The 72,089-nt window shown below is 37.4% G+C and overlaps 1 pseudogene; it reads left to right on the forward strand.

The window, feature by feature from the left end:
- Positions 1–12,405: 12,405 nt before the first annotated feature.
- Positions 12,406–40,169, forward strand: LOC124974620 (5'-AMP-activated protein kinase subunit beta-2-like; annotated as a pseudogene).
- The last annotated feature ends 31,920 nt before the right edge of the window (positions 40,170–72,089 follow it).

Consider the following 72,089-nt stretch of genomic DNA (forward strand, 5'->3'; position numbering starts at 1 on the left):
ATTTGGAAGAATCTTCATTATGGGTATGAGAGTAGGTGATCCAAAGGAAAATGTACAAAAATTTCAGGTTCTTATGGTTGCAGAAGCCTAGCACACATTCTTCCAGCTTTTGCAAAAAAAAAGTCTTCAAATAATCCTTATGACTTTACCAAACTTCCAACAGGAACCCTGAGTTTTTTATTCTAGCCATGACTTACCTGTTTACCTACCAAATTCTTGTCTTTCTCATTCCTGAATTTTATCTTCACTAAGTTTATCTTTAACCTAGTTTCTCCTAGTCTTTCAAGCCTGCCCAGCTCAGTCTGTCCTCTTCTTTGGCCTGTCTTTCCTCTACTAAATCCCATTTTCCTTCTTCCTTCATTCTCTGGAATGATTGCCCTCTTGTCAAGGGAAATATTCACCCTTTTCTATAACACTGAACCCACATTCTTGCCATGAATTAAATCAAGTTTCTTTGTTCTTTGCCTGTTTTGCCAGTCTCACAAGGGTTCTTTCATTCAGCAACTTTCTTTCCTTGAAAACCATATCAAGCTATACCAATTTTTTGTATTACCAGAAGGTATAATGTCATAGGGTGACATTTAGGTTCCACCACAGATTGGTCTAACCTGCTTTTTCAGGTTCATTGTTTACTAGCCTTTACCACACATCAAGTCTTCTAGAAGCACTGGATGACTTACTTACTAAGTAACAATATAGCAGATATCCTTCTAACCAGAGCTTTTGTTTCTGATGTTCTGTTCTTAGTATGCCCTCCCTTTACTTTCTGTTTATACAGGACAAACCTATGAATATTTTCTCCCTCCTTTATTAGTATATTGAAAGATCTTTAAATAATCATGTTTATTTACCATTCTATTCCAAGGCTAGACCAATGCCTAGCACATAGAAGGTATCTAATAAATGTCACTTCTAATGAATACAGTATGGCCTTCAAGCAAATGAAGTTCTGAGTTCTGTAGTAGAAACTTCATAAGATTTCAGGTTATCAAGTGCGTTGGACAATTTCTCTTCATGTTAAAGGGCTGAACTTTTCTGGAAGACCAGTATGGCAGCCATACCTCTTTTTCTTATTACATTATACCAAATGAGCAGGGCAAGTCAGGATTTCAGAAAGTCAGGATTACACAAATACAATATGCCTTACTCCTGAGAGTAGACCTTGAAAGACTCATTACCATAGAGCTTAATTTAGGCTGTCTTCATTCCCACATTGTCTTGGGACCCTGGGAAAATAAACTTCAATTACTCACTGTTCTTCAATAACATTGTTCAGCAAACATTTACTGATCTCTCAGTATATATGATTTCCTAGGTGCAGAAAAAAACAAAAAATCCCTATTTTCATGTAAGTCAGAGGCATAGAAGGAAGACAGGCAAGAAACATTTAATGTGTTCATTCACTTCACAGATATTTACTTCATCCAAAGCAGATGGTCTAGTACCAAAGTAGAGGAGCTACTATGGGAACAGTGGGCAACAAGTATCCAATTCTTCCATGACTACACACTAAAAGAAACAGGAAAGTTTGATGTATGAGTTGGAATATCACCAATATTTATATAAAGTTAGGGGGAAATGACAGTAACTTGAGTTCTGGGTATTACAAGTAATTGAGAATGTTGGGAAATAATGTTATAGGAATTAAGGAAAGGGCTGGGGAGATAGCCCAGCTGGTAGAGTGCTTGCCTCACAAGCACAAGGCCCTGAGTTTGATCTCCAGTACTGCAAAATAAAAAAATAAATAAAGTAAAGGAATTAAGGAAAATGAAGTCAGGGGTATTAATAGAGGTGATATCAAGAAAGTTCTTGGCTGCCATGCAAGTAATTTTTTTAAAAGTACGCTATAGAGAACAACTGAAAGATTTTAACTGGACAGGAGAACTCAAATCAGATTTGCAAATAGAATACATGTTAGAGGGAGTAAAATGGGAACATCAGCCCAAGTAAGACCTCATGAAGCCTTTAAATCAAAGTAATGGCAATATAAATGAATAGGAGGAGACAAACTTGAATGAAACTTCATAGGAACTTTTGTAAGGATTTGGTGGCAGAATACATTTGGGGATAAGAGAGAAAAGAATCTGCCCAGGTTCTGTGGCCATTATTGTAATCAAGGAATATAAAAAGGGGAGAAAGATTTGGAGGAAATAAGAAATATGGTACAATATGTGTCTAAACAAGATAATACTGAAAGTTAATGAACTCAAAGAGAACTGCATCACAGAATGTTGTAAATATATTTGTCCATCAAATCTTAACAGATTTTGTTATTGTTTATGAACTGATTCCCTGTCACCACCAAGAAATCTCTATCCCCTCCTCCTCCATAAAGTTTCAAGCTAATAAATGCAAGATTTAATCTTGCATTTATTTACTCCCTCTGATATGTATTTTAAATTGCAAATCTGATTTGAGTTCTCTCCCAGTCAAAATCCTTCAGTGGTTCTCTATAGCCTACATTAAATGCAAATTTCTTGCATGGCAGCCAGGAACTTTCTTGATATCACTTCTATGAATACCCTGTAAGAAGTAATTGGAAATAAGCTCTCAAAATGTATTTCTTGAGCATCCTAAAAGACCTGTGATTAATTTCAAAGGAAACATTCCCATTCTTCCTTATTGATTTATAAGCAATAATTTCCATAGCTAAAATAAGAAAAGACATCAAAAAACACAGTAAGCTCTGAGAATTGAATTTCTGACTTCTGTGTTTCAGGAGGAGCATATCAGCATAGTTAATGCAGTGTGCCCAGAAAAGGGCAACTAGAATGTCAGAGAACATGAAACCTGTTATATAAGGAACCTGTGCTGGTTAGCCAGATAATGAGAAAATTAAAAGTAGTTATGACAGGTGCTTTTCATATATTTTAAGACCTATCAGGTGTTAAAATTCAATTCTGTGGCTCCAGAAGGAAGAGCTAATTCCAATGATGCAAGTAGAATAGAAGTAGTTTTGGGGATCAGTACAAAGAATAATGTTCCAGCAACTACAGAAATCAATTATATCATCTCCTTAGATGGCAGTGAGAGCTCCAAGATCAGAGACTTTTAAGGAGGAATGAGATGATCACTTGATATTGTATTGTAGAAAGAAGGATTGGACTGAGTAAGACACATTCCTGTAATGAAATTCTACATTCCAGAATTTTAGAGAGTAACACTTTAGGATTGTGGCTTAAATTTTCTACATGGCATAGTGCCTACATATCTGGTCATAAGGCTATATATCTGGGCAAAGGCTAATTGTTTGAGCTAGAGTTGTTTATATGAACTTAAATGTGATTCTGCCTTTGTCTAGCCATGTCCTTAGTTTTAGATCCTACTACAGGAACTGTTTATACATTAATGCTTAAATTTATTTGTCAAGATTGGGTATTATGAGTTACATTTGGCCTTACCCCCACAAAAACTCCTATCTAATAAAAGAGGATAGAAGATGAGGCTTATCTTCCATAGGAGTTTAGCATAAAATGTGATTGAGAATTTATGTTTACTTCCTTTACTCTCCATTGTATAAAAGACATTTGTTATTAAGATACCTGTGTAGGTGAATTTCTCCAGTACCCTCCTTTTTTGAGATGGTGTCTTATTACATTGCTCAGACTGATTGAACCCCTGGACTCAAATTATCCTCCTATTTCAGCCTCCCAAGTTCTGGGATTGCAGGTTGTGTCACCACATCCAACTTGCCTTTGACCTTGTATCTCATTTTCCATGTGCTTTTAAGACCATTTGTCATTTCCATGTGTCCATATTTCATTTACAAATTCAAAGACTATGTTAGGGCAGAGGCAGAAGTTTGTTGGAAAGCAGAGTACAGTAAACATGTTAAGACAAAGCAGAATAAAGTAAGCTACACATATTGATACAGGTGAATATTCTTTATCTGAAATGCTTAGGAATACAGGTATTTTGAACTTCATGTATTTTCAGAGTTTGAAATATTTGCATATATATAATGACCTATCTTGGAGATGGAACCCAAATCTAAAAATGAAATTCACTTATTTTTCATATGTGCCTTATAAACATAGCATTAAGCTAATTTTATACAATAGTTTTAATGTTCCTGTTTATTGATTGTGAGTTATCACATGAGGTCAAGTGCTGAATTTTCTACTTGTGACATATTGACAGTGTTCAAAGAGTACTGGGGTTTGGAACATTTCAGATTTCTGTTTTTCCAATTAGGTATGCTCTACTTATTATATTTTGATGGTGGCAGGATCAGGTAATCAAGCAAACTATAATCTCTTTGAGTACAGAAAATTATCCTATATTTCTTTGAATTTCTCATAACACAGTAATTATTAATAGGATCAATGTTTTTACTAGGTAATTTACACTCAAATTTCATTTTTTTTTCTTTAGGGCTAAAGAAATTTTCCTCACAAAGTGAAATGATGGCAGGTATAATTAAAATTCAAGAGGAAATGGCAAAAAGATAAGAAATGCTCCCAGGATGATGTATGGTAACTCTTTCTATGTATTTCTTAAAACAAACAATATTTTGCTACATTTCAGTTTCTTCTTGTTAATTTGAGAATTCTGATTAAAAATGGAACAATATTGGTGACAGCTGAATGGGGAAATATCACTAACAGTTAAATGCAAATGAGAAAGGAGAGAAAACTGAAGAAAAGGGTATAAAGACTATGTTTAGGACTTAAAAGAAAAGTTAGGTAGAAAAAACTCATGGAGAAAAAAGTTAGGTATGTTATTTTGGGAGGAATTACTTGAAGCAGTAATAGAGCTGCCAAAGGAAGGAAGAGTATGTTGAATTAATGATAATTTCAAATCTGTTAAGTAGAATTACAAATCTGAAGTGACTGCTTTGCTGGCTCTCATCAGGTGAATAGCACATTCAGGTTAGACTGGTTTGGAGCATGAAAAATCCATGTGACATGGAAAGGTAATAACATCAGTTGGCTGCTTAGTGCTTTGGTGAAAACAATGATTCAGAAGTCTGAAGTTGAGCTCAATCCTAGGATTATTTTTATTCATAAAAAGTGGAAATTGATTGTTGAAGTCCCCAAATGGTGGTTTTCTGCAACTGACTACACTAGCATAACTCCCCTATCTTGGAGGAAGATAAAATAATTTTTTATTTAATCTTCTTATCTTCACCAGGTGCTCTCCTATTTTCTTCCTCTCTTTCATTGCCAAAACATCTAAAGTTTCTGCATCCTATGCTCTCAGGCCTCTCCCCTTTTTCCCCAGAGTCCCTGCATTTTAAACTCACCTACTTACTCCTGACACTGTTCCCTTGAAAGTCATCCATGACCAGGTTCCAATCTCTCACTACTGAGCTTGGCATTTTTAAACATTTTCCCTTGGAGTGCTTTCTTTCCCTTCTTTTCTGGCACTAAACTCTTTTATTTGGAATTTTCTGCTGTCCTTTCTTTGACTTATTCTTATCCCACCACCTTCTGACTATAATCAGTCCCCAAGGATATAATTTGAACTTTATTAAGGGTTGACAGTTACATTCAACATTTCATGTACATGGAGCTTATTTAATCCTCATAACAATCCTGCAAGGCTGGAACTAGTGAATCCTTTTGTGAAACCTTCATGAAAACTCCAGCTCTTGACCTACTGCTATAAGATAAATAAAAGCATGCATACAAACACCTGAGTTAATATCATCTCCAGAAAGCAAAGCTATCAAATTCTTTCCTATTTAATCTCTTCAAAACTCCAGCCCCATTTTGATAAAGTACTACTTGACCATCTATCAGTTCCTTCAGAATTCCATCTCAAGAATTCTACCTAAAATTTATTTTCTAATCATTTTTTTCCTGTCCTTGGTTTTGGATCCCTCAATCAGCTTACTTTGACTTTCCTCTTATTTCCTTTGTGTTATGTTGTTCTTTCTTTTTATTACAGAAAGTAGCAAGTGAAAGTCCCCTAGTCACACTTCTTCCACATATTTTACTGTTCACCACATTTTCCCATTAAAAAGTCTCTTTAGCTCTACAAAAGCACTTTCTATAATCATTTCATCTGGTTCCATCTGGAGGGCCACTTCCTTTTGAGGATAATTCACCCTCCCTCATCCTTTCAGGATTCCAAGTTAACATTTTCCCTGGTAAGCCCTGATCTGTGAACACCCACCACCCCACCACCATTGCTCTCATAAAATAATTGAGAATCCCATGTTTGAGGATCTTTGTGGTGAGTTCCCTCTTTTGCAACAGTCTTCTGAATCTGGAATGCTGTCCATTCTTGTTTTCTACTAATCTTGGCATTGACCATAAATATTCTTTGACCCATTCTTTATTTGAATAAAGAATATTTCTTTATTCTTTCACTTTGCTACTGTTCCCTGATTTTTTATACTTTTCTTTGTTCTCATCTATATCTTTCACATCCTCAAGGGCCAAATATAGCTCTCTCTTAAATGCCCTTTTTTACATTTCTGTTATCAGTCAAACTCACAATATTTAGCAAAACCCTTGAGTTCTGTTACATGTATACATATCTTATCTCTTACTAGTAGATTTGTAAGATCTTTAAGGATGGTGACAAATATCTTTTTTCACTATTTACTACAGCTAATAGTCCAATATAAAATCAATACCAGCAATCAGAAATCACTGATTGATTGATCATATAATTGATTGCCTTGTTGATAGGCCATGACTTTTATCTTCTCTACTTTTGGGTATGTGAAGAGCCAATATCATATGATTCAGGGAGTCTACATGGATACCATGGAAGGGATTACTGTTTTGGTGGGAGTCAAGTCTAATCTGTCTCTGGCCTTCACTGACCCCAAATTAGCATTACAGTTATTTTGGGGACCCTGTACTCCACTCCAGTTTCATCTCATGTCCCTGGAAAGAGGGAAGGAATTTGAAAAACCATCTTAACCAGAGCTGATCATATCAGAAAATCTATGAAGACAGGAGTAATTGAAAAGAGTAATTCCACAGCTTCAACAAAGAGAATGGGCAGGTTTATGCTAGTTGTTATTTTCTTTGAGGTGATTATGGTTTATTTTTACATGTCCCATTGTCAATGCCCTGACTTTCATTGGGAAGCTCAATCTAGAGATGGTTTCCAAACCTAACAAGATGGAATAACTCTCAGCTTCAAATTTCCCAGAAAATACTTTTATTTCTCTTTCAGAAGCATTGATCCTCTTTCTGCTTTTTTCTATAATGAAATCCTGGGTTTTCATTTGTGTTGGTTCATCTCCCCTTACTCTTGTAATCTGTCACTTTTTTCTTTCAATAATTTCTAGACTGTGAACTCAGGGACTTCTTTAGTCATTTTTATATTATGTCCTTAGGCATGTTGATTATCAAATATTATGGTGGGGACCCTAAATCAGCATCTCCAAAAAATGTCTGATTCCATGTAATTATTCTGATAGGATTTGATTTTCTTTTAAAAGCTCAATTTTTGTTTGTTTTTAATATTATAACTAAATATATGTTTTCTGAGAGATAAGATAAATAATGGTCTTAACATAGTTGTCTATGATAAGACATTATGTTTTACTTACTATTTACTAATGTACCTGGTAAGTAGTCTATTTTGCTCCTCTCCCTAAGCAACATGTCTTTATTTTCTTAATAAAGAAATTACTTTCAACTTCCTAGGCTCATAGGTTGTTTTAATAATTTAGCATCAACCCATGGGTTCTAGTTGGTTTAGACAATTGGGATTTTTTTAAAAGTAGCTGTCCTATCCTTTTTGATCTCAGTTTCCAGATTGAATCTAATTAGAGTTTTACTTTAGGAAATAAGTAGCTGCCAACTATTGTAATGTGAATTTTCTCCTTTTATAATATAAACTTACCTCTGTTTTAGAATGTAAATGTATTGAATTAATAATCCTCTAATAATTCTTAATTATTACTAATAACACCCCAATTTCCTCTTTAAAGTGTTTATTTTTAAATTGATTTGATTTCTGCTATGTAAGACTACCAAAAATGAAATCATTGCTCATTTTCTCAACCAAGCTGAAAGCAAGATGTGAATAGAATATTGCACTCAAAACAACTCAAGATGCAAATCCTTAGTTATTGATGCATATGTACTAATATTCTACTTACATATGTTGCTCTTTATATTTAGATCATATACATGTATTCATATATATTTATGTAAATTTTTCCAATTGTATTAAATCTGGGTACCAAAGAAAAATGCATTCTTGTAATGCCAGAGAGTAAGAAAGTGCTCAAAACAAACTGAATAAGCTTATGTCAAAGGGACACCAGAGCAAAAATATAGTAGAAAATTTGAAAAATAAAATAGATAACCTAGTATTAGAATATAAGACATAAAAATACATGAGTCCATAGTGATATAAATAAATGATTAAATAAATGAATGAATAAATTAATAAATGATATGAAAGAGACAACTCTGCCATAAAAAAGAATTCTGAACTTATATAGTTTCTTCTCAAGGATATGGAACACAATTTTCTACTTCTTAAATGGACTGCATAGATTGACTTCCTTCCAAAAATTACAGTGTGGAAAGGAGGAAAAAGTGACTGCAGTGTAAAAATTTGAAAAATACCACTGCAGCTAGGTGATCAAGATTAATATCAACAGTGATAAGTCATACTGAAGTATGTACCCTTGAAATGATATGACAAGAAGATCACTTACTTCTGTGGTCTTCCTCCCCTAAATGATAACCCAGTTTAACCATAATAAAAGTAAGAATAATCTGAAGTTGAGGAATATTCTACAAACTACCAGACCACCTCAAGACTTTCACAGTCATCAAAAACAAGGAAATTTTTATCAACTGTCACAGTATAGAGGAGCCTAAGGAGATCTGTCATACAAATGTAATGGGTATTCTGCAATGAAGAGAGGATCAATTTTAAAAATAGGTGAATATAAGTAAAGTAGGTATTTTGATTACTAATAATGTGTCAATGTTGGTTTATGAGTTGTGACAAATGTACCATAATAATGTGTAAACAAGAAGAAAAAGTGGGTGTGGTATATCCAAGAACTTTGAAATATTTTTCAACCTTTCTTAAATCAAAAACTATTTCAAAAATAAAAATTACTTTAAAAAAAGAAATGTATTTATTTGATTCAGGATTTGACCCAGAGCTACATTCTAGTGAAATTTTCTTACAGGAAGAACATTAACTATACCATTCATTTCTAGTACTATGTGTTTACCTGATTACTCTCAAATTAAGTTGATCTAATAAAACATAATCTAACTGAGCAGGAGGATTCAATAAAGTAAAGAGAAACAGCAATGAGGAACTCTAGGCAGCATGAAGAATGAAGAAGACATATACCCCACTTTGCATTTTATGTTGATCCTGCTCCTTTGAAGTACTGGACACCACCTCTCATTGTAGTTATTTTCAGACCCATTTACTCCCCTTCTTTCTGTAAATATTTTAGTATCAAGTTTTGTGCCTTTCTCTGTAAACATAACTACTCCTGCAGTTGACATTAGTACCTAGGTTATAGCTTTCATCAATCCAACATATTAGTTAGGATTAGATTTGGCTATATATAATAGAAAAATCCCCATAAAATGATGTAAACAAGACTGAAGCTTATTTCCCTCTCACATAAAAATGTTCAGAGGTATACAGGCCTGATATATAACAGCTCCATAGTTCTTTTTTCTGCTGTATTATTCTCAGCTACCTCACGGTCCAAGGTGACTTCTGGATTTCAGTCATTTAATGAACAGTCCAACAGAAGGGAGGAGAAATGTAAGGACATACCCTTTCTTCTAGCTACCAGGGAAGCTAAGAAATGTGTCTTAATATAGAAAGAAAACATACCAAGGTTATTGAAAAGGAAGAGGGAATGAATATTAAATTGGGCCTTTAACACTCTCTGTCATCTCATTTTTCAGTTCTGTAACCTTATTCCAATGATTTTATGATCCATCTCACCTCACCTACCTACACCTATTGTCATATATAAGGCAGTGCTAATAAATGCAGCATCACTGAAATCTCAAAGTCAAACATCCTATTCTCCAAACCATCTCTTACCTCCTAAGCTCATCCTCTCTGGTACTTGCAATCAGCCAGTTCTTTGATTTCACTGGGTTCTCCATCAATCTGCTCTTCAATTCCCAGACCAACAGGTTTAAAATCCACCACCCAGCATTATAATCCCACCCTGCTATGCACTCTCAAATCCTTTGTTGCCCTTCTCCATACCTGCTTGGATAAACTTTACCTTTGTATATGCCTGCACCCAAAAAGCTAAATATGGTAAGACAAAAATACCACTATGGTGAATTGGCTTGTCTTAAATTTATAACCACCAAACATACCTAGACCTTCAGTACAATCTGCCATTAACACTTAGGTTTTCTAGTCAATTCTCTATCCTACTATTCTAGCTGATTATTTTACACCTCCTACCTATTCAAACTTCAAATACTTGTCTCCTCTCCTCAATCAGATAATCACCATGCTGCTGCTTTTCTTCATCTAAGAGAACAGAAGCAAGGCTCACAATATAGCGCAGTTGGTACAGTGCTTGCCTCACATGCACATAGCCCTGGGTTTAATCCCCAGTCAGTCCCTGGGGAAAGACAAAGGAATTGGAGGTAAGAGGGGAAAAAGTAAGTATAACCAAAAGGAGGTACTCAGGAAGTCAAGAATGTGGAGGGGTGAGCAAGCAGTTGTAGTTAAATTGCACCTCTTCCCTTAAACTGTTTTTGATCAACAGCAAGAAGATGAGTTCACAAAGAAACAGAGCAAATAATGGGGGGGTGCAGTGTATGTTAAGTAGAATTTTCAACTTCATAATACAAGAATGTACTTTACAACAAACAGTGCCACTCACTCAGAAACCATGGCCTGTGTGACTTGGAGTTCTCCAGCTTTGGCTTCCTTCCCCATTACTATGCCTAAGTGGCATATCTTGTGAGATAAGCCAAACTTGAAAAACCAAAGGACGAAAGATATTGCTGATAAGCTGATGATGATACATAATGGGGGGTGGGAGGGGGGCAAGAATGGGGAAAGGAGGGACTGTGTAGAGCGAAAAGAGGGGTGGGAGAGTTGGGGGAGAAGGTAAAAAATAACAGAATGAGTTAAACATCATTACCCTTTGTAAATGAATGATTACACAAATGGTATGCCTCTACTTATGTACAGAGAAACAAGATGTATCCCATTTGTTTACAATAAAAAAAAAAACAGATTTTGGTTCTGTACATGAGGATGGACCTCAGATCCTACTTAGATTGTAACAAGCTCCCAGGTGATACATGAATGCTGCTGGTCTTGTATATATAATACATATTGAGTAGTAAAGTTTTCTCATAGGGAATGATAAGTTCCATTATCATAAAATCTTGGTCTCCTCCCAACTCTAGAATTGTCTGTGACATTTTTATACATTTTGTGTGCCTTCTAATGTTATTTTTTTTTATTGATCTTTCTCTTGGAGTTTATTTCTTCTGGAGTTAATCATTGCAAAAATGCTATTTCTTAGCTTATAAGAGCATTCTCCTTCTTCTAACAATTCACTAATTTGTCAGGGTCTATCTACTATTAGACACTCCATATCAAATTATTCCCCAGGACCCCAATTTGGGCTGACTAGTCCTTCCTGTGGCTCTGCACAGTATCAGCCTCGAACCCTGACCTCTAATTTCCTCTGTCTGGAGATGAAGCCCATGGTATTATTCCTCTCCTGGTCACCACTCAGAGAGATGCGACTCATAAAATGTTTTGGCACACCTGATGCTGCACGAGCCAGCCATAGAGAAAGCTGCACTGGTCCTGTGGTACTGAGCCCCTGGCGTCCTCTGAGCTGTCCACTCACCAGGCAGCATGGGGCTCACAGCTCTGGTGCTTCGGTTGTGGCGTCCCCACGGGGCGGTCTATCCAGCACCACCGTGCAGGCACTGGAGGCTATGCACGCCCACCATCGAGGTGGCAGCAGCTAGAGAGGCAGGCGGGCTGGTGAGCCATGGGTAGCAGGCGGCAGGAGCTCAAGAGTGACCTTGCTCCAAGGGCCTTGTAGCCATTTTAGGAGGAAACCCAGATCCCTAATTCGGCTTCAATTTCAATAACTTTATTGATGGCCTTTCCTGCCCGATGGCCAATGGCCAACACTCCCTAGTCCCGGGAAGAGGGAGCGCATCGCTGGATGTGATCGGGTGTGGGAGTGGGCGTGGTACTGCGGGGGAGTCCCGAGGGCGGGTTTCCAGAGTGGGGGCGGCGGGAGACCCGGGGGGCTTGCGGGAGTTCCTGTAGGCGGGGAGGTTGGGGACCACGGGCCACCATTTCCTGTGGCAGGGATTCCCTTCCCGGGTACCCAGTGCAGAGGCGGGGACGGGGTGCCCCTCACACGGCTACTGGGGTGTTTGTTCCCCGCCGGGTGTAGCTCTCTGCACCAAGTGGCCCCCATATCGAGCTGCAGCCATGGTAAACACCACCAGCGACCGGTGTCTGTGGAGTGTCACCGCACCACAGCTGCACGTGCAGAGGGAGATGTGCCATGACCCGGGCAAGGAGCACAAGATCCTGGTGGGGAGCATCAGCGACCTAGGTGTCTTCAGCCTGCTGGACTGCAAGGTACTCGTCTCCGCGCCCCCTACGTGGTGGTGCAGCTGCTGCTTGGCTTCCAGGCTCCTCCTCCTTTCCTTGGTTCCTTTCATCACACTAAACTGGTTACAGGAAAAATTTTTTTTAATTAAAGGGATATTCTGGGGAGGTATGCGTTGGATTGTAAATTATTCCTTGTTGTGCTGCCTCAATATAGGCACACGTGGAATTCTTGTTTTCTTGGTGGTTTGACCAAGCCTTAAGCCACATATTTAGGGCACGAACCATAGACTTCTCCCCCGCCCTCACCATCCTTGGATCTTCTAACAATTTATACTTGTAAGCTTTGGTGGAAAACTTGAGGGGGTAGATTGTTTGAGCCACTGGCCCTAGCTCAGTTGCTTAATTTTTTTCTTTTTGATCAGTTCTATTTTTATCCAACTCTAGAGTTATTTTTAACATCTGTTACAATGCAATGAAGATAAACATTACAAGGTCTTTGCTTTTGTGTTATGTGTATGTGTTACTGTTTAAGGTCGTATTGCCTATATATGTACCTGACAAAATTGACATAGATAATAAGTGTGCATAAAATTAAAATTTTAAAAATGGATCCAAATACTTTTAATCACATGATTTAAAAGGGTTCAATTTAAATTGGGTAAACTAATAAAAGTAAAATGTCTTTAGAAATAACTCGCACATCTCTAGGTGTTCAAACTAATAAAAAGTTGATGTTAAACAATGTCTAATATCAATTGTTTCTAGGACTTTTCTTCAAAAGGAAAGAGACAGCAAATACTGTTCAGGACACTTGTCTGATATCTTGGTTTTTACAGAATAAGTGAATTGGAGTTAACATGTATGGGATTACTCAAATGTGTTTGTGGAGACATCTGATTAATTTATGAAGTAAAAATGCTAATTGTTAAATAATATTAAGTGTCCTTAAGTTCTTAAACTCCATGGAGTAACATACTTAAATATTATCAGTGTTTTCATAGGTTGGTAAATTAAAAAGGGTTTAAAATTGCTTTGTGTCATTACTAAAACAAGGTTATTAAGAGTTATGTCCTAACAGGTAAAACACCAATCCAGAGGGTGAGCGTTGCATCTGCTTCCTTACCACTTCCCCCTGCTCCCCCTCCAGTTCTGCAAAGCTCCAAAGAGCTCTTAGTTTTGGATTTAGAGTTACCAACTCCCCTCTCACTGTGTTTCACTTAGAGTACGATAAACAACAAAGTATTTTATCTTGTTAAACTGGAGTAATTTGTCTAAATTCAAAATTTCATAAGAGTTGTTTCAGAATGTGGACAAAATGGGTCAACAGATAGGAAAGAGAAATAAAAGGTTCTGGGTATGGAAATATATTTAATAAAAAGGAAAAGGAAATGTTTCCAAGTAAGAAAGTGCTTGTGTGATGGAATACATGGGGGTTTAAGTAAGTGCTAAGAAAGTCTGTGTGTAAGTAAAGGGCAAGTTTCAACAAGTTTGTGTGTAACTAAATTGGTTGTATGTATAGGAGACAGTTGAAGTTATTTAAGGTTTTTCCTAAGGTGAAATACTAATGTTCTGATATAAACCAAAGGTTAATCTATATGGTAAAATGACAAGGATTTCATAGAAACACTAATTTACTCTTAATTTTATGTCTATTAAGTTTTATTCTTTAAAACAATTAGTCTTAAAATTGGGGTTTAAACAATTATGGTTAAACAACTGTTCAGAGTATTGTACTATGTTAGAGTCTAAATTTTTCCTCAAAAACTGAATTTAGTAAGATTAAAGTGTCAAGGTAATTGTGAAATGGTCACTCTTTGTTTATTAAATGTATTCATATTTTCCAAGTATACAAGTTTTTAAAGCAGGAAATTTCTCAAGCTGCTATTCTCCAGAATAAACTTGTCTGTAATGGTAATTTTAAACTTAAAGAGTACATTTTATTACAGATTTATTTCTATCATTTAATGTTCTATTATGGGACCTATTATCAGTAAGGTATATGTAAAATTGGATACTTATTTCACTGAGATAAAAATTTAAATGTAAATATATTTCTAAGAGTTAGTGACAGCCTGATTTTTTTAAAAGTTCATATCATAGAAGGTGAAAGCATTTCGCTACACAAAAGAAAAGTTAAAAGTTCTCTCAGCCTTTCTTTGATTGATTCTTGTTTTGGATATGTTAGACTGTGTTAACTAATGTTCATATGGACTCAGATATCAGTATATGTAAACTTCTTAAAATGACATTTAAGAAAGAGTGTAATGGGCAATAGCAAAAATTGGACAACAATGACAGAGATTGGGGTCTCTGACCTCATGACTGTAGCATGCCTGGTGCCTGGGAGTGTTCCTGTGCAGGAGCACAAGATGCCTAACTGCTGTGGCAGTAGCCTCCATGGGGAGGCTCTGTACAGGAGTCCTATCAGTTCTTACATTGATCTCAGGCACACAGCTCTTGGGCAGAAAGAAATTGTTTTGCTAGATAACCAGTGTTTCATCAGTTCCCTTCTCTAGTTCCTGCCCACCTTACAGTAACTTTGGACAGTGGACTTCTTTGAGAGCTACACAGAGTTTCTAACATTGCACTTTGCAGTTGTGGAAAAAAGTTACGTAGGTGTTCTAGTCTCTGTAGCTTTCCTGAAAACAAATAATAATGCTTACATAGTCTTTAACCTAATAATAAGACATGTATAAAGATTGCTAACATAATTCTTTAGATCTGCATTTCCATCAGAGAACAGAGCTCCATCTGATCTCAGCTTAATCTTCAAAATCTGTGTTTATAAACTTTATGTTCTAATACTCCTTTGACCCTCACTGAATTTGAAAATTTGGTCATGCTGGTCATGGCAAAGGGGCAAAAATTAGCTTTAGGAATAGAACATTTTACTTAAGATTTTTAAAGAGCCCTGCCTTACCTGAGATAAGGCTCTGCCTCACCCTGCTGCATGTTAGATTGGCTCAAAAGTAAGCCAGACTTTAACTCATTTAAAGTTGTGCTCAAAGTTTGATGTTTGTTGTAAAGATTACTGTGATCTCAAACAGGGTATATAATGTAGAACTCAGCCAAAATTCAAGATAACTACTATACAAGCTAAATATGTTTTTACTCTTGCTAATTTCATTTTGTGAAACTGTTGCCTGTTACTGTTTTGCAGAAGTAGCTGCTTCCAGAACAAAAACCTAGGTAACTTATGACAATAGGCCATCACCTTCAAAACAGATAGTATGTGTTAGTACTTTAATAAAAGGGTAAATGACTATAAAGTTATGAACATTGAAGCTAAAGCCCAGTCCTATTACTTTATGACTGGTGAAACTGACTTGCTGGATGGTTAAGATCAAACTTAGAGATAGGGATTAAATACAGAGGTCAAGAAAAGCCAGTATTTCGGGTCTTGCCCTCAGTCAGCCTGAATCCAGGGAACAAGAGAACTTCTCTAAGGAGCTTTCCAACTATGGGTCACACAACCTCCTGATCAAGAAGAATCATGAGGCCACTGGAGGATAAAAAGCCAATCAGTGCACTGCTGCAGAGGAGGGTCAAGGAAAAAGGGATGATGCTTCCAAGGGAAGCCACCTCATCAAGGAGACCCTACCTAATGAACGGCACTAACTGAGCTAAGAAGCTGCTATTAAGTTCTCTATTAGTGACCCCTATGAGAACTCAGCTGACTCTTTAACAGACAGGAACAGGTCACATTGACCAGATTGATCTTAGACACCTAGCAAAACACTTCAAACCAAAATACAGCCATTCTTGGACTTTTAAAAGAAATAATAGCTAAAAGTAACTTAAGATGTACACTTGTGTTAGCCCACTAAAATTAAAAGTGGAAGCTACAAAAGAAAGATTCTTAGCAAATTTGCCTGATAACTAACAAGGGAAACTTACAGAGTCAGAAGATTTTAGTCAGTTTAAGGCCTACAATCACAGGTAGGCTTAATCTAGGCTTGGTAGTATGATTATCTAGCCCTAAGTAACAGAAATATAGAGATCTCTACTTAACACAGGCTATACCGATAAAGGGATATTGTACAAAAATCAGATGATATTAAGTAGCTTAACTATATTTTCTGGGGACATCAATGACATTAAGAGTTAAATATTGTGTTTACATTCCTGACAACCTGGACAATGTTAAAGACCCCAAATAAAGGCCTTGTCCCCTCCAGCCTTTGTTATGCCTTGTTATGGGAACAACTTCTCAGTTCTTCCACCCTCTGGTGAGGAATTATTGACTTCTGTCATCTTTATGATATTCATTGGCATGTTCCAGATTCTGCAACATTCATATTGTATCAATATCATTTCAGTACTCATGTCTTTTTGTTCTTCTCTCATAGAAGCAACCATCCCCAGATGCCTTTACAGCCTGCTCTTCCCCAACTGGATTTCTACCTTGGGCCCCTCAGTTGACCTGATTTTTAAAAAGGGAACTCCAAACTGCTTGCCCCACAATGCCCACTTCCAGATTGAAGAAGCCAGATCGGTCATCACCCATTTTTCCTACAGCAGTGAAGGAGTTCCTAGTATTAGAGGGGTAAATGAAGTCAGAATTGGGGACAGCCAGTTAGTATAGAAATATGGGATCGGGTCAAATTGAGGAAATGTAGGCCATGAAAGTCATCTGCCTCTGGAAGTTGGAGACTGCCCCTGGGAGAATGTAATGTCAAGAATCTCCAGAGCTCATTAATTACCAAATTTACCTGCCTTTAAAGACTGTAAGCAAGGAGGTCTATATGTGCAGCCCTGGGAGAAGAATGTTGGTTTTATGCTAATCATTCTGGAGTAGTGAGGGAATCCATGCTAAGGTCAGAGAGGGTCTCTTCAAGAAAAAGTGAGAGAGGGAGGCCCAAGAAAATTGATTTGAAGCATGGTTCAATAGGTCCCCTTGGCTTGCTACCTTAATCTCTATCCTAGTAGGCCCCTTAGCTCTGCTTTTGCTTATTTTAACTTTGGGCCCCTGCATTTTAAATAAGTTAATTGCCTTTGTTAAAGATAGAATAAATATGGTACAGCTAATGGTGCTAAAGGCCCAATATCAGTCCATTAAGCAGCAAAAATTAAAATAATAGAGACCCAAGATTGGCTCTCTAAATGTTCTTGGAGAGAGGGGAATGAAAAGATAGAAAAAGCCTGCACTTGTGTAAATATGAGGCTTTTCCCAAACTGCCCTCACCCCTCATAAAAGCCACAAAGAATTTTCATCTCTTATCTGTAAAGGCCAGGTGGCTGACCCAAAAGCAAACTTTGATGGCACAAAAGCAAACTTAAAGATGATGACAACCCTCCTCTTAGAGGTCAGGGTGACCCAGAGCTTAAAATAACATGCTTTGTATACAATTTTATATGTTAACCAATTAAAAAGAACACTGTAAAACTGCTTGCCTTTTATTATAAAAACCCTGCTAAACAAGGGCTCGGGGCCTCTTAGCATCACCGGTTACCGAGCGCATGGAGGACCAGGCTTGAACTTGCTAATAAATGAGTCTTTGTTGGTTGCATTGATCATGGTCTCTGGTGGTCTTTGTGGGGTCTCGAGTCACTGGGCACAACAGTTGAAAGGGGTATTTCATGGAACTTTTTCTCCATTTCTTTCTTTCCTCTCCCACTTCAGAACTTCTTCCTCATCATGTGGTCTGTCTACCCAGCTATCTGTATTTAATTATTTAAAACTTTCTCAAGGTGATCAACTTCATTGCATTTTTCTCCCTTTCCTACATCAATGACTCAGGATTTAAGTACTTCATGTTTGTCAAACCATGACTGAAGTCGTTGATGTCCTGAATTAAAGCCAAATTGTTCTGTGTGAATTGGGGCCTATTCTGAATCATTCTTTTCCTCACTCCATTCTTGCCATTTGGAAAACAGGAAAATGGTTCATATAATTCTTCTGGTCCCATGCAAATCCAAGGGTTTTTGACAGACCCTTTTCTTCCCTCTTTGTTTTACTAAAGCCTCTTCAAACTGTAATGTTAATTGTTGTTTTGCCTCTTTTATCAGTGGTTCTTCTGTTTTACTTAAATTAATCAACCTTTTTTATAGTCAGTTGCATTCAATCCTACCACAGAAATGTTGTCATAAGTGGAAGGTCTTTACTTCAAATGTTGGAGCATTAGTAGTTTGTGGCTTTCAGATTCTAAATGAAAATCCTAAATTGTAAAATAATTGATAGAAACAGTGGCAGTGGGGCCTCCATTGGATGCCAGCCTTTTGCAGCAGACTAATTCAGTGGTTCTCAATCTTATTTATGTATTGGAATCAACTGAGATTTGTTTAAATACTTTATGGAATATTTGAATCATTCACAAAATAGGGAGAACAGTATAAAGAACCCTGTGTACCTCTTACCAGGTTTAGAGAAGGATCAAGCATGAATGAATGTATATCATCCATACCCTAATCTACTATTCCTCCACCAATTTTTTCCACCAATTTTTTGAAGCAAATTCCAGATGTCAGAACAAACTATGATTTACCTCAAAAGATGAGTTTTTTTTTTCTCTATTTTACCATTATCACAGTCTTATCTGGGATGATTTTAAAAATAGATTCCCAGATCCTATATCTGAATCTGAATCTTAGGTTATTCTTAGGCATATGCAAAAATTCCTGTCTAATGCAGCTTGTCAGAATGCATTGCTTTTAGAATATGGATAATAGGTTTTCTTTTATGCTAATTCCTTGTAATATTGTAAAAGGTTTTTCATTTTTTAATTTTTTCTTTCTCTTAGTTAATTAAGTAATTAATCTGTGCCTCTGGGGCTGGAACCCAAGACCTCATGCATTGTAGGCAAGTGCTCTATCACTGCTACATTCCCAGACCTTGAATTTTATTTTAGATCATGGTTTCTCAGACTGTAGTTTTGAGGAATAGTGAGAGGCAATATGGAAAGTAGACTTTTCCATTCCCCACCACCACCACACACAAAAAATTCCTAAGTAAATTAGCTGTTTTTTTTTAATGCACTTTATTTTGTTTGGTAATATCTTTACTTAACAGTGTAAAGTCCTTTTACCTGTTACCAGTTTAAGGCAGGTCTTAGCAAATATTTTCTGTAAGGGACCACATGATAAATATTTTAGATTATGTACATAATACAGTCTTTCACAACTGCTTCCACAGTGGCATGAAAACAGCTGTAGATAATAGGCATACAAATGAGTGTACCTATTTTTCAGTAAAATCTTTATAAAAGCACCTCACTTACTGACTGCAGTTTGCCAACTACTGGTCTAAAGGGATGGTAATAAAGAAAAAAAAACTAAGGAGTTAATATTTTTCAGAATCCTGCAAACTTTATTTGATTATATATTTTGATTATATAATTGTTTTTGTTAAAGGAAAATGTTTTTATTGTCTTTTGCTGTTTGAGGTGCCAAAATTTGCATTCCTATGCCTCAAATAGAATAAACCTGTCATAAGTGTGCAAGTATGATTTCATATCCACTTTTTGAATCTAGTACTGTCTCTCACTAGCTAGGCCAAGTCCTCTACCACTAAGCTACATTCCCACCCACTATTTCTCCATTTTATAAAATCAATGGTCTTTTCTTAAAATTTTAATTAATTAATTGATTAACCTGTGGTTCTGAACCTGCTTGAACCCAGGGCCTCACATAGGCTAGGCAAGTGCTCTGGCACTGAGCTACTTCCCCAGTCCTTTAATATTAAAATTTAATGTCTCTTCTTTGTGTAACTTATTGTCTAAAATAGAGTTTATAATTTTTTATGAAGTTTGGTATCTGTAATTTTCTTTACAGTTGATTATTGAGATCCATTTATAGTTGCTTGTGAAAAATATATACCTGACTTAATTTTTAAAAATATTACCATCTTTTGTTTTCATTTTTTTTTGTCTCTTAAGAGGTACTCAGAAGCATGTTATACTTGCCTGCCTATGAATTAAACTGGCAGTAGGGAGTAGGGTTTTCTTTTTCTTTTCTTTTTTTTTTTAAGGCCAATCTTGAGGCTCTGAAAGGGTAAGTAATATATGCAAACTCAAAAGTAAGACTATGATTTATGCAGCACTTGTCATTTGACCATTTTTGGTTCAAGATGAGTTCTTTTTCTATGGTTTGTAAAAATCTGATTTATTCTAATTTTAAGGCTTATTTCCTTAGCTGAAGCCTAGCAGCTCTCTCTACTCTAAGAAGGAGAATGAGCTTTTTAAGAGTTCTTGGGTCACAATTTATTCTACAGATAACCTACTCCTTCTTACAGCTCCCTGGGGACAAAGAGTTTGTATCACGGCAGCAGGATTTGGATGACTCCATAAAGCCCACCCAGCAGGCCCAGCCTACTGCTATCCACTGGTCTGAAGGAGGCAAGGAGGTCTTCATTTCTGGGTCTTTCACTAACTGGAGAACCAAGATTCTGCTGATTAAGAGGTGAAGATAAGTATCTTGATTGAGGCTGAGGGGTCCAGGAATAGAGTCTGACCTGTTATCCTTCCTAATAGAAGTGAACAGGCTAGACTTACCATCTCCACTCTCTAGATGCTTCCTTTGGAATATGTCCTATTCTGTGACCACTTAGTATCTATTGCATTATTTTTTAACCTCATTATGAGTCAGATGCATTACCACTTAGAATATCATTACCTCAAGAGAATTTATAATAGCTTTGTGGGTTTATTCTTTAGGATGGTGTTACACAGGTCTTTTGCTATGCTTTGAGGAAGTCTGTAACTGACAGAATCTGTTGCTGTGACTTCTGCACTAAAGCAAAATGCACCATAAAATTCAAGGTGATAGTGTTATGTGGTATTTGCAGAGCAATGATGAATTAACTTATTATTAAATTGGCCCAGATAACCAGATAAGTCATTTCCAGTAATGGCTCACCAAAATATGGAAAGTACCTTAAGGACTCCTATATCCCAAATCTGTTAAGGTGCTTATACTTGTGAGGAATCTGTTCTGCTAGAGCAAAATATTTATACTAAGATGAACCATTTTGGGAGATCATTAACTATTTTTTTAGGCATTGGTTTAAGAAACAAAGTTGTTGGAAGGGTTGGAAACATATGTCCAAGATGATATAGATAAAGGGATTGGATGCATACATTATTTTTTACACAAGGGACACAGTGGTTTAGGGATATGGGAAGTCATTGGTATAATACTTTAATTACCACTTAGTTATCTATATTCCATCTTCTTAAAGGAACTTGACTGACCTTGTATTTTCTTCTACAGCCATAAAGACTTTGTTGCCATCTTGGATCTCCCTGTGGGGAGAGAACCAATACAAGTTTTCTGTAGTTGGACAGTGGGTTCATGATCCATCAGAGGTAAGGCTTTGATCTCCAAAGGTCACCATGACTTAGCAGCCTCATTTTAACTGTAATTGCTTTCTGAATTGATGGTAGCAGTTCCCTTACCCTAAAGGATTCCTCTCAATAAAAGATGGAGATGCTGAGTGTGATCATTTGTAACTTTTAGTAGACACAGAGAGGAGGATGGGTAGAAGAGAGGGATTTGAAAAGGAAATTCAAGAATTTTTTTTCTGCTTATTGTTTCATCCTATGGTTACCAGTCAGGTTGGCATGATTAACAATTTGACCCATGTCAAGAAATCCAATTTTGAGGTGTTTGATGCTTTAAAAATAGATTCTATGGAGAGCTCTGAGACATCTTGTCAAGGTAATTTTATAATATTTGCTCTATTTTGCCTTGCCTTTCTTGTAACACAGAAGTGGTTTTTAAATTTATTTCTTGAAAGTAATCTTTTAATTTTGTTTTTTATTTCCATTTCTCCTCAGGAATCTTCTCAATCCTTTATATATGTGCACATATTTTTTATATAAACATTTAGATCCTATTCTTCATAGCAAAAACTATGTCACCATCCAGCGGGACATAAAGACACATACACCTCAGAATGTCATGAAGAAGCTTCTCTTTTATTCAGATCACAACAACAACCTCCAAAAAGCAGTCTTACCCTCAATATATAAGCAGTCTCATGCATAAGCAATATCGATCAGATATGTCCACCCAATCCTGTTAAAGGTCAAGCAATCATGAGCTCAAGCATACATGTAACCAATTGTAACAGCTTTCTGTTTTTCTGCAGGCATACAAAGCATGCCCTTTGGCTCACTGCCAGCCCATATCTTCCCTGTTTGTTTATAAAAAGAACGTGCCTATCTTAGGTTGTCCATGACAGAGCAACATCCTTACCCTTCATCAGAAAATGAAGCTTATATTTTCATTCCCTGTCTTATGTTGGTATGAGCTCTTCATGAATCTTAACCATCTCTGACTACTGGTATAGCATAGCCAAATATGGGGGGAGGTTCCCACATAGCCTGCTATGTCGTAGGAGTCATTTGAGAAGGGTGCTAAGTCAGGAGAAAAGGGTACAGTAGGTAACCCTAACATGGAATTAGTGATAAGATTAGGAGGATATAGATTGGAAGAGTTAGTAAGGGGCAAAAGGCAAGGCCATGCCTTTACTATCCCCTATAGGTAACACACAGCTCCTCCATTAACATGGTGAGGGATCATCAACAACAGCAGTTGGAGGAACTTCCACATCTTCTTCTTGTTCTTGGTTTTCTATTGAGGTAGCCTTGACTAATCTTTCAGGCAGCCAAATTGGCGATTGTGCATCCTGCAGGAAAACACAAACAGATCCTTGTGTCCAGATTAATACCGGATCTGGGCCTTTCCATTGTCCCGATAGAATGTCCTTCCAGAGCACTTGAGGTAGATGTTTTTTATTAGGCTCTGAATGATGGTCAGCAGCCAATCAGCCCTCAGAATCGAGATTTTAAAAATTTTAAATGAACAAGGAAACATATAATTTGTCTTTTGGGGATCTGTATGATGCCCCTATTCCCCCTTTTTGTTTATAAAGCATGTTTTTAAGTGTTAAAGGGGCATGCTCAACAATACTTTGTCCAGTAGGATTATAGGGAATTCCTGTGAAATGTTGAATACCAAAGGTGGAACAAAATTGTTTAAAGGCCTGGGACGTATATCCAGGACCATTATCTGTTTTAATTGGTTTGGGGACCACTAGGATGGAGAAAGAATGTAAACAGTGTGCTATTACATCGTTGGATTTTTTCTCCAGCATGAGCAGAGGCCATAATAAATCTTAAAAATGTATCTATTGACACATGGATGAATTGTAGTTTTCCAAATTCTGAAAGATGAGTTACATCCATTTGCCAAATATGATTGGGTGAAAGCCCTTTTGATTTACTCATAACAAGGGTTTAGGAATAAGAGTAGCACATTTAGCACAAGACTTAACTATGTCCTGAGCTGTTGCCTTAGTAAATTTATAGCATGTACGTAGATTGGAAGCATTTATGTAAAATTTGGTATGAAAAGTTTTTGCATTTTCAAATGTATTAAAGATGTGTGGGTCTCTGGTGGCCGTGTCTGTTAAATCATTGTGTAAACTTAGAGAACCTGGAAGGCCAGTATGGGCCCGAACATGCGCAATACAAAAAGGGCTTTTTCTATCCAAAATAAGTTTTTGTAAAGATTGTAAATACTTAGTGATGGTGAAAGTGAGGGAGAGCAGACCAGTTAATTCTAAATTTTGAATAGCATTAACAATGTATTTGCTATGAGATAATAGGTTAAAGCGCTCATGGTGGGTTTTGAATACTTCTATAGCTACTAATAGTTCTGTTTGTTATGCAGATAGAGTATTAAGCAACACTGTTTTGTAACATTATTTACAGTAATAGCACCCATATCATTTTTTGATCCATCAGTAAATATAAGGTTAGCTCCTATAATAGGTTCTTTTTGGGTGATTTTGGGGAAAATTATAGGATATTGACTCCAAAATTGCAAAAGAGGATCAGATGGCAAATGATTATCAAACACAACAGAAGTACTAGTAAAGACTATAGCCCATTAATTTGAATTATTAATAAGATATTGTATCTGATCAGTAGTATAAGGAGTACTTATTGTCAAGGGATGTGACCCAAAGGTGGAAAGGGATACTTTTAATGCCCTAAGGATTAATTCTGCCACAGATTCAGTAAACAAGGATAAGACCTTGTTAGGGGCATAATTCATGTGAACCCATAGAATAGGACCCTTTTGCCAAAACACTCCTGTGGGTAACTTATTTGTGGCCAAGACAATGAATAATAAAGGCTTAGCTAGGTCAATATGATCAAGATGAATCTTTTCCATAGCTGTTTCAACAAGCTTGAGAGCTGTTTGAACCTTAGAGGTAAGCACCCGCTTAGAAAGGGAATCAGAATCACCTATAAGAGTGTCAAACAGGGGTCCCAAACTTGAGGTGGGTAAGTGAACATAAGGTCTAATCCAGTTAATGTCACCTAATACTGCTCTGGCAGAGGCACAGAAGTCAAAAGCTGTGCTTCCTCTTGTTTGTCTAATTGGGGAGTCAAGGGGTAATGGGTCCGAGGTACGGACTGGATAGCCCCATATATTTTTGGGCCCCGAGGCCGGGGGCCCTGATTTCCACTTTTTGGAGGTAAAGGATTCCCATCTTTGTCTCTAGTTGATTTACAATCACTTGCCCAGTGTTTCCCTTTTTTACATCGGGGACATAATTTTGGCACAGGACTTTGAGGGCAGTCCTTTTTTATGTGTCCATATTGTTTACACTGATAACACTGTTAGCCTGGGTGGTAGTTGGCATTGCCTCTAAGACCCTGTGCAAGTGCTGCAGCCATCACCTGACCTTGAATAAAAGCCTCATTATTATCCCTACAAACCTTTAAGTAGACTCCAAGGTCTTTGTTTTTCCAAGGTCTTATTGTTTCTTTACATCATTTATTTGCTTGCCCATATGCAAGCTTGTTTGACTAAAGGCATGGCCTGGTCTACATCTCCAAATACACATGCACTGTTTGAATCAATCTCTCTACAAAATTGGCATAGGGTTCATTGTTGCCTTGAATAACCTCAGATAACTGTCCTTGAAGATCGCCAGCACCTGAAAGCATTTTCCAAGCTTTAGTGGCAGCAGCACTAATTTGTTGATACACACCGGGATGGAAAATAATCTGATTACCTTGCCCTTCATATGGTCCTTGGCCTGTCAGCATGTCTAGATTCCATTGAGGATTGCCCACAACTGCATTACATTGGGCAGTATCAGAACATAACCCCTGGTTAGCCACCTTCCACATAAGATATTGTCCCCCAGATAAACATGCTTTGCTAAATTACCCCAATCAGTCGAAATAAGATTTTGACTTGCAACATTCTCTAATAAAAAAAATGGTAAATGCAGCTTTTACTCCATAGGACATAACTGCCTCTTTTAACTGTTTCACTAATTTTATATCTAATACTTGATGATATCTCTGATTGTTTTGTTCTTCAAATACTGGGAATATTGGGAACACTGATTGAGATTCTACTTCAGCCCACTGTCTGGGGGCCATCCCTGTGCAGCAAGCACATGCGCCCCTACAACTTGGAAAAGAGTGGTGACCTGGATTATACGCCAGAGGGCACAGTATGGTAGGGGCTAAATGCCACTGAGAGAACCTCTTTTCTAGCTCTGTCTTAGATAGTTCCTGTTCTTCAGAGTCACATCCCTGTTCTGAGTCTGAACATCTACTTTCTCTTTCAGAAGTTCAACTCGATTGTTCTTCTTTTACAATTTCTAATATCTCTTCCCCTTCTATTAGCTGTTCTTGAAATTTTGGTTTTTTGGAAGTCAGACAGAGAGGAACTAATGTCCTCATAGGCAAAGTACCAAGAGGGAGAGGCGTTAAAAGAGCCTTCCATGCAAATCTGAGAAATTTAAACAGAAACTAAACAAGAAAAAGTATCAAAAACATTAACACAACTAAAACCTTACACACATTCATTTACTACAGGACATTCTTTGCTGTCCCTTGGGACAGCCTTCTGTTAAGTTCCTTCACTAGGGGAGCCTTCTGTTAGTACCTTAAGGCCACTCTTTTTTCAAATAGAAAAACCTGCTAGTTGACTGCTAGTTGATTGTGCTAGTGAAAAATTTTCTCCTTTATTACTTACCTGAGCGCTGACCGTTCCCCATACAGGCCACCAAATGTCACCATCCAGCAGGACAAAAAGACACACCTCAGAATGTCATGAAGGAGCTTCTCTTTGATTTGGATCACAACAACCCCCAAAAAGCAGTCTTACCCTCAATATATAAGCAGCATCATGCATAAGCAATTTTGATCAGATATGTCCACCTAATCCTGTTAAAGGTCAAGCAACACGGGCTCGAGCATACATGTGGCCAATTGTAACAGCTTCCTGTTTTTCTCCAGGCATACCAAGCAGGCCTTTGTCTCCCTGCCAGTCCACAATATCAGTCTAATGTACTTTCAATTTTTAATCACGTATCTATAGTAAGACATTTATTTTGCATTGCAGCCCAATACACACATACACAGATATACAGAAGTGTAATATGTGATATAATGTTTGCCTTTATTCCCTGTGATGTATTCTTTTCTGTGTTTTAAAATTTATTTATTTATTTGTTTTGGTACTGAAATTGAACTCAGAGACCCCCAACCAATTAAATCATAACCAAGTTCTTTACATATCCCATAGATTATCGATTTATTTAAGGTGTATAAGGTAAAGATTTTCTTCCATTCTGTAGTCACTCTCTTCATGTTACGGATTGTTTCCTTTGCTGAGAAGATTTTTATTTTGAGACCATCCTATTTATGGTTTCTTGATTATACTTCTTGTGCTTTTGGAGACTTGTAAGGAGGTCAGTTTGTAAGCTGACTAGGTGGAGGTTTGGTCCAACTTTTTCTTCTATTATTTGCAGGGTCTCTGATATAGTGCCTACATCTTTACTCACCTTTGAGTTAATTTTTCCACAGCATTAGAGATAGAGTCTTGAATTCATTTTGCTACTTATGAATTTTCATTTTTTTTTCCAGCATCAATTGTTTAATAGGCTATGATTTTTTAATGCATTCTTTTGGTGTCTTTAATATGAGAAAACCCTATTTATTTGGGTTTGTCTCTGTGTCTTCTGTACCATGGTACTACATGTTTATTTTGGTACCATGCCATGCCAGTTTTGTTACCATCACTCTCTAGGTCTGCATTGTGATCCCTCCTGCTTTACTCTTCTTGGTATGTATCACTTTGGCTATTCTGTGTCTCTTGTTTTGCAAATAAATTTCATGATTGCTTTTTCTAGTTCTGTGAAGAATGTCATTGATATTTAGTAGGAATCACATTAAATCTCTAACAGTCTTGGTAGTATGATTGTCACTTTGAAAATATTAATTCTGCCTACTCAAGAGCATGAGAGATCTTTTCATCTTGTAAGAATTTCCTCCATTTTCTTATTTAGGATTCTGTAGTTTCCATTGTAGAGTTCTGTTCCCTCTTTCATTAGGTTGATTCCCAATATTTTTTAACGGTTATGGTGAATGGACTAGTTATCAAGGACTATGTCAAAAAAAAAGTGGTGAGAGAAGGCATTCATGATCTCTTGAAGTGTTTATGGGGAAGGTTTCATTTTTTCTCTATTTAGAATGATGTTATCCTTTGGCTTAGCATAAAAGACTTTCATGATGTTGAGCTATTTTACTACTATCCCTTGTTCTTCTAGTGTTTTAAACATGTACAAATCTACATTTTTTAAAAAGCATTCTCTCCACCTATTGAAATGACCATATGATTCTCATCTTTAAATCTATTGATGTGATAAATTATGTTTTTCGATTTTCATATGTTGAACTCACCTTGCATCTCTGATAGAAACCCCATTGGATTGTGCTGCACCATCTTGTTAATGTGTATGTGTATGTGATTTGACAGAAGTTTTAAAAGAAATTTGGGGTCTGTTTCATCAGGGATATTGATCTAAAGTTTTCAATCCTTCATGTGTCTGTGTCTTTTTTTTTTTTTTTTGGTATCAACATGACATTCATAGAGTGAGTTAGGAAGAGTTCTCTTTTCTACTTAATGGTATTATTTGAGGTGTATTGGTGTTAATTCTTCTTTGAAGACATTGTAGAACTCAGCTGAAAATCAATCTCTGGTATGTGGCTTGTCTTGGTTGGTAGACTTTTGATTGCTTCTTCAATTTTATTGTTTTTATTAGACTGTTCACATTGTGCATGTCCTCTTGATTGAGTTTGGGTAGTTTATTAGTCTCTAGAAATTTTTGAAAGTCTTAAAGATTTACTATTTTATTGAAGTATACATTTTCAAAATAATTATATTTTACTTTGTACTTCACTGGTGCCCATCATCATATTCCACTTACATCATTTATTGTAGTAATTTGTGTTTTCTTTCTCCTTCACTTCAATGTGTAGCTAAGGGTTTTTCTCAATTTTCTCAAAAAGCAACTTTTAATTTTCTTCAATCTTTTTAAATGTTTCTTCACTTTTTTTTAGTTCATTTTTTTGTAAACAATTGGATACATCTTGTGTCTCCGTTTGTACAGGAAGTAGTGGCATACCATTTGTGTAAACATACATTTACATAGGGTAATAGTTTTTGGTCCATTCTGTTATTTTTTTCTTCCCCCAAACTCTCCCACCCCTCTTATCCCTCTATACAGTACCTCCTTCCTCCATTCTTGCCCCCCTCCCACCACTTTAAATGTGTCATCTTCCACTTATTAGCAAGGTCACTCGTGCTTTGGTTTTCTGAGATTGGCTTATCACACTTAGTATGATATTCTCCAATTTCATCCATTTGCCTACAAATGCCATGATTTTATTATTATTTAAGACTGAGTAATATTCCATTGTGTATATGTGTGTATATATATATATATATATATATATATATATATATATATATATATCACAGTTTCTTTATCCATTCATCAACTGAAGAATATCTAGGTTGGTTCCACAATCTGGCTATTGTGAATTGAGCACCTATGAACATTGATGTGGCTGTATCTCTGTAGTATGCTGATTTTAAGTCCTTTGGGTATAGGCCAAGGAGTGGGATAGCTGGGTCAAATGGTGGCTCTATTCCAAGTTTTCTAAGGAATCTCCATGCTACTTTCCAGAGTGACTGCACTAATTTGCAGCCCCACCAGCAATGTATGAGTGTACCTTTTCACCACATCCTTGCCAACACCTATCGTTGCCAATAATCTTGATAATCACCATTCTAATTGGGTTGAGATGGAATCTTAGGATAGTTTTGATTTGCATTTCTCTTATTACTATATATGTTAAACATTTTTTCATATATTTTTAATTCCTTGTAGATCTTCTGTGAAGTGTCTGTTCATATCCTTAGCCCATTTTTTAATTGGATTTTTTGCATTCTTGGTGTAGAGTTTTTTGAGTTCTTTATATATTCTGGAAATTAGCACTCTATCTGAAGTATGAGTGGCAAAGATTTTCTCCCACTCTGCAGGCTCTCTCTTCACATTGCTGATAGTTTCCTTTGCTGAGAGAAAGCTATTTAGTTTGAATCTATCCCAGTTATAGATTCTTGCTTTTATTTCTTGTGCTATGGGAGTCCTGTTAAGGAAATCTGATCCTAAGCCAACAAGGTGAAGATTTGGACCTACTGTTTCTTCTATAAGATGCAGGGTCTCTGGTCTGATTTCAAGGTCCTTGAGCCATTTTGAGTTGATTTTTGTGCAGACTGAGAGATAGGTATTTAGTTTCCCTCTGCTGCATATGGATTTCCAGTTTTCCCAGCACCATTGTTGAAGAGGCTATCTTTTCTCCATTGCATATTTTTGGCACCTTTGGCTAGTATGAGAAAATAGTATTTATTTGGGTTTGTGTCCGTATCCTCTATTCTATACCATTGTTCTACCTATTTTTGTGCCAATACCATGCCATTTTTGTTACTCTTGATTTGTAGTATAGTTGACGTTCTGGTGTTGCGATACCCCCTGCTTCACTTTTCCTGCTAAGGATTGCTTCAGCTATTCTGGGTTTCTTATTATTCCAGGTGAATTTCATGATTATTTGCTTTATTTCTGTAAGGTACATCATTGGAATTTTAATTAGAATTGCATTGAATCTGTATATCACTTTTGTTAGTATGGCCATTTTGACAATATTAATTCTGCCTATCCAAGAACATGGGAGATCTTTCCATCTTCTAAGGTTTTCTTTAATGTCTTTCTTTAATGTTATGTAGTTCTCATTGTAGAGGTCTTTCACCTCTTTTGTTAGATTGACTCTCAAGTATTTTACTTTTTTGAGGCTACTGTGAATGGGGTAGATTTCCTAAATTCTCTTTCTGAAGATTCATCACTTATGTATAAAAATCCATTGGATTTATGAGCATTGATCTTATATCCTGCTACTTTACTGAATTCACTTATGAGTTCTAAAAGTTTTCTGGTGGAATTTCTGGTTCCTGTAAATATATAATCATATCATCAGCAAATATGGATAGTTTGAGTTCTTGTTTTCCTAATTTTATCCCTCTAATTTCCTTGGTCTGTCTAATTGCTCTGGCTAGAGTTTCGAGGACATTGCTGAATAGAAGTGGTAAAAGAGGGCATCCCTGCCTTTTTCCAGTTTTTAGGAGGAATGCTTTCAGTTTTTCACCATTTAGAATGATAGTGGCCATGGACTTAGCATAGATGAACTTTACAATGTTAGGAAATGGTTCCCACTATCTCTATTTTTTCTTGTGTTTTGAGCATGAAGGGATGCCATATTTTATCAAATGTTTTTTCAGCATCTATCAAAATAATCATGTGATTCTTGACTTTAAGTCTGTTGATATGGTGAATTACATATATTGATTTCCAAATGTTGAAACAACCTTGCATCCCTGTGATAAAACCGACTTGATGGTGTTGCACTATCTTTTTAATATATTTTTGTATGCAATTTGCTAAGATTTTGTTGAGAATTTTTTCATCAATATTCTTTATGGATATTGGTCTGAAATTTTCTTTCCTTGATGTGTCTCTGTCTGGTTTAGATATCAGGGTGATATTGGCTTCATAGAATGAGTTTGGGAGGGTTCCCTCCTTTTCTATTTCATGAAATACTATGAGAAGTATTGGAATGAGCTATTCTTTAATGGTTTTGTAGAACTCGGCTGAGAACCCATCTGGTCCCAGACTTTTGTTTGTTGGTAGGCTTTTGATGACTTCTATTTCATTACTTGAAATTGATATACTTAATCGTGTATGACCTCCTTGTTCAAATTTGGTAATTCATATGTCTCTAGAGACCTGTTGATGTCTTTGAGATTATCTGTTTTGTTGGAGTATAGATTTTCAAAACAGCTTCTAATTTTGTTTTGTATTTCAATTGTGTCTGTTGTGATATTTCCTTGTTCATTCCAAATTTTAGTAATTTGAGTGTTCTCTCTCCTTCTCTTTGTTAGCATGGTTAAGGGTTTATCAATTTTCTTTATTTTTTCAAAGAACCAACTATTTATTTTGTGAATTTTTTCAATTTTTCTTTTTTTTCAAATTCATTGATTTCAGCTCTGATTTTAACTATTTCCTGTCTTCTACTACTTTTGGTGTTGGTTTGCTGTTCTTTTTCTAGGCCTATGAGCTGTAGTGTTAAGTTGTTTATTTGTTTTTTTTTTCTTGTTTTATTGAATGCACTCCATTTGATAACTTTTCTTCTAAGTACTGCTTTCGTAGTGTCCTAGAGATTTTGATATGATGTTTTTGTTTTCATTTATCTCTAAGAATTTTTAAATTTCCTTCCTGATATCTTCTGTTATCCTTTCATCATACAATATTGTATTATTTAATCTCCAGGTGTTGGAGTAGTTTATTATTTTTAGTCTGTCAATTATGTCTAATTTCAATCCATTACAATCTGATAGAATTCAAGGTAGCATCTCTATCTTCTTGTATTTGCTAACAATTAGCTTTGTGGCATTAAATATAGTCTATTTTAGAGAAGGATCCATGTGCTGCTGAGATGAAAGTGTATTCACTCTATGTTGAATGGTATGTTCTATAAATGTCCGTTAAGTCTAAATTATTGATTGTGTTATTGAAATCTACAGTTTCTTCAATTTTCATTTGGAGGATCTGTTCAGTGGTGTTAGAGGTATGTTAAAATCACCTAGTGTTGTTCGTGTTGTGGTCTATTTGTTTTCTGGCATTGTGAAGGATTTGCTTGTCATATATGGACTAGCCACTGTTTGGGGCATAGATATTTATGATTGTTATGTCTTGCTGATTTATGCTTCCCTTAAGAGTATCAATTGTCCTTCTTTTTCCTTTCTGAATAACACTGGCTTGCAGTCCACAGTATCTAATATGAGGGATGGATACTCTGGCTTTTTTGCTGTGTCCATGTGCATGGTATGTTTTTTCCCATCCTTTCACCTTTAGTCTGTGGTTATCTCTTTCTATGAGATGAGTCTCTTGCAGGCAGCAAATTTTTGGATCTTTCTTTTTAGTCAAATCTGCCAGTCTATGTCTTTTGATTGATGAGTTCAGGCCATTAACATAGAGGGTTATTATTGAGATATGATTTGTATTCCCGGTCATTTGGCTCACATTTTATTTTTTATTTTTTGACATGATGTGGTTTCTCCTTTATTTGGCTGTTCCTTTAGTGTAATTTCTCCCTTTGCTGATTTACATCATTGTTTTTCATCTCTTCCTTGTGTAATATTTTGCTGAGAATGTTTTGTAATGCTGGCTTTCTTTTTGTAAATTTTTTTAGCTTTTCTTTATCATGGAAGGATTATATTTCATCGTCAAATCTGAAGGTAAGTTTTGCTGGGTATAAGATTCTTGGTTGGCATCCATTTTCTTTTTGGGCTTAAAAAATGTTGTTCTAGGCCCTTCTATCTTTTAGTGTCTGGATTGAAAAATCTGCTGATATCCGTATTGGTTTCCCCCTGAATGTAATTTGATTCTTTTCTCTCACAGCCTTTAAAATTCTGTCTTTATTTTGTATGTTAGGTATTTTTATTATAATGTGTCTTGGTTGGGTCTTTTGTAATTTTGTGTATTTCGAGTCCTATAAGCCTCTTGTATTTGGTTTTCCATTTTGTTCTTCAGATTTGGGAAATTTTCTGATATTATTTCATTGAATAGATTGTTCTTTCTTTGGTTTATTTCTTTAAGACTTCCTCAATCCCAATAATTCTTAAATTTCGCCTTTACATGATATCCCATAGTTCTTGTAGATTCTGTTAATGATTTCTTAACATCTTCTCAATTTGGTCAACTTTGTCTTCAAGATTAAATATTTTTTTCTTCAATGTCTGAGGTTCTGTCTTCCAGGTGTTCTATCCTGGTTATGTTCTATTGGTTATGCTTTCTATGGAGTTTTTAATTTGGTTTATTGTTTCCTTCCTTTTAAGTATTTCTGTTTGTTTTTCTTTCAATATCTCTAACTCTTTACTAAAATCATCTTTTGCTTCCTGTATTTGCTCTTTTAACTCTTGATTGGTGCAATCATTCAATGCCTGCATTTACTCTTTCATCTCATCATTCAATGCCTGCATTTGCTCTTTTATCTCCTTGTGTGCTTCCCTGATGGTTTTAATTATGTACATTCTGAACTCCCTTTCTGACATTTCTTTTGCCATGTTGTCATTGAATTTTATTGCTATACCATCTAGGTTTTTTTCTTCCCTTGTTTTCTATTGCTCAGATTTCTACCCCTGTAGTGTGAAATTCTAGGATATTACAAATTTCCTCTATTGGCTAATATTGTCTCTGTAGATTTCCAATAACTCACCTCTTAGACTTCACTGGACTGAAGTCTTGGAGGAACTTGATAATGCAGTGCTCCACTTAGGAAGCTGCCCCTCTAGGGTTGGTGGCCTTCAGGTGGGGTATATTCCCTGTATGTGGGCAGAGGCACCTCCACTTGTTGACTGATGGTCAAAGGGGGACTAGATTTCAGACTGGGGCACATCTGATCTGGTCTTGTGTCTCTGGTTCTATTGCCCTGGTGGGAAAACCTTGCCCAATAAGGTGACTCACCCTGTGGGGAATTTTTGCTGTGCAGCTCTCCTCCAAGAAGTTCCCTTCAGTTCAGAACTACCACCTGGACTGGGAAGCCCTCCTCTGCAATGTTCCCAGGTGTCCTATCCTACCACCTGGGCTAGGGAACCTGGCCCTGCGAGGAACTCCATTGCTGAGTTACCATCCTCTACTACACTCCCTGGGGTTGGAGCTACTGCCTGGGCCTCAGAAACTCACTCTGTATCGAAGCCTCTCACTGTGCGCCCCTCCTCTGCAATGCTCCTAGTGTACTGGGTTCTCCACTGCAGCAGGGGAGTCTCACTGGTCCACTCTACTCCACAATGTTCCCTGTGTTTTGGGACTATTGCTCCACCTGGGGAGCCCAACCAGTGGGAGAGACTCACCCAGTGGCTCTGAGTTGGTCCTGAGTCTCTAAATATCACCTCTTCTTGACTCCTGGGTCTTGTCAAAGGTCCTCTAGCCTCCTGTAGGTGTCACAGGAATGGAGCTGCCCTTCCAATGATGATGGCCACACCCTCAGGAATAATTCAAAATGCCTTGACCAGCCTATAAAGAAGCCTCTGGCTAGCTCCACAGTGCAGGCAGGCCAGCTCATCTGCAGGCATGTTCTACGATGGCAACAGACCTGGCGTGGTGGTCAGGAAGGGTCGCTCAGTGATCGCGTCTGACTTTGGCCTGGTGGTTTTGTGGGTTAGCTACCTGCTGCCTGGATCTGCAAGGCAGGTAGCTTGGGTGCTCGCCTGCTACCTCCGTGATGCAGGCAGCCTGACTCACCCACCAGCTTGCTCTGCGACTGTGACCTAATAGTGATGGCACCGTCCTTGGTGCAGGGGTCAGGTGGTGTTGATCAGTGATGATGTCTTCTTTGACCTGGTGTTTGGGTGGGTTGACTGCCCGCTGCCTAGCTCTGCAAGGCAGGTGGGTTGACTCTCCTGCCAGTTCGCTCCAGGAGTTCTACCAACTAGTCTGTTTCTGTAGTTTTAATTTCATTGATTTCAGCTCTGGTTTTAATTACTTCCTGTTTTCTACTACTTTTGATGTTCATTTGTTCTTCTTTTTCTAGCTATTTGAGGTGTAAAATTAGGTCATTTATTTGTTGACCTTCAATTCTTTTTTTTTTTTTTTTTTTTTTGGTGCTGGGGATCGAACCCAGAGCCTTGTGCTTACAAGGTAAGCACTCTACCAACTGAGCTATCTCCCCAGACCCAACCTTCAATTCTTTTAATGAATGAGCTCAATGCAGTGATCTTTATTTTTGACCTGCCTTCATAGTGTCCCAGATATTTGATATTTTTTATAGGTTTTGTCACTTACTTCTAAGTATATTTTTAATTTTCCCCTGGATATCTATTGCAGTTCATTTGTTATTTAGGCTCTAGGTGTTGGAGTAGCTTTTATTTTTATTTTATAATTGATATCTAGTTTCATTCTATTATGATCTGACAGAATGCAGAGTAGTATTTCTATTGTTGGTATTGACTAATTATTGCTTTGTTTTGTAACTTGTGGTCTGTTTTAGAAAAGAATCCATGTGATGTTGAGAAGATTGTGTATTTGCTCAATGATGAATGAAATATTCTATATATGTCTGCTAAGTCTAAATCATTTATTGTATTTTTTTAATTCTGTGATTTCTTTGCTGAGTTTTTGTTTGGAAGATCTATCCAGTGGAAATAAAGGTGTAATTAAAGTAAGTGAGTACTATTGGTTGGTATTCTACTTGATTCTTGTAGTTAAGATGAGTTTGTATGTAGATGCTCCATTTTGTGAGGCATATATATTTAGAATTACTATGTCTTCTTGATGTATGATTCCCTTAAGCAGTATGAAATGTCCTTCTTTATCCCTTCTCTGTTTGACTTGATTGGATATGAGAATGGAAACCACAATTAGTTTATGAAGGCCGTGTAAATAAACCTTCACCTTCAGTCTGTGTCTTTGAGTGTCTGGGTTGAAAAATCAGCTGAAATCCAAATTGGCTTTCCCCTATATGTAATTTGATTAGTTTCTCTCACAGATTGTAAAGTTCTACCTTTATTCTGTATGTCAGTTTTTCTCATAATTTGCTTTGGTGTGGATCAGTTGTAATTTATGTGCACACTTGTAGTTCTCTAAGTCTCTTGTATTTGATTTCCCATATCATTCTTTGGATTTGGGAAATTATCTATTATGCCATTGAAAAGATTTTGCATTCCTTAGGTTTTTATCTCCATGCCTTTGTCTATTTTGATAAATCTTATATTTGGTATTTTTATGTTACCCATATTTCTTGGAAATTCTGTTCATGGTTTTTTCCATCTTCTCGGGGTGGTTGACTTTATTTTTAAGGGTATATATTTTATGTTCTTTGTCTGAGATTCCTACTTCCAAGTGGTCTAGGCTGTTGGTGATGCTTTCTATTGAATTTTTAATTTGGTTTGTTGATTCCTTCATTTCAAGGATCTGTGCTTGGTATTTTTTTTTTTTTTTTTACAATTTCTAATTCTTTATTGAGGTGATCTTTTATTTTCTTTATTTTTCTTTGATTTTACTCCTTATTCTATACTTTACTTTCCAGGTCATTTGACTATGCACATTCTAAATTTCTTCTCTGGCATTTCTTCTAATGTGTTGTCAGTTGGTTCACCAAATATTGTCCAGCCTGCTAACTCAGTTGCCTGTCCTGTGATTTACACAGATTCCCACCATGCATAATGAAAGCCACAATGACCAAGATTATTATAAGAATTTTAATATTTTATTAGACCTTTTCAGGAGGCATGAGAAAGGCTCTCTCACAGGCAGTGTTAGACCAGGTCATGGTCACTGTTTGGCAGTAGATGAATGGTTAAGATTGAGGTCTGCATCATTCACTGGTGCAGTTAAGTAACTGAGGCCTTTAGTATCTTCTCATGGTGTCTGTGGTTAGCTGAAACTGTGCTGATATTGAAGGTGTGTGTCAGGTAAGGATTTTTTTCTGTGCAAAATAAACTGCCATGGAATGTTGGACTCTAGGAATGACTTGGTTCCATTTTAGTTGACAATGTAGTGTTTAATGACAACAGTTTAATATTCTGTATGCCAATTTTTCATTTGAAATAAAATGTCACTTCATTTTACATGCAAAGATCTAGTGACAATAAGGCATTTTTAAAGAAATATTAGCCTATCATATATCTTAAGTCAGTTGCTCATGATTGAATTTTACCAACTCTACTAAATGCTTTAATTAATACTAGGATAATTAAAGTAGAGCTTTAATGAGCAATAATTTCTGAAGTTATAAATCCTGGAATGTGTTAGTTAAATCGTACTTTTCTTTTTTTGAACTCTTAAATTTGCATCCATGTAATGATTTGAAATGGCAACAGTCATAAGCAAGAAGCATTTTAAGTGCTTATATTATGTACTGTAAAATAATGCTTCTTTATTGCTGTCTTATCTATGTATACATATGGCAATCCTGGGTTAGTTATACTAATTGTAGTCCCTGGAACAAAAAAGGCTCAGAAACTTAACCACAGTTATTGCCCATACTAAGCAGTGAATATTTCTTGAGTAAGTAGATAAGTATTTCTTGAATTAATAAATAAACAAGATAGCATATGACTTCTGGAAAGTGGTGCTGGATAAAGTACACTGAACTTAAAGCTTCAGTCTCAACCCTGAAATAGTGACTTTGTGACCTGGGCAAGTCAGAAAACTGTCCTCAACAAAGCTAAGATAATGGGATATCTCACATAAAGGTAGTAGTAGCTGCCCTCCTAAGTTTGTGGAGTTATGACTGCAAGTATTTATTTGTTGAAAAAAACTGTAGGTGGGAAAACATACTTTCACCTGTAAAATAAACATCACATGGTGACATTATTATTTCCATGCCCATCTCTGCTGATTACACTCTAATTAGACACATGAACATACATTAATATTCAGAGTCACCTGCACCTTATGTCTTTCAGAACTGTTTTTAGGTAGGTTTTGCAAAATACATTTTCAGACTTTCTTTAGTTCTGCCTACATCTGCAGACTGTTAGGAACTGTGCCCCATTGGTCCTCCCCTTTCTTTCTCCCACAGTAACAATGTTCTTGGGAAACTGAAATCTTTCTAATATTGGCTGGGTAATTAGGAAGGCCCCACAACTGTATATCTCATATGCAGTTCATTTTCTACTCAAATATGAGTGACTTTTATCAGTTTCACTGTTGGACTCTCAGTGTCAGATGCAGGTCATTTCATCATTTGTTAACTCACTCATTTAAAAAGTAGCTAATTATGCTCATTTAATCTATGAAACTTATCTCTTAAAACTCCAAATTTCCTAAAGGGCAAATGTCTTTTGATCCTGGACAGGGACATGTTGTAACAGGGTATTGGGAATATTTTACAAGGCTAAGTAGTTGGATCCAGACCTAGGCATGCCCCTTAAGCACACCTTCTTATAATGCTCCAAGATGCAGGTCACATCTAAGAAAGAGTTAAGGATCACTGGGATTCAGTCTGTACTGGCACTTAAAAGACTGTCCATCATGGTGATCTGATCATATCTCTTCTTATCCCAGGTGTTTAGGGAGAAATATTGGTCACCAAAGTTTACACTCATACATCAAAAAATGTGAAGAGAGGCTATTCTTTCATCCCTGGAAAAGAAAACCAAGAGAAGAGCTGTACTTGGAACTCAAGGTGATGTGCATCTTATACCAGGGCAATGGAATTCTTCATGGTCAGGTCTGCCAGAATGTTATAGACTAGAAAAAAGAAATCATTTGGGCATGGGCAGGAACAAGTGTGTTAAGGAGATAAAGGAAGGTCACTGAAAGTTAACTGCAACATCTGATATGTTTGACCACTCATGTACAGGATGTGTGCCCACTGAGGTAGAGTCCTTGGAAGTGGATGAAGCACATTACTGTGTCAGAGTGAATGGAAGTGTGTGGTATCTGAACAAGTATGGAGAGAATATTGGGTTAGAGTGAGAAAAGTGACCTTGAGGCCCTGTGGTCTTCCTCAATCTTTCTGATTCTAGAAAATTCTAATTTAATATTTTGGGGATTCTATTTTTTACATGTGAAGTGAGTACACAGCAGTATTTTGACTGTCTAACATGAACACATCTTATCTTTTATTTTTTTTTAATTTTTACAGACTGCATTTTGATTCATCATACAAACATGGGGTACTATTTTTGTTTCTATGGTTGTGCACAATGTAGATTTATACCATTTGTGTCATCATACATGTACATAGGGCAATGATGTCTGTCTCATTTCACCATTTTTCATAAGACTCTCCTCCTTCTCATTTCCCTCTACATAATCTAAATTTCCTCCTTTTTTCTCTCACTCTACCCCCTCACCCCCATTATATATCATCATCCACTTATCAGGGAAAATATTTGGCATTTATTTTTTTGGGATTGGCTTTTTTCACTTAGCATGATATTCTTCAATTCCATCAATTTATCTGCAAATGCAATAATATTATTCTTCTTTATGGCTGCATATTATTTCATTGTTTATCTTTTTGTTTGATGTTGCACTGGTAAGGACTGGATGGGATGACAGTTCTTAGAAGAATGAAAATTTGAAGCAGGAGTAGGAGACATGCAGCCCATTGGAATTATGTGGAGCCAAACACTTTTCTTACTCGTCTGCAGGACCACTCTCATTCTTCATGGCATACTATGAAGGAAAACAGAGGAAGCCTTATCAAACAGATGTTGTGGATAACTGGAGAGGGAAAGAAAATGACTACGTGAATTAGAGGTAAATTACATGCTAAAGGTGGATCTTTGGATGAACCACAGCCCTTGAATGGGAACTGGTCATTTTTGTGAATGCTTGTGACATGGTTCATCTCCACTTGCCACAAGTGTGGCAATGTAGCAGAAGGCACTTTGCACCAGGCACTTTGTGTTGTGATCACATTTGCAGCCAAGTTCCAGTCCAGACTGCTAAGTTATAGGAAATTTCTTTTTTCCATTTGTGAAGTTCAGAAATAGTGAGGTGGACAGCCCACCACGTAGAACTTGTATATGTGTGCATAATTATCAAATACACAAATATGGGAGTCTTTTGTGAAATACCAAATTTCTTATCTGTGAAATTATGTCTTCTGAGGGCTCATGCTTCACTGTAGTCAGAGTGACCAAAGACTTGCTAGGTCTAATGGTTTGATTATTTGCTTCAAAGATGGTCCATAGTATGCAGTCTTTATTCAGTGTGTAAGTCTCACCTCTGTACTAGGCTCTGCAGATTAAAAGATCAATAAAATGAAATCACTCTTTAGGACTTGTGGTCTAGTGAGTGGGCTATAACTGCCTCACAGCAGTTCATCTCATGTATTTTTTTAAAATAACAGCTTTATTGAGGTGTGATGTGATTTTTCCACCATGAAATTGATTTGTGAAGTGTTCTGTTGCAGTTGTAGGACATTAGCATATCTACACTGTTGTGCATGTACACCACTGCCTATAAGAAATTTTCCTTTACTCTGAAAGAAAATCCTGTTCCCACTTGTAGTCATTCCCATTTATAACTCTTCTCTAGCTCCAGAAACCATGAGACTTTGTCTCAATGATTTGTCCATTCTGAACATTTAATACAGAAGTAATATTTAATGCATGGTCTTTTGACAACATCCATGGCCTTATGTCAGCTCTATTTTGCTTTCCTTTTTCCTTTTGCTGGTCATCATTATACTTCACTGAGTCATTCATTGGTGCATTTTATGGCCTGAGTTCTTTGGAGTAAAGAAAAGACGCTCCTTCCTTCAACAGGTATTTGTCAGATGCCTCCTTTATGTCACATTCCATGGGTTCCTGTTCTCACTGAATTCAGCCTGATTAAAATACAATAAGAAACATAAGCAAAGCACACACATGAATGTAATCAAATGATCAGAGAAGCTCTGCCCAAAGTTAAAATATTTATACCAAAATTTGAAAGAGGACCCAGTGACACAAAGAGATGGGGCTAAACATTGGGCAAACCATTTGGAGCTAAGGTTGGCAGGAATCTGGTGAGTTCCAAGGCTTGAAAGGAAACCAGAGTGGCTGCATTGCTAGTAGGAGGGTGTCCCAGGTGAGAGGAGTAGGGCCATAATCACCTTACTCTTTTTTGTGAGAAACAGGTTTGGATTATTCCAGGTGGAGTGTTATGATCTGATTTGGTTTAAGAAAATCTGGCTACTCTTTGAATGATAAAATGCAAAGGTAAAATTGGAGATAATACTTGGAAGCTTCTGCATATATCCTGTCAATTGGCACTGGAAGCCTTGGTTAAGACAGGATAGAAGAATGAACCAGAGTGGACACATCGAAGAGCTATGCCAAAATGAGAATGGACAGGTCTTAAAGATGGGTTGAATGAAAAGTAGAGTCAGGACCTGATTTGAGCTCTTTGGTGTACATTTCTCTAAAGTTAAGAAATATGGATTCAAATGGCTTTGAGACATGTATGAGAAACCTAGGCAGAAAGATTAACTGGACATTTACATAAACACAGGTCTAGAGCTCACAGGAAAGCTGGAACTGGATAAGCAGACATGGAATTCATTAATGTGGACAGAGTACTTGAAACCATGTTAGTGGACAAGCCCTTCTAGAGGGAACTTCTAGAGAGAAGAGATGCAAGCTCCAATAATCTACATTTATAGAAGATCAAAGATGTTCAAGATGCAGAAGAGTGCAGCTGGGGAGAAGGTGTCAGGGGAGCCTGGTGGCATGCAGCCACCAGGAAGAATACTTTTCAGTCAATTCCAACTTTTTGAGGAGTCTTGAGTCAACAGGAAGTGGATTCAGTATAAAATAAATGAATAAGAAATCAGCAAAGCAGAGGCAGATTTTGGAAGGCATGCAGAAGAAAAGTGAGAAAAAGAGAGCAGGGGACTGGGGAGCCTGTGTTTATAGCATCCATTATCTTTGGTTAAAATCTGAACATAACAGACTCAGATCTACAACCTGGTTGAGAAAATGGCCAGCTTCACCCTCAGCAAAGTTATAAGTTGAAAAGCCCCCTGGGGGAAAATGTGCTGTGGACTAATTAGAATGCTAAAAGCAGACAACCACAGAAGCACTAGTTCATTCTTCACCCATAATGATTTTTCATGATTTAATGCTTGGTTTTATTGCTTGCTGATTGTATGCACTGTTTTACCTTGAAAGGTTATAAGTGATGGAGTATCCTTAGAATTTTCTTAGATTTTGAGAGCACGGATCTTTTATCAGTCAAGACTTGCCCATTATTAGAAGACACAAATTATTATATCTGAGAGATAATTTGTGTCCTCTGGTGACATTTACAATGTGTATATTTTATAGTTGGGGGTCTACAACTTAATACATGAACCAATTTTGAGAATGGCCTATGCTGTTATTTTGTTGTTTAGAAAATCTCCTTTGTGAAGGCTTTGCTCATGGTTTTTTAACAAATATCTTTCAATCTGTGAAATCATTGAGAAACCATTATTGCCCAATTTAGTGATCTAACTTATCATTTACTTTGCTTTGTAGAATTTGGCATTCTCTCTGCAAATCTATCATGCCAAGTACTTGAACAACTAAATCACTCTCAATACATTTATTAACTTTTTATTAATTTTTAAATGGACAAATAAAGAGAAATTATAATCTTGTTTGAAGTTGCTGTATGTGGGTTAAACTTACTGAGTTAAATTTCAGTTAAATTTAATAATTTTATCTGTATAAATGAATGTGAAACAATACTCATGTTAAATAAATTTGAAGAGAAAGGAGGCATTGGTAACCTGCCTTTGGCTTTTCTTTGGTCCTTTATTGTGTTTGGACTGTCTAGTTATTTAGTGCTTGAACATCATCTATTACACTCTTTATGAATTTGTGTAAATTTTAAATGCCCTGTGTACAATTTAGTTGTTTTTTGACATTGTGAAGAAATAAAGTAATTGGCAGTCATGGAATTTTTGAATAGCATCTAGTTATTAAATTTAAAAAAGTATTTCTGAATTGTTCATGGAAAATGTCCCTGATTTACTATAATTTATTTATCTTACTATTCTTAACATCTTTAGGAATATATAACTAGTAAATATTCAAAAGAACCAATGATGAAAGTAGTAGCTAAGAATATGATCTTGGAAATCAGAGTGCATGGGTTTGAATCCTGTCTCTGACACATCACAGCATGTGTCCTTGGGCACATGATTCAGCCTCTCAGGATAAAATCTTCTTTCATTCCTCTGAGGACATAAATCATACCTTTGTCTGGTGTCTCCATACTGTATATGCTACTTCCATGTTATCAGATTATTGAATTATCACAAGTTTTTATGAAGTAATCTTGTTTTATTTAATAGTGGTCCCAAAGCATGTGGATAGTGATGCAAAGGGGGCACCAGGGAATAATATATCAAGAATGAATTAACTCCAGTACTCTGTGGCAACACTGAAGCTACCTAGGAAAAATCACTGGGGAGTGGTGGTAGTGCTCATGGCTTTAGACATCCCTTGGGGTTCTTGGAACATATTCCTGGGGATCAGTGGGAGGGGCTTCTATATTATTACTTTTTTGCATGTTTCCAACAAAGGTAGGGACAATGGTGGAATTATTCTGTTGTTAGTTCAAGCAACTCTAAGAAAGCAAAATTTTATTTTGTATATTTGATTACCCTCATATCATCTGGAAGTGTAAAAAGTATATTCTTAATCCTTTTGTGAACAAGAGTCCAAATTCTTAACAACAGTATGTAGAAGGGAACTGATAAATTAGTATTGAAATTCTGCGGGCTGGGGATATAGCTCAGTTGGTAGAGTGCTTGCCTTGCAAGCACAAGGCCCTGGGTTCAATCCCTAGCACCGCAAAAAAAAAAAAAAAAAAAAAGGAAAAAGAAATTCTGTGAGATGAGTGGTAGCTTATGCAAGTTTTAAATATATTATCTGAGTCAGGCATGGTCACATACCTGTAATCCCTGTGGCTCAGGAGGCTGAGGCAGAAGGATCACAATTTTTTGGTAAATTCCTGGTATGTTTCTTGGTATGGAACTGGGAGTGAGAACTTTACCTTCTCCTTGCTTCCTTTCCTTGCTTTACACATTAAAACATGAAAGTGAAAACTATTCTTGTGGACAAGTCCCCTAGATGTTATTTGTCCATTTCAAGGTCCTGTTTTAGCAGACAAACTACTGGTGATCCAGATCATCCTTCTTGTTCTCCTGAGATAGGATGGTGGTGATGATGGCTGTGGAAGGAAGGGTCCCACCCTCAGTATCTGGGTCAGAGAAGAAGGTACACAGAAACAGCAACAAACATTTTTCTCTCTGTGTCCTCCACATGTGTCTCATGCTAACATGTTAAAGCTATGCAATCTACCTGTAAGTGTATGTGACTGCACAGATGCACATATATGCATCAAAAACAACTACACCCATTTGATTTCTCTTTAGACTTTCATAATTAGATGTGATAGTTTTAATTTGATAATTAAATAATGTTCCCATATTTTAAAATCTCTTAGAGTGTAAAATTACTTGAGTCTTGCTGTGTCTCAAGTAAAATAATACTAATTTCTAGTTTGTGATTTATAATGACAATAAATTATCTCACATCAGAGAAATGAAAATCCATGTTTTTGTCTCCAAAACATTTTCCCTTTTAAGAACAATCTAAGACTAGATTGTTATTAAGAATAAATGAGACATTGAAAGCACTTCATAAGTGCACTGCTGATGCCAAATTTGCTTCTCTATTTACTGGAAGCATGTATATAGTGGTGCACAGGAACCTATGAGATAGATTTCATTTTGCTTTCAACAATTAATTTTTAGAAAGCCTCTTAGCCTTCCATGACTTGGTCTCCTTCTGCAGAATCTCAGTATCTAAGACTAGATTGTTCTTAAAAGGGAACTCCTCTAGGAACTATTTGTAGCTGTTCTTGGATCTGGCAATGTATTAAGAGCTTTAAGACCATAGACGATCATTATTGTGACAACAGAGTCACTGCTTAATTCCTGTTTGATGCTGTGCACTTCAAGTTCAGCATATCACTATTTCAAAACTGCAGAAACTTCTGAGTACTCCTTAGGAATGTGATGCAACTCCCTGAAACTCTAAAGTGCAATGAAGTAAATAGGAAGCCATAATCAGAACAGTTTGATGATGCAGAGCCTGGGCTCATACAACAAGCCAGGATTCACATCTCAGCTCCACCTCTTCTTTGTATGATCTTTGGCAAATCAATTATTGTTTTGGACTTCATTTATTACATGTAGTATAAGCTCAGAGACATCAATTTTGTCTGAATGATAGGGCTGGTATTAAGAATAAATGAGACATTGAAAGCACTTCATAAGTGCACTGCTGATGTCAAATTTGCTTCTCTATTTACTGGAAGCATGTATATAGTGATGCACAGGAACCAAGAGATAGATTTCATTTTGCTTTCAACAATTAATTTTTAGAAATCCTCTTAGCCTGCCATGACTTGGTCTCCTTCTGCAGAATCTCAGTATGTCTGAGTAGATGACAGGTCAACCATCTTCCAGTTTCCAATTTCCTGGATAATGAGGTGAACATTTTAGAGGCAACAAAGGCATGGATGAAATCACATGCTAGAGTCTCCCAGGCCTCAATTTAAATTTTGCCTCTGCCTCAGTTCTGAGCCATGCATTGCTCATTGCCCATTCATATCTTGTTCCCTCTGCTTTCCTACAAAATGGGAGTTTTTACTGAACAGCATGTGCAAGTCACAATTACTACTACTTTTCTACTTCTTTTATTACTATTACTGTTACTCTACTCAAACTACTGCCCAAGAGGCAAATATGCCAGTGTCCCTGTCTTGTGTTTCTCCAGTTAAAATTTTATTGGAGTACATCACTGATTGGTTTACATCTTGGCTGAGTTTCTTCTCCAGTTCTATGGGCAGAGTTGATCAGTTGTGGAAGAGACCATGGAGCCTGCAAAACCTAGCTCTTTGCTATCTGGTTCTTTGAGAAACATGTTTGCTGTTCCCTCATCTAAGAAAATTTTAACATCTGTGTCCTTTAGCTTTCTGCTTTACCTCCCACCTGTGAGGATTATAAGGCCTGTGTTTCCCTCCTCCTTTTCCTGGTGGGTTGTATTCAATTGTTTATAGATGGTATTGGCATCATGTCTGCCATTTTGCTGCCACCATTAGTTTGCACTTCCACCATTTTACAACCTAGATTGTTTGTGAACTTCCTTGTCAATCATTGGTCTGATTGTTATTAACCCTCAAAATTCTACTACCTAAGAATAACTCCCCCACCATTCTCTCTCTCACACCATTGTGTGAAGACACTCTACCTGTCTTCTTAATGAAATTTCTTGTGTGCATTCACACATCAGTGAATGGTTTCTGGGTGCTTTCACTTGTGCCATGGTTTGGATGGGCTCTTCTACTGTCACTTAGGTGAGTGGAATTCCATCTGTTGCCCCAGACCTTGTGATGCTGGTCTCACATTCCATTTGCCCTGAAACTTGGTTGCATATTCACCACCAGCTTCAGATTGGTAAGTTTGACATAGGTCAATTTAAACACTCCTCTGCTTAAGTGAGACATGACCGTTGGTCATTCAGTGCTCTTGAGGCAGTTGAGGAGTGGGGGTTGACACAGCCACAACTTTTACAATTACATTTGTTCCCCATAGTTGACCTTATCAGACAGGTGGATCCCCAATGTTTATGGTGGAGATTCCCTCTCTGGGTTGTGGCTCCTCTAGTTTTTCTTTCTAAATTTTGCCACCAGGTCCTTAACCCTCTTGCCTTTTGCCTAGAACAAGCTGACAGAGGAGAAATTTGTTTTCATGAAGTAAAACATGAAAGGGTGCATTTATGAAAGCCTGAGGGAGAAAAATGACTCCAAAACATAAGATAAGCATTAATTTAAAAGTTATGTTGTCAAGCTATCTGACCATAATTGAATTCAAACCTTTAAAATGTTATCAAAAGGAAATCACTGATTCACCTGAATCACCTTCACCTGACACAGAACAGAGCCAATGCTGGCAACTTCCATCAAACCCAGAGTAAGCAGTTTCCTAGTGTGGCAGTATTTCAGGATACAGATAATGAATATACTACAGTTAATTTTTCTAAAGCAGATAGCAGCAAAACATGTTCACTCATGCATTTCCAAGATCCCACCAAAGAGAAGTATTAACATTTTTTTAAGAGGGAACTTCTGTGAAAGAAAATGTAATCTAGCAGACTTGGTAATGTTGAGGTGGGAAATTCAGATTTAGGTTGGAAAACTCTTGCACAAGAGAGTGCCATCTCCATTTTCAAAAGGTCATTTGAAATCAGCAGATCCTCCTCCCCTATTTTAGAGCTCACCTCTGTTTTCTAAATAGAAGTCAACAGAGGGAGAAAAAGTGGACTAGCAAAGCTGCAGACTCTGAAAATTTTGCTCCAGGAATTACCTACTTGCAATTGGGAACCAGCTCTTGGGGGACATGAAGGACAGGGCCCAGTGGAGAGGATTGAAAGGGTGGGTGACTGTGACTGGCACTTGATATTTGAAGTTCATAGAATGTCAGTCATCCTTAGATAACAACTCTGCAAACTTGAGACTCAGACACTAATCAACCCACAATTAATCAGAGTAATGGAATGGGTCTCCAACATTCTTTGAAGGAGCAGAGAGTGGGGTCACAGCTTTAAGATTTTTCATGGCTTTAAGAAAAAAAAGCAGCAACATGGCACACACTACTACCTCAGTTTCCCTCTCGCAGATGCCTCTCGGATGAAAGGCACACTGCATTAACCAACCCATGACCTCCAGACCTAGTGATACTCTATCCTGACCCAGTGACTCCAAAGAAAAGGTGGGGACCCAGAAGCTCATGCTCACCAAGTTCTCAATGTTGCACCCCGGAGACCAACCTGGATGGAGAGTCCACCCGGTCTACACCCACCCTATGCCATTCAGGTGATGCCCCAGTCTGAGACCCCCACTCCCATCCACCATGCCTGGCCAATAAACAGGCCCATGCCCCCTAGTGGTGCCAGTGTTAAGCGCACACCAACTTTCTGAGGGTTCCCAGAACAATAGCAGTTGAAGCGCCAGCAGCACCCAACATCCACCAGGGCTGAATTTTGCTGCCCACCACCTCGCACTAGCATCCCAGGTGTTGGCGCTGGGCTGTGGCAAGGAGGGTCCCCAAAGCCTTCCCAGTCCACTAGTTTGGGATGCACCATGCCGTATCAAACCACCAAGAGCCCTGCACCCTGGTGCCTGAGTGGGCAGAGATGCAGCAGCTGACCTGCAGGCAATCATGTTGCCTGGCCACTACTGTCAGCTACCACCAACCACCCCTGCCCTGACCAGCGTTGAGAAGAAAGCACTGGCTCGCTGTCACCTCTCCCTGGGCAGCAGCCACCACTCCCCATTCAGGATCCTTTCACAGGCACCACTTGTGCCAAAGCAGATGGCCCAGAGAGGTGACTCACACCCAGACCCATTCCCTCCTGCCCACCTGCAATTTGGTGCTCATCTGGCAGCTACCGATGCAGGCTTAACCACTAGGGAGCTGGGGCAGACACTGCAGACAGCTGCATCTCAGGTCGTGTTCAGAGCAGGGCTTGAGGGCCTGGCTTTCATGGACAGGGTGACCAGGTGCTGTGGGCCAGGTGGGACCCTCACAGGTAAGGCAGGATGAGAGAATACTGTGGGTCTTGGACCTGGGGCTTGTGGGCTTGCCCCTGCATGTACCCAGGGAAGTGCCCTGCACCCACCTGCAGTCTCTGGGCTTGGTAGTGACACACAAAGTTGGTGTAACTGTTAATGAGAAATTAATACAAATGGTATTTTCATTCCTAGCAACAAGAGGCACCATGGGTCCCAACCCCAACTGTGGAGAGCCATGACAGAAGATGGGAGAACAGTCACTGAGATTGGGTGTCTCTGATAACCACATAGCTGTGGCATGCCCAGAGCCTGGGAATATTTCTGTGCAAGGTCACAGGATGCTTAGCTGCTGTGGCAATGCCTTGCATGAGCAGGCTCTGTGCAAGAGTCCTATTAGCTCTGACCTTCATCTCAGGTACACAGCTCCAGAAAAGGAAGGAATTCTTATGCTAGACCACCACACTATTTTACCAGCTCTGCTTTCCAGATTGCTGCCTGCCTTATAATAACTTTTAACAATGGACTTTCTTGAAAGCTATACAACACTCCTATCATTGCACTTTCCAACTGTGGGTTGCAACAATAGAAAAACTACAATTAGGATGTCCTAATTTCTTAACTTTTCTGAATTGTATAGTCTTTAACCTGATAATGGGACATATATAAATAAAGATTGCTGTCATAATTCTTTAGAACTGCATCTCCATCAGAGAGCAGAGCTCCATCTGATCCCAGCTTAATCTTCAAGGTCTGTGTCTGTGAATCTTTATTTTCCAATCCCCCTTCACCCCTCGCCAGACCAGAGAGTTTGGTTGCACTCACCCAAGTTCCCAGGAGCGGACATGACTTTGATAAACTTTATTACAATTGTAAAAAACCTGGTTATTTTCAAAAGGACTGTAAGATAAGAAAGGGGGACCTGCAAATACAGCCCAATCAGAAATGTCCAATCTGTCATAAAGTATTTTATTGGACTAATTAATGCAGATCTAAAACAGACATGTCAGGAAACCTAATTATGGGTCACCTTCCAACCCAAGGCCAAAAGAGGAGGAACCCTTCTCATCTCCAGATGCAGATGTCTCCTTCACAGATATTTCCACTTTAAAGAGAAGCTCCTTCCACAAATACTTTCATGCTGCTAGAGGGATTAAATGTAATTACTACTGAGGATACTCAAATATGTCTCCCTAGGGAAGTTTATAAAATTCTTACCCAATTCCAGAACCTCCACCTAAAGATAACTTTGGCTTAATTTTGTCCCTCTATCACTGTGCTAAATAAGGAAAACCTATAATTCTTGAAGTGATTGATTCTGATTACACTGGTGTAATATACATTCAAGTTTGGTCTCAAATGACTTTAATTCTTCTCAAGGTATCCTCCATAGCTCAATTAATTGTCATTCCTTATATTGTTGCCCAACAACCCCTAAATGAAAGAGGAAATACAGAATTTCATTCCAGTATTATAGGAGCATGTTTACCTATTACTGAAAATAGATGAAAATTAACCCTTTTTTAAAAATGAGTACTGAATCACAGGGTTATTGGACACCAGTGCTGATGTAACAGTTGTACCTGTCTCAATGTGGCTTCATGCATGGCTCTTTCAGAGGGCCATCCCAGTTTGGGGCATTGGAGGAAATAATAAATGAGTATCTGAAAGATCTCTATGGTTGCAATGCTTAACCCCTTCCAACACACAAGTTATTACTCACATTCATCTGTACATTATGGCTATTCACTTTCCTATAAGGGGCAAAGACATCTTACACAAGTTACAAATGCCTATGGAGTCACCTTTTTTTATAGGGGCCTCTGTGGAAATGACCACCTTGCCATTACACTGAGAGGTCACCACTCCTGTCTGGGTAGAACAATGGCCATTGTCTAAGGAGAAGGTGGCAACTGCAGAGCCTCTCATTCAAGATCAGTTAAAATTAGGGACATATTGAACCTTCTAAATTTCCATGGAATACATAAATGAGAAATCAGGGAAATGGAGATTATTACAAGATTTAAGAGAAATTAATAAATGTATACAACATATGGGTCCACTTCAATGTGGGTTGATTGCCTAAACCTAATTTAATTTCTCAAGATTTTTCTTTATATGTAATAGACTTAAAAGACTGTTTTTTTTCACTATTCTTCTCTTCCTGATGATGAGAAAAATGTGCCTTCACAGTTCCTGTTTTCAATCATCATAAGCCTGCTGATAAATATCAGTGGTAAGTTCTTTCTCGAGGTATGTTGAGTAGACCCAAATTATATCAACATTTTGTGAATAAGACTCTTCAGTGTTTCTGACAATTATTCCCAATATTCTCATTTATCATTATATGGATGATATTTTGATTTCCAGGCCAATAATTACAGAACACACTGTAACTAAATTACAACACATTCTATTACAATCTGGCCTCTATGTGGCCACAGAAAAAATTCAATGACAACTCTCTATTAACTAATTAGGACATAAAATACTCCAATTTTATTCCATTCTTCATGTTCCAAAACTAACTCTTTCTTCCAAATTCTTCTTAGTTCATTTACAGCAACTATTAAGACATTTTAATTGAGTTTTACCACCTATTTATTTAACTACTGATAGTTGTCACCTTTTTTACAGCTGTTGAGTAAACAACATAATCCCACCAATTCTTTGCAGTTAACTGCTTCACTCACTACAGCTCTTCAGCATGTTAATGAGAAGTTATTTACAGTTATTATAGTTAGACTCCCAACACTCAATGTTCTTTTATCTCTAATAATCTTACAAGAAAGCCTTATGCCTTTACTGCAGTTGTTGCCATTTATCATAAAATTTTGTGTGCAATAGAATGGTCATATTCTCCTCACTTTTCAGGAAAAAATGTTCTCCCTTATGCTGATATATATGTTCCATTGACCTCAGATAGTGGTCATCATATTTTATCTCATACAAAAACAGATATTCAAGTACTTTGTCTTACTTATAGAAAGACTTAACATTTACAGTATTTACAATTTTCTTCAAATTCTCAAGCTCTCTTAAATAAATTTTTAGCTCCTATTGCTTTTTATGTACCTCAGGATGAACACCTTTTCTGTGTCAAGCCTCTCATGCTCCTTCTATAATCTCCTCCATTCCATTTTCCAGTGGGATTACTGTCTCTACTGATGGAGAAAAACAACAGGATTATTATCTATGTTCACTGATAAAAATGGACTGATTATTACATTACATTATTACATTGCCTCAAGATTCACCTCAGTGAGCAATTAGCTGCAATTATTTTGGCTCTTTATATGTATCCCACAACACTAAATATCATTACAGATTCTCAGTATATAGCCAAACTGATACCTCATATTTCCTCTTGCAGTTTGGTAACCTCATTTGGCCTTTAATTTGTTATCCCTGTTTATTACTCTTCAATTTCTTTTACAGGATTATACAGCTCCAGTATTCTTCCTCATATATGTATCCACACTAAGATTTCTGGACAACTTACTCATGCTGATGCTGCTATAAAATCCCTTTTTCCTCTCTTTTCAGATGCCATGGTATCACACATTTTTTTCATCAAATTGTTCACTTTTTAATGAAATACTTTTCCATTTTCTCTCAACAGGTCCATATCATTGTTAATAATTGCTCTCATTTCAAACTCTTGTTTCCCCATTTGGGAAACTGTAAACCTTGAGGTTTATATTATAATGCTCTTTGGCAGATAAATGTAACTCATTTTTCTCCTTTTCACCCCTATTTATTTTTTACATGTTACAACAGACACATCCCCAGGTGTTAAATGGGTCAGTGCTCATTGTTCAGAGAAGGTCTTAGCCTGTATTTCTCATGTGCTCCTTTGTACCATTGGAAAACCTGATTGTTTAAAAACTGAGAATGCTCCTACTTATACTTCTAGTTCCTTTGCTAAGTTTTAATATTAATGGAATATAATTCTAACCTGTGGAATTCCTCAAAATCCTTCTGGGCAGGCTTTAGTTCAGCATGCACATTGCACACTTAAAATGTGCCTTTTAAATGAAAACAAAAAAGGGAACATAGACTTGCTCATGTTAGTAATGCTCTCAATATTGCCTTGTTCACAAGAAATGCTCCTAATGCACAGTATAAAGATAATACACATTGTTGGTCCTCTGTCTTGGACAGGTACTCTTCCCCTAAGGAACCCCTACCAAAGATTTAGGTAAAATACAAATTTCCACCATATCCAATATGGCAGGACCCTGTAACTTTAATTACATGGGGAAGGAAATACGCTGCTGTTATTATTCCTGTTATTATTGTTGTTGTTATAGGTCCTATCTGTTATTATTCCTGATATTATTATTGCTGTTATAGGTCCTTTCTAGATTCCTGCCAGATGTGTGAGATCCATCCATCATCATGAGTTGGCGTCAAGGACTTCTCAATCTGATTCCCAAATTCTATTTGATCCTGGAAGAAGAGGACCCTAATTTAAAGAAGAAACATCCAATAAGAACAAGAGACCCAAGAAAACCTCAGTCTTCTAACCATCTAGTGACTTTGGGGGATATAAAGATTTTAACAACATCTGCTCAATATTTACTAGCCCAGATGAATTTAGAATGTACTCTGGGAAATTTGGTTACAGTTCTGTTTGCCAAACTTACCCAGAATTCCATAACTATGCTGACTATTATTGTGTTATTTCTGTGTTATTGTATCCTTGATGGTGTTGCTCCAGTACTTAACAAAAATTGTTAATTCTTTTGAAATTTGTATCATCAATCTATTATTGATAATACGGTGGCTATTTATTATTTTCTGATGTTACATCATAAGGATGTCAGAATTTAATAATATATGTTGTTTACATTTATCTAATAATAAAAACCCCACTTAAAGGGAATTGATCATGTTAAGGACATTATAAAGAAGGTGCAACAAGATGATGGAAGATGGGATTTATTATATTGGTTAACCTCATGGCTACCAAATTTTACATAGATCAAAGAGCTTTTCATTGGAGAATGTTCATTGATATTTAACTTATTGTACTGTGCTTTTTTTTTTGCCAATGTTTGCCTTGCTTTCTCCCTCCACCTTCCTTGAACAGAAGACTAGTCATGCCTATTCTAAAAGTCATGCAAAACAAAAAAGGGGAGTTTCAGGGAGTTCAGATCAGTCAATGCACAGAGGAGCAAAAGTCTTTTCAGTTGAGCAAATGCTTCAGGACACAATAGGTGCTCTGTTTGAATGACTTAGAAATCCTCTGCAACTCCTCGGTCCTTGAGGCCTGTAGACATTATCTTATTATAATAAACTTTGGTCCCAGTGGAGTCTGAGAAGCAGGCAGGTTATGTGATCTGGACATGAACAAAGATAACTGTACTATGTAACCAAGTGTAGCTTGTTAAAATCATGGAATAGATAGTAAACTGGACTGGTTTTTCCATGAGAGCCACATCTTGCTCTTCACCATCCTGTGTGCTTGCCTCTTTATTAGATCTCCCCTTAACATTTATAACTGGACCCCAATTAACCTTTACACACCACCCTGCACAAGTCTAAGCAGTAAAGGAAAAGTGGAAAAACTGAGACCTGATGACAGCAGCCAAGTGGAGCAGATGAATTAGAAACTACATCTGACCCTAGTCTCACCTTTGCACCCTTCTCACTATGGTAGAAAGGACACAGGGATTAAATGCAGCACACAGGAGCCCTGTTCTTTGAGAACATATTGAGGACCCATAAAGAACACTGACTAACAGAGCCCAGTAGTGCCTTTTCCAAGACCCTGGTGTCCTGAAGATATATGAATATGACTGGACATGGGGAGAGAATATTTTTATTTTCTGCTTCAAGCCACATGGGTTTATTCAATCTAGCAAGAATATATGAAAACCTAGGGGGAAAATAAACAATACCTACTAAGAATTGAACACTCACTTTGGCCCAGTCTTTCACAGTAGCACCATCTTACCTATGATGACAAATGAGTGTTATTGATACAGATGGGAACACTGAGGCTAACAGAGCCAAAGTATCTTTCCCAAGGTCAGAAGCTCAAATCCTGTACTCAGTACCACTAACCATCTCTGCTTTTCTCAGAAATGGGATGTGGAGAGTTGTACCAGGGGAGCAGATTGAGGCTTGAAGGAATTGGCTCTGTTCTTTCAAATTGCAAAATTTGTGCAAATTAGTGTCAGTTAGCAAAAAGTTTTGAGGCAACTGGCTTGGAAATTGTAAAAACACATCAATACATGATAATCTACAAGAGATCAATGACATCACTGCCACTAGAGAGAATGTCTGGAGACCCCTCTGGGAAAATTTTATTCCACTATCATTCTGGGGAAGTAAAGCACTATTATTGTCTCCATTATTTATTCAAAGAAACAAGGCCAGGAAATTTTAAAATATGCAAACCAACTGTGTTGAAACCAGAACAAGAATCCAAATCTCCAGTGTTCTGTTCTAAGACATTTCTCCCACCTGGCTATGGTGCCTTTCACAATTCCCATCAGATTACTATCTTGAGTAGTGTTTAGACTACAGTTGTTATCAAAGAAATAAAAATGAAAAGAAAAAAAATTAGAGAAACCCCTTTATAATGCTGGGAAGTGGAGCTAGCCAGGACTGGAATTTATCCAAAAGACAAATCTTTCATCTTAATTTTATCCTGCTGAATATTGCTTCAAAAAGTGAACATTTTGTTTAAAAATGTAAATATATATATATTACATTTATACATATATTTACATTTATATATATATTTACATTTATATATATATTTACATTTTTATAAGAGACATATATATATATTTTACATTTTTATAAGAGATCAATGACATCACTGCCACTAGAAAGAATGTCTGGAGACCCCTCTGGGAAAATTTTATTGCACTATCATCCTGGGGAAGTAAAGCATTATTATTGTCTCCATTATTTATTCAATTATTTATTCATTATATATATTTACATTTATACATATATATATTTCAAGATTATAAGAAAAAGTATTATGGGGTCTTTCTAGCACTTATGCAAACTGAATTATATTGATTTTGGTGATATGTAAGGCATTCTCTAGCTCTTAAAAATTTGTGCCTATTGTGATTTTACTCATCCTATATATTCAATTCTGTTTTTAAAAAAGTGAATATTCTGGCCTTCGACACTCCTGACATGACAGTGATCAGCCCTCAAGACACTCCACAAAATAGAAGAAAAAGTAGATCCAAACCTCCATCATGTTGGCTTAAGACCAGACTTTCTACAAGACTCCCAGAGAGCAAGAAATAAAAGCAAGAATCAATAAATGGGATGGATTCAAACTATGAAGATCTTTCTCAGCAAAAAGAAGAATGTGAAAAGAGACCCCATGAAATGGGAGAAAATCTTTTTCACAGGCACTTCAGATAGAGCAATAATCTCCAAAATTTATGAAGAACCTAAAAAAAATTACAACAAAAGCACAAAGAACTCAATCAATAATTGGGCTAAGGAACTGGACAGACACTTCACAGAAGATGATATACAGGTGCTTAACAAATATATGAAAAAGTGTTCATCATCTCTAGTAATTAGAGAAATGCAACGATTTTGTCTCACTCCAATTAGAATGGCTATTGTCAAGAACACAAGCAGTATGTGTTGGTGTGGACATGGGGAAAAAGGCACACTCATACAATGCTGGTGGAGTTGCAAATTGGTGCACTCACTCTGGAAAGCAGTATGGAGATTCCTCAGAAAACTTGGAATGGGCTCACATTTTGACACAGCTATCCCAGTCCACAGTTTATGCCCAAAAGACTTAAGATCAGCATACTACAGTGGCACATCCAGAGCAATGTTTATAGTTGCTCTATTCACAATAGCTAGATTGTGGAACCAACCTAGATACCCTCAATGAATCAAAAACTATGGTATATACATATACAGTGGAATATTACTTAGTTATAGGGGAGAATAAATTATTGCATTTGCAGGATGGAATTGGAGAAAGTCAACAAGGTTTCAAAGACCTACATGATAACCATTAAGCATACCAACATATGCATAATGGGAAATCCAGTAGAGAAAAGGATAGAATATTTGAGTGATGTCCTAAAAATCCAAAAAGTCTTTATGAACTCCAATACAAATACACTATAAAAGATACACACTTAAATTCATCACAGATAAACTACCAAAGAATAAATATTAAGAGAAATTTAATGAAAGCAGAAAGTTCACTCCATATAAGGGATGTTCAGTAAGATTAATAGAAGGGCTAGAGTTGTAGCTCAGTAGTAGAGGGCTTGCCTAGCATGTATGAGGCACTGGGTTCAAGTCTCAGAACCACAGATAAATAAAATAAAGATCCATCAACAAGTAAAATACAATTAAAGAAGTAATAGCAAAATCCTTACAGAAATCAGAGTCAGAAAACTGGGATAGGGCTGAGGTTGTGGCTCAGTGGTACAATACTTGCCTAGCATATGTCAGGCACTGGGTTCAATCCTCAGCACCACATGAAAAAATAAATAAAGTTATGTCTACCTACAACTATAAAAAGAAAAAGAAAACAGCAAGATTACATATTCAAAGTGCTGAAAGAATGTAAACCAAGTGTTTTATATCCAGCAAAATTACCATTTTAAAAAAAGAGAGAAATTAAGGTATCAGAGATAAACAGAAACTGAAAAAGCACTTGCTAGCAGTCCTGTCCTATAAGACAGGATAGTAGGTTGAATTGAGAGGACATACAATGTAGATGGTAACTTGAATTCATATAGAGCTATAAAGTATGTAAGTAATAACTATAAGCAAAAAAAAAAAACAATTTTAGTAACTCCTTTCCCTGGCATTTTATAAATCATAATTTGTAAAGATGCATTTTATAACAGTAACAGCAAACCAAACTTTACTGTTTTAACAGGCTGAAAAACAGAAAGTAGGGCTGGGGATATAGCTCAGTTGGTAGCATGCTTGCCTTGCAAGCACAAAGTCCTAGGTTTGATCCCTAGCACTACAAAAAAAAAATTAAAAATAAAAATATATTAAAAAAACAAAAAATTAACAAACTTACTGAATTCAGTAAGAGCAATGCTTAGAGAAAAATATAAAGCTGCATACATTAAAAAACAAAGACCATAGGCCAATAATCTTCACAAATTAAGATGCTGAAAAAAGAGCAAACTAAATCCAAAGTAAGCAGGAGAAAGGAAATAAAATAGAAAAGAGAAAAAGAGAGAATTTTGGAAAATCAACAAAGTTAAGTCAGGAGATCAACAAAGTATGAAGACTGGGTTTGTAAATTAGTGGTGGAGTGCTTGCCTAGCATGTGTGAGGCACTGGATCAGATTCCTATTACCACATATAAATAAAATTAAGATCCACTGACAAACTAAAAAAAAATACTAAAATAAAGAAGTATGAGAAGTAAAATCTGATGAAAGGCAGGCAGTCACAATGATGCTTGATAACATTCTTGGTAAGTGACAGAATAAGCAGACAAAAACAAATCATCAAAGATATGTAAGGCCCTAATAACATAGTATCAACTAATTTGACCTAACTAACATTTATATAATACCCCCCCACAAATACAGCAGACTACAAAATTCTTCTCAAGTGCACATGAAACAATCATAAAAACAGATCTCATTAAACTCTAACAACTAAGATTATTCAAAATATTTATGAACCATAAACTAGCAATCAACAGCAATGATATGTGGGAAATCACCAAGTATTTTTAACTAATTCACAGGTCAAGAAGAATGGAAAGGACAATAAAAAACCCTGAGTGAAAAGTGAAAAGATCACCATTGAAAATCATGGGATGCAGCTAAACAACGTTTACAGGAAATTTCTTGCATTAAATACTTGTTTAAAAATTAACACTGTGGGCTTGGGTTGTAGCTCTGTGGTAGAGCACTTACCTAGCACAGTAAAGCACTGGGTTTGATGCTCAGCACCACATTAAATAAATATATAAAATAAAATAAAATAAATGTTAAAGTTTTTAAAAAGGTATTAATTTAAGCTTCTACTTTAAGAAACTAGAAACATCTGGGCACTGTGGCACATACAGGATTACAGGCCTGTAATCCTGGTGGCTTGAGAGGTTGAGGAAAGAGGATCACAAGTTCAAAATAAGCCTCAGCTTTAGTATGACCCTGTCTCTAAACAAAATATGAAAAACAGTCTGGGGATGGATGTAGCTCAGTGGTTAACTGCCCCCAGGTATTATCCCTGGTAACAAATAAAAAATAAAATTAAATTTAAATTTAAAAACAAAGGACTGAGGATATGCCTCAGTAATTAAGCACCTTGAGTTCAAACTCTGGTACAAAAAAAAAAATGCAAAATAAGCCCAAGGCAAGAAGTAAATAATAAAGAACATAAATCAATGAAATTTGGCACAGAAATCAGACTAAATATCAATGAAGGCAAAATCTATTTCTACTGGTGGAAGGGAAAATACTCATGAAATTGATGAACCTCTAACCAGATTAACCATGAAAGAGCAAGGAAGACAGAAAGCAGGATATGTCTATACTGAACTTAGAGACAATAAAAGACTAAAAAGTGATTTAAAGGAACAGCTCTATGCACACAAATTTGACACCAATTCCTTGAAAGACTCAAATTATCAAAATTCACTCAAGAACTAGTAGATAATCTGAAGAGATACCCTACAGTTCTCTATTAATTTACTGTAATTTTTTAAAAAAGTCTCCATAAAACTTCATCTCATATGATTCCTCTAATAAAAACTGGTGATCATTCAAGGAGAAATGGCTACAGTTAACACAATATCTTTCAGTAAACAGCAGTACCAGAAATATTTTTCAATTCATTTTAATATACCCATATTAACTCTTATATAGAAGCTAAAGATATTATCAGAAAAAAAAAACTACTGACCAATACCCCTGAAAAATATAAATCCAACAGTTGTAACAAAATTTACTCAAACATGAATGCTTATAAAATTTATAATTAATATACCATGATTCAGGCTTATTTCAGGAAAGAAATGTTGGTTTCCTGAACATTTAAAATCAATATCCTTCATAGATTTAATAAAAAGTTCCATGATTGCAACAATAGATGGAGTAAGAAAATTTGACAAAATTGAATATCCATTTTAGGTCAAAACTCAAAACTCTGGGTGATAATGTCTCAGTGTGGGTTCATCAATAATAACAAACATATAATCCTAACTTTCCATAGAAATTTTAAGAATTAGCTTATTTGTATCTTCAAAGAATCCTGGTGAAGTTTTGACTGGCACTGCACCTTAAATCTATTGCTCAATTTTGGAAAATCTAATATCCTAACTATTTTGAGTGTACCAATTCATAAATAATATGTCTCTCCACTTTCTTAGATTCACTCTATTTGCTAGCCACACCCATCATTACCATTTACTAAGAAAATTCTACTCCTTACTACATCAACAAAGTCAATGGAACCAGAAGGAAAACAATGAAGACATATTTAACTGAGTTTCCTGAACTTTTTGAAGCTCTGACTGAAAGTCTTCCCCATTTCCATTGTCCTCATCAGTATCATGGCAGATTCCAAAAAACTGTAGGTGGGAGTTTACTGAATCTGCTTTTGCTTTCTGTTCAACCATTGACTTCTTTTCCCAAACAATATCACATTCTTTCTCATTATCTGAAAAATCCATACAACACAAGCAAAAGAAAAGATAAAATTAGATGAAGTTCAACTACTCTACAACAAAGATCATCTTTTAACTTGGCCTCAATGTAATCCAAAGACCAAGCTAACAAGACCTATGAATACTAATGGAGAACAAGGATCACCAAGAGACCCACGTTTTTCAGGTAGCATTGTTTTCAAATATTTTAAATCAGCGGAATAAGGATATGTTAAATAAATAAAATAGATTTTTAATGATCATCAGATCAGGAGGTTCCTTTCCAAAAGATTTGATTTGAAAAAATCAAATCTACCTACTAGATTTTCTTCTAATGGCCTATGTTTTTCTTAGTCATCCAGGTAGAGTTTCATAATAGCTATTTCAAAATCTTCATCTTAAAGTAAAAACAAGTATTTCTAATAATTATTTTCAAGGGTTTTCCAAGCCCCAAACCTAGGAATTATCTCCAACTTCATTAATTCCTTCATTCTCCACATGCACACAGTCATTTTGCCAACTAGAAATCCCCAAGGCCTCTCCTGCTGTTGGAGCTTTCACTTGTACTCTACTCACATTTGAGCAGTCTTGCTATCACTTTAGTAGACTTCTAATCTCCTTTTGCCACAACCCAATCCTCTACACCACTGCCCAACTGATTCCAGTAGTTGACAGTGTCAACCAACATGTTTTCTATTTGTTTTTTTCTTTTTGTTTTTGCAGTAATGGGGATTGAATACAGCATTTGCACATGCTAGGCAGTCTGACACTTAGCTACATTCCTAGTTACAACAGGTATTTTATAAAGCTCCTTTATTGCTACATGCAAAAATGACATGATTCTTCCTCTTGCCTTCTTGTTCTAACTTTGCTTTGCCCTATATTGACCTTCTTCCTCTTCCTCAGTTGTCTAAATATCAAGTCTCATTCTTATCTTTCCATAAGAATCTAAAAATGACTGCCCTTTTAAAGTCCTCCTTACATGTTTGGAAAGGGCATTGTTCATTTAATACTCAAAACACCCCTGTGCATGCCAGGTATTTTTCCCAGCATTTCCCCTCTACAGCTCAGTTTTTCTCTCCTCCAATTCCCGCATGGATAAAAGGCACAGAGCATTAACCCATCGACTGCCTTCAGACCTAGCAATGCACAGTCCCAATCCGGTGACTCAGAAGGAAAGTCAGACACCCAGGAGCTCCCGCTTGCAAAGTTCGCAAAGTTGAGCCCCTGAGACAGGGCTTGAAAACTCAAGCCCACCCGGCAGTTCCCCTCCCTAGCACGTGCCTTTCCATCCCCTGCCCTGGCACCTGTATCCAGTGCATGCCTGCCTTGTGCCAGCGACCAGAACTGGTACAGTTGGAGCTGTAGCAGCACCCACCATCTCTGATCACCTAGGTTGAACTTTGCCACCTACCACCTTGTGCTGGGGCCCAGGTTCTCCAGCGCATAATGGGAACCAAGGGGTCGGTGCCTGGGTCGCCACAGCATTCCCCTGTAGAGTTCGGGTGCCCACCGGTTCAGGGGGCGATATGCAGCCACCAAGTAAGGAGAGCTGAGCACCACGGGCGCCCGATTGGGCAGGAAGCACCTGGGCTGACCAGAGAGAGGCGTAGGGCTGAAGGGTGGCGTCCCAAACCCACGAAAGGCCTGGGGAAATTGTCGGGGACAAACCCTCAGCACTCCATCCTCACCACTCGTGACTGAGGCCCGCGCTGAAAACAAAAAGTGCCCACCCCCGCTCAGGCTCTGATCTGTGACAGCGCAGCTGCCAAGCAAATTCCTGTTGCTCTGGCTGCCTCACACACTGCCAGCTGCCCATTGCCCAGAAGAGGCATCTCCGCGCCCAGGTCCACACCCTGGAGCTTGCCTATTTTCAAACTCGTCATGGCCTCCCACCTGCAATTTCGCCCAGGATGCAGCAGCTTCTTGCACTGACTGCACTCCCTAGGGACTCCAGGCAGACACCGCAGTCTGCAAAAAAATGATAATGTGTGGACACATCTGGACAAGCAGAAATGGAATCCTACAATGAACAAGAACCAGTTACCAAATGGGCTGAGGCAGAACGTGGTTCAAGAAAGTCTGGGATGCTGGAATCAGGAGTAGACAGGATTATTTCTCAGTAGGTGAATCCAAAAATTAATCACAGCTTCAGGCCACAGGTCAAAGGAATGATTCATAAGTTCCTAGAGGCCCAGATAAAAGAAGCTGTGCTGAGCTCCCTTCTGAGCCAGAGAGCCAGGACCCACCAGCCCTGTCCCTGGACACTTCTAAGAATATTCCTGGCACCTTGGAAAGCTCTTTTTAATTAATGGTGAAGACTTGGATCTCTGTTCCGTGACAGCATGACTTCATTTGGTGGGGGCCAAGGGGCGGGGGCGGTGGCACTCTACTCAAGATTTCAACCTTGAATGTGGGCAGTGCCCAAATAGAACAGGAAGAAATTTAGCAGAGAGAATGTTGTTCATGTGTGCCCCTTGCATTGGGCTGCCACTGGACCTGCTTGTCCTAGGGTGTGACACCAAGTACACACTACAGGTTATGGACACTACAGCCACTATGGTGGTTCTGAAACAACTTTATACTTGAACATGGAGACTGCATAGGGATTTGAGGGTTTGTGTTCTGTGATGAACAGAAATTACAATGAAAGATCATAACCAGTATCAAAGGGTAGTAAAATTTAGTGAGGAGTAGGTATTTGACAGTGCACATCCAATATCTTTCTCAGAGTTACAGACTAGAATGTAAAAGCCCTTTACAACAGATATCCTTAGAGTTGGTTGTGACCTTCTGGTCTATGACTCTTTTAGTCAGTTTCCTCCCCTTGTAAGAGGTGACAGAATGTGAAAGCCTTGAGTGAACAGGGACACAGAAACATCAGGCATAAGGGAAAATGTTAGTGGGTTTCCTGTCCAGGGCTTCCTCCTGTCCTCCAAGGACTAATGAACCTTGGATGTGTTTATCCTTTTCTCATGTTTGTGTTTTTTTAAAGTGAGTTAATGGCATTAAGTTTTGTAATAAAATCATTTGATACTCTTGCAAAAGTCAAATAAAAATAGAGGTATACTTATTCACATGGTCTATTTTAATATAATGCTTTAAGGAAACTTGTAGTTGCCTCAGAAACATCAAATGGGTTGGACCAGGAGACAGGAAACAGAGCTCCAGAGACTTCTGTTTCAGTTGGGGCAGTTTTTGTACACTTTCTACATTGCAATTTTGCATAAAATATTATTGTCAAACAATCTTGCCTGGGGTTTGAATTGTTCAGTGGTAAAGCACTTGCCTAGCAGTGTGAGGCACTGGGTTCAATCCTCAGCACCACATTAAATCAATGAATGAATTAATTAATTAATAAAATACATGTCCATCTACAACTAATTGTCTTTAAAAAGTGTTTTGACCCACAAATTTCAAGAACTGGTGACTTATGCAATGGCAGTTCCTAACTAAAGTATTAACAATTTAATATGTGTTTCTGTTGTCTAAGAAATTTGATCTTTTTCTTTATAAGTGAATTGCAAATTATGAAGTGCTTATTATGAAGTTAAAACTTTTCTGGGACTTTCAGTGAACTACTTAATTTTAGTAAAATTTTAATTATTCCTTTAAAAAATACATATGTGTATACACACATGTGCATACATACATAGTAGTTTGGAAACATATTCAATTTTATATGCTTTAAATATCTTGGAATGTTTTGTTTCGGCCAATTAATTTTAACATTCTTCTCCGTATGTATTCATATTATCTTTGTGATAGTCAGGGTGAAATATTATGTGGCTAAATAGACTAGTAATAGTAAAGTAAATCTCCTTACCGCTTATTCAGGTGAGATCTCTTCATCATAGTACTTTGTCAAAAAGCCTATGCTGAGTGGGTTTCAAGATGGTGGACTAGAGGGCGACTGCATTTCACGTTGCTCCAGGACTCAAGATTCAAAAGAGGAGATAGTGAGTGACTTGGGACCAACTCAAAGCCACCAGGTGAGTTTCTCCCATTGGGGAAGCATCCCGGATGGGACGGTAGCCCCAGAATGAAGGGAAATTTGTGAAGTAGAGTTGCTCGGCAAGACACCCCTCCCCCTGCTGGAGCGGTAAACACGGACAGCAGGGAACTTTGCAGAGGAGGCCGCGCAGCACAGCACTTGGACTCGGAGCGATCTGCCGGGGCTTCGGCGGCTGCCAGAGGAAGAGCTGGGCAGTGAGCTATTTGGACTGAGCAACCACCTGAACAACGGGGGGGGACGTCCTGAGGAGGTGGAGGTGCGCAGTGAGTTTCTTGGTCTCCAAGCACCCACACAGAACACTGGGTGGCTGCCTGGAGGAAGAGATGAGCGGCAGGTCACTGGGGCTTGGAGCATATGTAAGAGGCTCCAAGTGACTGCTCAGAGGAGGGGTCGCATAGCCAGGCAATTAGGTGCAAAGCACGGTCTGGTCCAGGGACCTAGGCACTTTTTGTTGAAAGAGCTACACAGAGACAAGCTGAGGGGTGGAGCGAAGATTCCAGGACTGCGGGCAGCTTCTCTAAGGAGGGACAACCTAAGGAGACTCATCTGCGAAGGGTGAGGCTCCCAGGCCCAGGAGGTAGGTCCGGGCCCCTGGGAACATTGCCTGGGAAGGCTGCCTTGCCCAGGTGGCAAGATACCCTTATCCCTGCTGGAGCATTGAACACAGAAAGTTGTGAACTTTGCAGAGGAGGACGCGTAGCACAGTGCTTGGTTTTGGAGCAACCTGCAGGGGCTCCTGCAGCTGCCAGAGGAAGAGCTGGGCGGTGAGCTATTTGAACTAAGCAACCGCCTGAACAGCGGGAGGGGGCTGTCCTGAGGAGGTGGAGGTGTGCAGTGAGTTGCTTGGTCTCCAAGCGCCCACACAGAACACCGGGTGGCTGCCTGGAGGAAGAGGCGAGCGGCGGGTCACTGGGGCTGGAAGCATATGTATGAGGCTCCAAGTGGCTGCTCAGAGGAGGGGTCGCATAGCCAGGCGATTAGGTGCAAAGCACGGTCTGGTCCGGGGAACTAGGCACCTTTTGTTGAAAGAGTTACACAGAGACAAGCTGAGGGGAGGAGCAAAGGTTCCAGGACTGCGGGCAGCTTCTCTGAGGAGGGGCTACCTAAGGAGACTCATCTGCAAAGGGCAGGGCTCCCAGGCACAGGAGGTAGGTCCGGGACCCTGGGAATGTTGCCTGAGAAGGCTGCCCTGCCCAGGCGGTAGTTGTGGACTGAGGGGAACCTCTAGGAGGGGAACTGACCAGCGAGACCTCCCCATTGGGTGAGTCTTTCCCGCCGGGTGAGGTTTTCCCACAAGGACGATAAAACCAGAGACACAGGCCCAAACAGGCCTTGTCTCAGCCCACAGCCTAGTTCCCCTTTGGATAACCATTGGTCAACAAGTAGAGGCACCTCTGTCCACTATCAGGGAATATACCCCACCTGAAGACCACCACCCCTAGAGAGGCAGCTTCCTTGGGGAACACTGCAGTATCAACTTCCTCTAAGACTTCAGGCTACTGAAGGATAAGAGGGGATACACTAGCAATCTTCAGGGACATTATAAGTCAATAGAAGAAATCTGCAACATCTCAGCAGTCCACTGATACCTGAATGACATGAGAAAACAAGGGAAGAAAATGCCTCAAACAAATCTGGATGTTACATCAATAAACTCCAATGACAGCATGGCAGAAGAAATGTCAGAAAGGGAGTTCACAATGTACATAATTAACCTGATAAGGGAAGCAAACGATGAAATGAAAGAGCAAATGCAGGCATTGAATGAATGCACCAATCGACAGTTAAAAGAGCAAATACAGGAAGCAAAAGACCATTTCAATAAAGAGTTAGAGATATTGAAAAAAAACCAAACAGAAATCCTTGAAATGAAGGAAACAATAAACCAGATTAAGAACTCCATAGAAAGCATAACCAATAGGATAGAACAACTGGAAGACAGAACTTCAGATATTGAAGACAAAATATTTAACCTTGAAAACAAAGATGAACAAATAGAGAAGATGGTAAGAAAGCATGAACAGAATCTCCAAGAACTATGGGATATCATGAAAAGGCCAAATTTGAGAATTATTGGGATTGAGGAAGGCTTAGAGAAACAAACCAAAGGAATGAACAACCTATTCAATGAGATAATTTCAGAAAATTTCCTAAATCTGAAGAATGAAATGGAAAATCAAGTTCAAGAGGCTTATAGGACTCCAAATACACAAAATTACAACAGACCCACACCAAGGCACATTATAATGAAAATACCTAACATACAAAATAAAGACAGAATCTTAAAGGCTGTGAGAGAAAAGAACCAAATTGCATTCAGGGGGAAACCAATATGGATATCAGCAGATTTTTCAATCCAGACCTTAAAAGCTAGAAGGGCCTGGAACAACATTTTTCAAGCCCTAAAAGAAAATGGATGCCAACCAAGAATCTTATACCCAGCAAAACTTACCTTCAGATTTGATGATGAAACAAAATCCTTCCATGATAAACAAAAGCTAAAAGAATATACAAAAAAAGCCAGCATTACAGAACATTCTCAGCAAAATATTCCATGAAGAAGAGATGAAAGACAAAGAAGCAAATCAACAAAGAGAGGAGCTATCCTAAAGGAACTCTCAAATAAAGAGGAACCACTTCGTGTCAAAAATAAACAAATAAATGAATAAAATGAGTCAAATGACTGGAAACACAAATCATATCTCAATAATAACCCTGAATATTAATGGCCTGGATTCATCAATCAAAAGAAATAAACTGGCAGATTGGATAAAAAAGAAAGATTCAACAATATGTTGCCTGCAAGAGACTCATCTCATAGAAAGAGATACCCATAGACTAAAGGTGAAAGGATGGGGAAAAACATACCATGCACATGGACCCAGCAAAAAAGCTGGGTATCCATCCTCATTTCAGATTAAGTGGACTTCAAGCCAAAGTTAGTCAGAAGGGATAAAGAAGGACATTTCATACTGCTTAAGGGAACCATAAGTCAGCAAGACATAACAATCATAAATATCTATGCCCCAAACAGTGGCTCACCCATGTATGTCAAATAAATCCTTCTCAATCTCAGAAACCAAATAGACCATAACACAATAATACTAGGTGATTTTAACACGCCTCTCTCACCACTGGACAGATCTTCCAAACAAAAATTGAACAAAGAAACCATAGATCTCAATAACACAATCAATCATTTAGACTTAACAGACATTTATAGAATATACCATCAAACAAAGAGTGAATACACTTTCATCTCAGCAGCACATGGATCCTTCTCTAAAATAGACCATATATTATGCCACAAAGCTAATGTTAGCAAATATAAGAAGATAGAGACACTTCCTTGTATTTTGTCAGATCGTAAAGGATTGAAATCAGAAATAAATGAAAGAGTTAAAAAACAGAAATTACTCCAACACCTGGAGATTAAACAATATGCTATTATATGATGAATGGATAACAGAAGATATTAGGAAGGAAATTAAAAAATTCTTACAGGTAAATGAGAACAAAGAAACATCATATCAAAATCTCTGGGACACTATGAAAGCAGTACTTAGAGGAAATTTTATTTCATGGAGCGCATTCAATAAAAGAAGCAAAACTCAAAAAATAAACGACCTAACACTACAGCTCAAAGCCATAGAAAAAAAAGAACAGACCAACACCAAAAGTAGTAGAAGACAGGAAATAGTTAAACTCAGAGCTGAAATCAATGAAATTGAAACAAAAGAAACAATACAAAAAATTGACAAAATAAATAGTTGGTTCTTCAAAAAAATAAACAAAATTGATAAACCTTTAGCCACACTAACAAAGAGAAGACAAGAGAAAACCCAAATCACCAAAATTCGGATGGAACAAGGAAATATCACAACAGACACGATTGAAATACAAAACAGAATTAGAAGTTATTTTGAAAATCTATCCTCCAACAAAATAGAAAATTTTGAAGATATCAACAAGTTTCTAGAGATGTATGAATTGCCTAAAGTAAACGAGGAGGACATACAAAATTTAAATAGACCATTTCAAGTAATGAAATAGAAGAAGTCATCAAAAGCCTACCAACAAAGAAAAGTCCAGGACCTGATGGTTTCTCAGCTGAGTTCTACAAAACCTTTAAAGAAGAGCTCATTCCAATACTTTTCAAAGTATTCCATGAAATAGAAGAGGAGGGAACCCTTGCGAACTCATTCTACGAAGCCAATATCACCCTTATACCTAAACTAGACATAGACACATCGAGGAAAGAAAATTTTAGACCAATATCCTTAATGAACATTGATGCAAAAATTCTGAACAAAATTTTAGCAAATCGCACACAAAAACATATTAAAAAGATAGTGCACCATGATCAAGTGGGTTTCATCCCAGAGATGCAAGCTTGGTTCAACATCAGGAAATCAATAAATGTAATTCACCATATCAACAGACTTAAAGTCAAGAATCACATGATTATTTCAATAGATGCAGAAAAAGCATTTGATAAAATACAGCACCCCTTCATGCTCAAAACACTAGAAAAAATAGGGATAGTGGGAGCGTTCCTTAACATTGTAAAGGCCATCTATGCTAAGCCCATGGCTAATATCATTCTTAATGGTGAAAAACTGAAAGCATTCCCTCTAAAAACTGGAACAAGGCAGGGATGCCCTCTCTCACCACTCCTATTCAATATCGTCCTTGAAACTGTAGCCAGAGCAATTAGACAGACCAAAGAAATTAAAGGGATATGAATAGGAAAAGAAGAACTCAAACTATCCCTATTTGCTGATGATATGATTATATTCTTAGAGGAACCAGGAAATTCCACCAGAAAACTCTTAGAATTCATAAGTGAATTTAGTAAAGTAGTGGGAAATGAGATCAATGCTCATAAATCTAATGCATTTTTATACATAAGTGATGAATCTTCAGAAAGAGAAGTTACGAAAACTACCCCATTCACTATAGCATCGAAAAAAATAAAATACTTGGGAATCAATCTCACAAAAGAGGTGAAAGACCTCTACAATGAAAACTACAGAACACTAAAGAAAGAAATTAAAGAAAACCTTAGAAGATGGAAAGATCTCCCATGTTCCTGGATAGGCAGAATTAATATTGTCAAAATGACCATACTTCCAAAAGTGCTGTACAGATTCAATGCAATTCCAATTAAAATCCCAACAATGTACCTTACAGAAATGGAACAAGCAATCATGAAATTCATCTGGAAGAATAAGAAACCCAGAATTGCTAAAGCAATCCTTCACAGGAAAAATGAAGCAGGGGGTATTGCAATACCAGAACTTCAACTGTACTACAAAACAATAGTAACAAAAACAGCATGGTATTGGTACCAAAATAGACAGGTAGATCAATGGCACAGAATAGAGGACATGGACACAAACCCAAATAAATATAATTTTCTCATACTAGACAAAGGGGCCAAAAATATGCAATGGAGAAAAGATAGCCTGTTTAACAAATGGTGCTGGGAAAATTGGAAATCCATATGCAACAGAATGAAACTAAACCCATATCTCTCACCGTGCATGAAACTAAACTCAAAATGGATTAAGGACTCGTAATCAGACCAGAGACCCTGCATCTTACAGAAGAAAAAGTACGTCCAGATCTTCAACATGTCAGCTTAGGACCATACTTCCTCAACAGAACTCCCATAGCACAAGAAATAAAAGCAAGAATCAACAACTGGGATAGATTCAAACTAAAAAGCTTTCTCTCAGCAAAGAAAACTATCAGCAATGCGAAGAAAGAGCCTACAGAGTGGGAGAAAATCTTTGCCAATCATACTTCAGATAGAGCACTAATCTCCAGAATCTATAAAGAACTCAAAAAACTCAACACCAAGACTACAAATAACCCAATCGACAAATGGTCTAAGGAAATGAACAGACACTTCACAGAAGAAGACCTACAAACAATCAACAAATATATGGAAAAATGTTCAACATCTCTAGTAATAAGAGAAATGCAAATCAAAACCACCCTAAGATTCCATCTCACCCCAATCAGAATGGCGATTATCAAGAATACAAGCAACAACAGGTGTTGGCGAGGATGTGGGGAAAAAGGTACACTCATACATTGCTGGTGTGGCTGCAAATTAGTGCAGCCACTCTGGAAGGCAGTATGGAGATTCCTTAGAAAACTTGGAATGGAACTACCATTTGACCCAGCTATCCCACTCTTTGGCCTATACCCAAAGTACTTACAATCAGCATACTACAGAGGTACACCCACATCAATATTCATTGCTGCTCAATTCACCATAGCCAGATTGTGGAACCAACCTAGATGCCCTTCAGTTGATGAATGGATGAAGAAACTGTGGCATATATATACAATGGAATATTACTCAGCCATAAAGAATGATAAAATTATGGCATTTGCAGGCAAATGAATGAAATTGGAGAATATCATGCTAAGTGAGATAAGCCAATCTCAAAAAACCAAAGGAAGAATGATCTCGCTGATAAATGGATGATGATACATAATGGGGTGTGGGGGGGTTAGTTTTAGGGTTAAAGTGAGGGTTAGGGAGGGGGGCAAGAATGGAGGAAGGAAGGACTGTATAGAGGGAAAAGAGGGATGGGAGGTGTCGGGGGAAGGGGAAAAATAACAGAATGAATCAACCAACATCACCCTATATAAATTTATAATTACACAAATGGTATGCCTTTACTCTATGTACAAATAGAGAAACAACATGTATCCCATTTGTTTACAATTAAAAAATTCTAAAAAAAAAGAAAATAATATTAAACACAATAGTAATAAAATATGAGTTTATATTACAAAAAAAAAGCCTATGCTTTCTTTAATAGTATACTTGTATAGAATGCAAAACACCAAGAGATAATCCTAACATAAATTATGTACTTTGGACAATTTTGATGTGTCTTTGAAGGGTCATTATTTATAAAGACTGCACCACTATGGTGGAGGATGTTAATAATGGGGAAGGCTAAGCACATTGTGATATAGGAGATTGACAGGAAGCCTGTATACCTTACTCTCAATTTTCCCATAAATCTAAAACTGCTCTAAAAACTGAAATCTTTAGAAGCAGTGAACTTGAGCACTGCCTGATATTAATACTGTAATTCTGAAACACTCCAGTCATGATGAAAATACATTTTTACTGTAATGCTCTTACTGGCAAAATAATGTATCAAGTATATTAAAGTAATCACTTCCCCTTACAAACAATTGTGAACCAACTACATTTATTTTCCAGTTTTTAATCCACAAAATTTAAAACAAAGTTTTTTTGTTTTAAAAAGCAAATTGAAAGAGTATTATAACAAATAACTTGATATAAATCAGTATAATTTTCTATCTCTGATATATGCAGTGTGTTTCTTTAATGTAAATTTTGAGGTATATTTTTA

Source organism: Sciurus carolinensis, unplaced genomic scaffold (genome assembly GCF_902686445.1).
Source record: "Sciurus carolinensis unplaced genomic scaffold, mSciCar1.2, whole genome shotgun sequence".
Lineage (NCBI taxonomy): Eukaryota > Metazoa > Chordata > Mammalia > Rodentia > Sciuridae > Sciurus > Sciurus carolinensis.